At 41.8% G+C, this 72089-nt stretch overlaps 1 long non-coding RNA gene across 1 annotated transcript; it reads left to right on the forward strand.

The window, feature by feature from the left end:
- The first annotated feature begins 52365 nt into the window (after window positions 1-52365).
- LOC139831151 (uncharacterized) lies at window positions 52366-54083 on the forward strand. Its single transcript, XR_011745835.1, has 2 exons — window positions 52366-52694; window positions 53914-54083. It is a non-coding gene; the product is annotated as an uncharacterized lncRNA (long non-coding RNA).
- The last annotated feature ends 18006 nt before the right edge of the window (window positions 54084-72089 follow it).

The following is a 72089-nucleotide window of genomic DNA, read 5'->3' on the forward strand; positions in this document are numbered from 1 at the left end:
GAACAGTAAAAACAAAAAAAAAACTTGTGTTTTTTGCATACTTGTTTGTTACTTTGGGTTAGTCGTTTTGGGGGTCGAGAGTTTCAACACGTGTGAGGGGATGTGTGCGTACACTAAAATTTATATAGATCGTGAGAAAGTGAAGTAATTTCATCTTAGATCCCAAAGAGATTTTCAATGCTTTCTAAACGGCCTCAATCGGAGCTTGTTCTTATTCATGTTGTTACTCTTAACTACTTCCCTCTTCTAGATGATGCCTATAATCAATTTCGTCACCGTATCTTCTCTAATGTGACACCAACACCCTATCGTAGACATCCGTATCTGGGGCGTCTAGGACCTGGATAGCATCGGGATGAAATAACCCATGCAAAACCGAACAGTAAAAACAAAAAAAACTTGTGTTTTTTGCATACTTGTTTGTTACTTTGGGTTAGTCGTTTTGGGGGTCGAGAGTTTCAACACGTGTGAGGGGATGTGTGCGTACACTAAAATTTATATAGATCGTGAGAAAGTGAAGTAATTTCATCTTAGATCCCAAAGAGATTTTCAATGCTTTCTAAACGGCCTCAATCGGAGCTTGTTCTTATTCATGTTGTTACTCTTAACTACTTCCCTCTTCTAGATGATGCCTATAATCAATTTCGTCACCGTATCTTCTCTAATGTGACACCAACACCCTATCGTAGACATCCGTATCGGGCGTCTAGGACCTGGATAGCATCGGGATGAAATAGCCCATGCAAAACCGAACCGTAAAAACAAAAAAAACTTGTGTTTTTTGCATACTTGTTTGTTACTTTGGGTTAGTCGTTTTGGGGGTCGAGAGTTTCAACACGTGTGAGGGGATGTGTGCGTACATTAAAATTTATATAGATCGTGAGAAAGTGAAGTAATTTCATCTTAGATCCCAAAGAGATTTTCAATGCTTTCTAAACGGCCTCAATCGGAGCTTGTTCTTATTCATGTTGTTACTCTTAACTACTTCCCTCTTCTAGATGATGCCTATAATCAATTTCGTCACCGTATCTTCTCTAATGTGACACCAACACCCTATCGTAGACATCCGTATCTGGGGCGTCTAGGACCTGGATAGCATCGGGATGAAATAGCCCATGCAAAACCGAACAGTAAAAACAAAAAAACTTGTGTTTTTTGCATACTTGTTTGTTACTTTGGGTTAGTCGTTTTGGGGGTCGAGAGTTTCAACACGTGTGAGGGGATGTGTGCGTACACTAAAATTTATATAGATCGTGAGAAAGTGAAGTAATTTCATCTTAGATCCCAAAGAGATTTTCAATGCTTTCTAAACGGCCTCAATCGGAGCTTGTTCTTATTCATGTTGTTACTCTTAACTACTTCCCTCTTCTAGATGATGCCTATAATCAATTTCGTCACCGTATCTTCTCTAATGTGACACCAACACCCTATCGTAGACATCCGTATCTGGGGGTGCTTGGACGTGGATTGCATGGGTTTGAAATAGCCCATGCAAAACCGAACTGTAAAAACAAAAAAAACTTGTGTTTTTTGCATACTTGTTTGTTACTTTGGGTTAGTCGTTTTGGGGGTCGAGAGTTTCAACACGTGTGAGGGGATGTGTGCGTACATTAAAATTTATATAGATCGTGAGAAAGTGAAGTAATTTCATCTTAGATCCCAAAGAGATTTTCAATGCTTTCTAAACGGCCTCAATCGGAGCTTGTTCTTATTCATGTTGTTACTCTTAACTACTTCCCTCTTCTAGATGATGCCTATAATCAATTTCATCACCGTATCTTCTCTAATGTGACACCAACACCCTATCGTAGACATTCGTATCTGGGGCGTCTAGGACCTGGATAGCATCGGGATGAAATAGCCCATGCAAAACCGAACAGTAAAAACAAAAAAAAAACTTGTGTTTTTTGCATACTTGTTTGTTACTTTGGGTTAGTCATTTTGGGGGTCGAGAGTTTCAACACGTGTGAGGGGATGTGTGCGTACACTAAAATTTATATAGATCGTGAGAAAGTGAAGTAATTTCATCTTAGATCCCAAAGAGATTTTCAATGCTTTCTAAACGGCCTCAATCGGAGCTTGTTCTTATTCATGTTGTTACTCTTAACTACTTCCCTCTTCTAGATGATGCCTATAATCAATTTCGTCACCGTATCTTCTCTAATGTGACACCAACACCCTATCGTAGACATCCGTATCTCGGGCGTCTAGGACCTGGATAGCATCGGGATGAAATAGCCCATGCAAAACCGAACAGTAAAAACAAAAAAAAACTTGTGTTTTTTGCATACTTGTTTGTTACTTTGGGTTAGTCGTTTTGGGGGTCGAGAGTTTCAACACGTGTGAGGGGATGTGTGCGTACATTAAAATTTATATAGATCGTGAGAAAGTGAAGTAATTTCATCTTAGATCCCAAAGAGATTTTCAATGCTTTCTAAACGGCCTCAATCGGAGCTTGTTCTTATTCATGTTGTTACTCTTAACTACTTCCCTCTTCTAGATGATGCCTATAATCAATTTCGTCACCGTATCTTCTCTAATGTGACACCAACACCCTATCGTAGACATCCGTATCTGGGCGTCTAGGACCTGGATAGCATCGGGATGAAATAGCCCATGCAAAACCGAACAGTAAAAACAAAAAAAAAACTTGTGTTTTTTGCATACTTGTTTGTTACTTTGGGTTAGTCGTTTTGGGGGTCGAGAGTTTCAACACGTGTGAGGGGATGTGTGCGTACACTAAAATTTATATAGATCGTGAGAAAGTGAAGTAATTTCATCTTAGATCCCAAAGAGATTTTCAATGCTTTCTAAACGGCCTCAATCGGAGCTTGTTCTTATTCATGTTGTTACTCTTAACTACTTCCCTCTTCTAGATGATGCCTATAATCAATTTCGTCACCGTATCTTCTCTAATGTGACACCAACACCCTATCGTAGACATCCGTATAAGGGGCGTCTAGGACCTGGATAGCATCGGGATGAAATAGCCCATGCAAAACCTAACTGTAAAAACAAAAAAAACTTGTGTTTTTTGCATACTTGTTTGTTACTTTGGGTTAGTCGTTTTGGGGGTCGAGAGTTTCAACACGTGTGAGGGGATGTGTGCGTACATTAAAATTTATATAGATCGTGAGAAAGTGAAGTAATTTCATCTTAGATCCCAAAGAGATTTTCAATGCTTTCTAAACGGCCTCAATCGGAGCTTGTTCTTATTCATGTTGTTACTCTTAACTACTTCCCTCTTCTAGATGATGCCTATAATCAATTTCATCACCGTATCTTCTCTAATGTGACACCAACACCCTATCGTAGACATTCGTATCTGGGGCGTCTAGGACCTGGATAGCATCGGGATGAAATAGCCCATGCAAAACCGAACAGTAAAAACAAAAAAAAAACTTGTGTTTTTTGCATACTTGTTTGTTACTTTGGGTTAGTCGTTTTGGGGGTCGAGAGTTTCAACACGTGTGAGGGGATGTGTGCGTACATTAAAATTTATATAGATCGTGAGAAAGTGAAGTAATTTCATCTTAGATCCCAAAGAGATTTTCAATGCTTTCTAAACGGCCTCAATCGGAGCTTGTTCTTATTCATGTTGTTACTCTTAACTACTTCCCTCTTCTAGATGATGCCTATAATCAATTTCGTCACCGTATCTTCTCTAATGTGACACCAACACCCTATCGTAGACATCCGTATCTAGGGCGTCTAGGACCTGGATAGCATCGGGATGAAATAGCCCATGCAAAACCGAACAGTAAAAACAAAAAAAAACTTGTGTTTTTTGCATACTTGTTTGTTACTTTGGGTTAGTCGTTTTGGGGGTCGAGAGTTTCAACACGTGTGAGGGGATGTGTGCGTACACTAAAATTTATATAGATCGTGAGAAAGTGAAGTAATTTCATCTTAGATCCCAAAGAGATTTTCAATGCTTTCTAAACGGCCTCAATCGGAGCTTGTTCTTATTCATGTTGTTACTCTTAACTACTTCCCTCTTCTAGATGATGCCTATAATCAATTTCGTCACCGTATCTTCTCTAATGTGACACCAACACCCTATCGTAGACATCCGTATCTGGGGCGTCTAGGACCTGGATAGCATCGGGATGAAATAGCCCATGCAAAACCGAATAGTAAAAACAAAAAAAACTTGTGTTTTTTGCATACTTGTTTGTTACTTTGGGTTAGTCATTTTGGGGGTCGAGAGTTTCAACACGTGTGAGGGGATGTGTGCGTACATTAAAATTTATATAGATCGTGAGAAAGTGAAGTAATTTCATCTTAGATCCCAAAGAGATTTTCAATGCTTTCTAAACGGCCTCAATCGGAGCTTGTTCTTATTCATGTTGTTACTCTTAACTACTTCCCTCTTCTAGATGATGCCTATAATCAATTTCGTCACCGTATCTTCTAGATGATGCCTATAATCAATTTCGTCACCGTATCTTCTCTAATGTGACACCAACACCCTATCGTAGACATCCGTATCTGGGGCATCTAGGACCTGGATAGCATCGGGATGAAATAGCCCATGCAAAACCGAACAGTAAAAACAAAAAAAACTTGTGTTTTTTGCATACTTGTTTGTTACTTTGGGTTAGTCGTTTTGGGGGTCGAGAGTTTCAACACGTGTGAGGGGATGTGTGCGTACACTAAAATTTATATAGATCGTGAGAAAGTGAAATAATTTCATCTTAGATCCCAAAGAGATTTTCAATGCTTTCTAAACGGCCTCAATCGGAGCTTGTTCTTATTCATGTTGTTACTCTTAACTACTTCCCTCTTCTAGATGATGCCTATAATCAATTTCGTCACCGTATCTTCTCTAATGTGACACCAACACCCTATCCTAGACATCCGTATCAGGGGCGTCTAGGACCTGGATATCATCGGGATGAAATAGCCCATGCAAAACCGAACAGTAAAAACAAAAAAAAAACTTGTGTTTTTTGCATACTTGTTTGTTACTTTGGGTTAGTCGTTTTGGGGGTCGAGAGTTTCAACACGTGTGAGGGGATGTGTGCGTACACTAAAATTTATATAGATCGTGAGAAAGTGAAGTAATTTCATCTTAGATCCCAAAGAGATTTTCAATGCTTTCTAACCGGCCTCAATCGGAGCTTGTTCTTATTCATGTTGTTACTCTTAACTACTTCCCTCTTCTAGATGATGCCTATAATCAATTTCGTCACCGTATCTTCTCTAATGTGACACCAACACCCTATCGTAGACATCCGTATCAGGGGCGTCTAGGACCTGGATAGCATCGGGATGAAATAACCCATGCAAAACCGAACAGTAAAAACAAAAAAAACTTGTGTTTTTTGCATACTTGTTTGTTACTTTGGGTTAGTCGTTTTGGGGGTCGAGAGTTTCAACACGTGTGAGGGGATGTGTGCGTACACTAAAATTTATATAGATCGTGAGAAAGTGAAGTAATTTCATCTTAGATCCCAAAGAGATTTTCAATGCTTTCTAAACGGCCTCAATCGGAGCTTGTTCTTATTCATGTTGTTACTCTTAACTACTTCCCTCTTCTAGATGATGCCTATAATCAATTTCATCACCGTATCTTCTCTAATGTGACACCAACACCCTATCGTAGACATCCGTATAAGGGGCGTCTAGGACCTGGATAGCATCGGGATGAAATAACCCATGCAAAACCGAACAGTAAAAACAAAAAAAAACTTGTGTTTTTTGCATACTTGTTTGTTACTTTGGGTTAGTCGTTTTGGGGGTCGAGAGTTTCAACACGTGTGAGGGGATGTGTGCGTACACTAAAATTTATATAGATCGTGAGAAAGTGAAGTAATTTCATCTTAGATCCCAAAGAGATTTTCAATGCTTTCTAAACGGCCTCAATCGGAGCTTGTTCTTATTCATGTTGTTACTCTTAACTACTTCCCTCTTCTAGATGATGCCTATAATCAATTTCGTCACCGTATCTTCTCTAATGTGACACCAACACCCTATCGTAGACATCCGTATCTGGGGCGTCTAGGACCTGGATAGCACGGGGTTGAAATAGCCCATGCAAACCCGACCGGTAAAAACAAAAAAAACTTGTGTTTTTTGCATACTTGTTTGTTACTTTGGGTTAGTCGTTTTGGGGGTCGAGAGTTTCAACACGTGTGAGGGGATGTGTGCGTACATTAAAATTTATATAGATCGTGAGAAAGTGAAGTAATTTCATCTTAGATCCCAAAGAGATTTTCAATGCTTTCTAAACGGCCTCAATCGGAGCTTGTTCTTATTCATGTTGTTACTCTTAACTACTTCCCTCTTCTAGATGATGCCTATAATCAATTTCGTCACCGTATCTTCTCTAATGTGACACCAACACCCTATCGTAGACATCCGTATCTAGGGCGTCTAGGACCTGGATAGCATCGGGATGAAATAGCCCATGCAAAACCGAACAGTAAAAACAAAAAAAAAACTTGTGTTTTTTGCATACTTGTTTGTTACTTTGGGTTAGTCATTTTGGGGGTCGAGAGTTTCAACACGTGTGAGGGGATGTGTGCGTACACTAAAATTTATATAGATCGTGAGAAAGTGAAGTAATTTCATCTTAGATCCCAAAGAGATTTTCAATGCTTTCTAAACGGCCTCAATCGGAGCTTGTTCTTATTCATGTTGTTACTCTTAACTACTTCCCTCTTCTAGATGATGCCTATAATCAATTTCGTCACCGTATCTTCTCTAATGTGACACCAACACCCTATCGTAGACATCCGTATCAGGGCGTCTAGGACCTGGATAGCATCGGGATGAAATAGCCCATGCAAAACCGAACAGTAAAAACAAAAAAAACTTGTGTTTTTTGCATACTTGTTTGTTACTTTGGGTTAGTCGTTTTGGGGGTCGAGAGTTTCAACACGTGTGAGGGGATGTGTGCGTACATTAAAATTTATATAGATCGTGAGAAAGTGAAGTAATTTCATCTTAGATCCCAAAGAGATTTTCAATGCTTTCTAAACGGCCTCAATCGGAGCTTGTTCTTATTCATGTTGTTACTCTTAACTACTTCCCTCTTCTAGATGATGCCTATAATCAATTTCGTCACCGTATCTTCTCTAATGTGACACCAACACCCTATCGTAGACATCCGTATCTGGGGCGTCTAGGACCTGGATAGCATCGGGATGAAATAGCCCATGCAAAACCGAACAGTAAAAACAAAAAAAAAACTTGTGTTTTTTGCATACTTGTTTGTTACTTTGGGTTAGTCGTTTTGGGGGTCGAGAGTTTCAACACGTGTGAGGGGATGTGTGCGTACATTAAAATTTATATAGATCGTGAGAAAGTGAAGTAATTTCATCTTAGATCCCAAAGAGATTTTCAATGCTTTCTAAACGGCCTCAATCGGAGCTTGTTCTTATTCATGTTGTTACTCTTAACTACTTCCCTCTTCTAGATGATGCCTATAATCAATTTCGTCACCGTATCTTCTCTAATGTGACACCAACACCCTATCGTAGACATCCGAATCGGGGTCGTCAAGGACCTGGATAGCATCGGGATGTAATAACCCATGCAAAACCGAACAGTAAAAACAAAAAAACTTGTGTTTTTTGCATACTTGTTTGTTACTTTGGGTTAGTCGTTTTGGGGGTCGAGAGTTTCAACACGTGTGAGGGGATGTGTGCGTACACTAAAATTTATATAGATCGTGAGAAAGTGAAGTAATTTCATCTTAGATCCCAAAGAGATTTTCAATGCTTTCTAAACGGCCTCAATCGGAGCTTGTTCTTATTCATGTTGTTACTCTTAACTACTTCCCTCTTCTAGATGATGCCTATAATCAATTTCGTCACCGTATCTTCTCTAATGTGACACCAACACCCTATCGTAGACATCCGTATCAGGGGCGTCTAGGACCTGGATAGCATCGGGATGAAATAACCCATGCAAAACCGAACAGTAAAAACAAAAAAAAACTTGTGTTTTTTGCATACTTGTTTGTTACTTTGGGTTAGTCGTTTTGGGGGTCGAGAGTTTCAACACGTGTGAGGGGATGTGTGCGTACACTAAAATTTATATAGATCGTGAGAAAGTGAAGTAATTTCATCTTAGATCCCAAAGAGATTTTCAATGCTTTCTAAACGGCCTCAATCGGAGCTTGTTCTTATTCATGTTGTTACTCTTAACTACTTCCCTCTTCTAGATGATGCCTATAATCAATTTCGTCACCGGATCTTCTCTAATGTGACACCAACACCCTATCGTAGACATCCGTATCAGCGGCGTCTAGGACCTCGATAGCATCGGGATGAAATAGCCCATGCAAAACCGAACAGTAAAAACAAAAAAAACTTGTTTTTTGCATACTTGTTTGTTACTTTGGGTTAGTCGTTTTGGGGGTCGAGAATTTCAACACGTGTGAGGGGATGTGTGCGTACACTAAAATTTATAAAGATCGTGAGAAAGTGAAGTAATTTCATCTTAGATCCCAAAGAGATTTTCAATGCTTTCTAAACGGCCTCAATCGGAGCTTGTTCTTATTCATGTTGTTACTCTTAACTACTTCCCTCTTCTAGATGATGCCTATAATCAATTTCGTCACCGTATCTTCTAGATGATGCCTATAATCAATTTCGTCACCGTATCTTCTCTAATGTGACACCAACACCCTTTCGTAGACATCCGTATCTGGGGCATCTAGGACCTAGATAGCATCGGGATGAAATAGCCCATGCAAAACCGAACAGTAAAAACAAAAAAAACTTGTGTTTTTTGCATACTTGTTTGTTACTTTGGGTTAGTCGTTTTGGGGGTCGAGAGTCTCAACAAGTGTGAGGGGATGTGTGCGTACACTAAAATTTATATAGATCGTGAGAAAGTGAAATAATTTCATCTTAGATCCCAAAGAGATTTTCAATGCTTTCTAAACGGCCTCAATCGGAGCTTGTTCTTATTCATGTTGTTACTCTTAACTACTTCCCTCTTCTAGATGATGCCTATAATCAATTTCGTCACCGTATCTTCTCTAATGTGACACCAACACCCTATCCTAGACATCCGTATCAGGGGCGTCTAGGACCTGGATAGCATCGGGATGAAATAGCCCATGCAAAACCGAACAGTAAAAACAAAAAAAACTTGTTTTTTGCATACTTGTTTGTTACTTTGGGTTAGTCGTTTTGGGGGTCGAGAGTTTCAACACGTGTGAGGGGATGTGTGCGTACACTAAAATTTATATAGATCGTGAGAAAGTGAAGTAATTTCATCTTAGATCCCAAAGAGATTTTCAATGCTTTCTAAACGGCCTCAATCGGAGCTTGTTCTTATTCATGTTGTTACTCTTAACTACTTCCCTCTTCTAGATGATGCCTATAATCAATTTCGTCACCGTATCTTCTCTAATGTGACACCAACACCCTATCGTAGACATCCGTATCTGGGGCGTCTAGGACCTGGATAGCATCGGGATGAAATAACCCATGCAAAACCGAACAGTAAAAACAAAAAAAAACTTGTGTTTTTTGCATACTTGTTTGTTACTTTGGGTTAGTCGTTTTGGGGGTCGAGAGTTCCAACACGTGTGAGGGGATGTGTGCGTACACTAAAATTTATATAGATCGTGAGAAAGTGAAGTAATTTCATCTTAGATCCCAAAGAGATTTTCAATGCTTTCTAAACGGCCTCAATCGGAGCTTGTTCTTATTCATGTTGTTACTCTTAACTACTTCCCTCTTCTAGATGATGCCTATAATCAATTTCTTCACCGTATCTTCTCTAATGTGACACCAACACCCTATCGTAGACATCCGTGTCTGGGGCATCTAGGACCTGGATAGCATCGGGATGAAATAACCCATGCAAAACCGAACAGTAAAAACAAAAAAAACTTGTGATTTTTGCATACTTGTTTGTTACTTTGGGTTAGTCGTTTTGGGGGTCGAGAGTTTCAACACATGTGAGGGGATGTGTGCGTACACTAAAATTTATATAGATCGTGAGAAAGTGAAGTAATTTCATCTTAGATCCCAAAGAGATTTTCAATGCTTTCTAAACGGCCTCAATCGGAGCTTGTTCTTATTCATGTTGTTACTCTTAACTACTTCCCTCTTCTAGATGATGCCTATAATCAATTTCGTCACCGTATCTTCTCTAATGTGACACCAACACCCTATCGTACATCCGTGTCAGCGGCGTCTAGGACCTGGATAGCATCGGGATGAAATAACCCATGCAAAACCGAACAGTAAAAACAAAAAAAAACTTGTTTTTTTGCATACTTGTTTGTTACTTTGGGTTAGTCGTTTTGGGGGTGGAGAGTTTCAACACGTGTGAGGGGATGTGTGCGTACACTAAAATTTATATAGATCGTGAGAAAGTGAAGTAATTTCATCTTAGATCCCAAAGAGATTTTCAATGCTTTCTAAACGGCCTCAATCGGAGCTTGTTCTTATTCATGTTGTTACTCTTAACTACTTCCCTCTTCTAGATGATGCCTATAATCAATTTCGTCACCGTATCTTCTCTAATGTGACACCAACACCCTATCGTAGACATCCGTATCAGCGGCGTCTAGGACCTGGATAGCATCGGGATGAAATAGCCCATGCAAAACCGAACAGTAAAAACAAAAAAACTTGTTTTTTTTGCATACTTGTTTGTTACTTTGGGTTAGTCGTTTTGGGGGTCGAGAGTTTCAACACGTGTGAGGGGATGTGTGCGTACACTAAAATTTATATAGATCGTGAGAAAGTGAAGTAATTTCATCTTAGATCCCAAAGAGATTTTCAATGCTTTCTAAACGGCCTCAATCGGAGCTTGTTCTTATTCATGTTGTTACTCTTAACTACTTCCCTCTTCTAGATGATGCCTATAATCAATTTCGTCACCGTATCTTCTCTAATGTGACACCAACACCCTATCGTAGACATCCGTATCAGGGGCGTCTAGGACCTGGATAGCATCGGGATGAAATAGCCCATGCAAAACCGAACAGTAAAAACAAAAAAAACTTGTGTTTTTTGCATACTTGTTTGTTACTTTGGGTTAGTCGTTTTGGGGGTCGAGAGTTTCAACACGTGTGAGGGGATGTGTGCGTACACTAAAATTTATATAGATCGTGAGAAAGTGAAGTAATTTCATCTTAGATCCCAAAGAGATTTTCAATGCTTTCTAAACGGCCTCAATCGGAGCTTGTTCTTATTCATGTTGTTACTCTTAACTACTTCCCTCTTCTAGATGATGCCTATAATCAATTTCGTCACCGTATCTTCTCTAATGTGACACCAACACCCTATCGTAGACATCCGTATCTGGGGCGTCTAGGACCTGGATAGCATCGGGATGAAATAGCCCATGCAAAACCGAACGGTAAAAACAAAAAAAACTTGTTTTTTTTGCATACTTGTTTGTTACTTTGGGTTAGTCATTTTGGGGGTCGAGAGTTTCAACACGTGTGAGGGGATGTGTGCGTACACTAAAATTTATATAGATCGTGAGAAAGTGAAGTAATTTCATCTTAGATCCCAAAGAGATTTTCAATGCTTTCTAAACGGCCTCAATCGGAGCTTGTTCTTATTCATGTTGTTACTCTTAACTACTTCCCTCTTCTAGATGATGCCTATAATCAATTTCGTCACCGTATCTTCTCTAATGTGACACCAACACCCTATCGTAGACATCCGTATACGGAGGCGTCTAGGATCTGGATAACATCGGGATGAAATAGCCCATGCAAAACCGAACAGTAAAAACAAAAAAAACTTGTGTTTTTTGCATACTTGTTTGTTACTTTGGGTTAGTCGTTTTGGGGGTCGAGAGTTTCAACACGTGTGAGGGGATGTGTGCGTACACTAAAATTTATATAGATCGTGAGAAAGTGAAGTAATTTCATCTTAGATCCCAAAGAGATTTTCAATGCTTTCTAAACGGCCTCAATCGGAGCTTGTTCTTATTCATGTTGTTACTCTTAACTACTTCCCTCTTCTAGATGATGCCTATAATCAATTTCGTCACCGTATCTTCTCTAATGTGACACCAACACCCTATCGTAGACATCCGTATATCGGGCGTCTAGGACCTGGATAGCATCGGGATGAAATAACCCATGCAAAACCGAACAGTAAAAACAAAAAAAACTTGTGTTTTTTGCATACTTGTTTGTTACTTTGGGTTAGTCGTTTTGGGGTCGAGAGTTTCAACACGTGTGAGGGGATGTGTGCGTACACTAAAATTTATATAGATCGTGAGAAAGTGAAGTAATTTCATCTTAGATCCCAAAGAGATTTTCAATGCTTTCTAAACGGCCTCAATCGGAGCTTGTTCTTATTCATGTTGTTACTCTTAACTACTTCCCTCTTCTAGATGATGCCTATAATCAATTTCGTCACCGTATCTTCTCTAATGTGACACCAACACCCTATCGTGGACATCCGTATCAGGGGCGTCTAGGACCTGGATAGCATCGGGATGAAATAGCCCATGCAAAACCGAACAGTAAAAACAAAAAAAACTTGTGTTTTTTGCATACTTGTTTGTTACTTTGGGTTAGTCGTTTTGGGGGTCGAGAGTTTCAACACGTGTGAGGGGATGTGTGCGTACACTAAAATTTATATAGATCGTGAGAAAGTGAAGTAATTTCATCTTAGATCCCAAAGAGATTTTCAATGCTTTCTAAACGGCCTCAATCGGAGCTTGTTCTTATTCATGTTGTTACTCTTAACTACTTCCCTCTTCTAGATGATGCCTATAATCAATTTCGTCACCGGATCTTCTCTAATGTGACACCAACACCCTATCGTAGACATCCGTATCAGCGGCGTCTAGGACCTGGATAGCATCGGGATGAAATAGCCCATGCAAAACCGAACAGTAAAAACAAAAAAAACTTGTTTTTTTTGCATACTTGTTTGTTACTTTGGGTTAGTCGTTTTGGGGGTCGAGAATTTCAACACGTGTGAGGGGATGTGTGCGTACACTAAAATTTATAAAGATCGTGAGAAAGTGAAGTAATTTCATCTTAGATCCCAAAGAGATTTTCAATGCTTTCTAAACGGCCTCAATCGGAGCTTGTTCTTATTCATGTTGTTACTCTTAACTACTTCCCTCTTCTAGAAGATGCCTATAATCAATTTCGTCACCGTAACTTCTAGATGATGCCTATAATCAATTTCGTCACCGTATCTTCTCTAATGTGACACCAAGACCCTAGCGTAGACATCCGTATCTGGGGCGTCTAGGACCTAGATAGCATCGGGATGAAATAGCCCATGCAAAACCGAACAGTAAAAACAAAAAAAACTTGTGTTTTTTGCATACTTGTTTGTTACTTTGGGTTAGTCGTTTTGGGGGTCGAGAGTCTCAACACGTGTGAGGGGATGTGTGCGTACACTAAAATTTATATAGATCGTGAGAAAGTGAAATAATTTCATCTTAGATCCCAAAGAGATTTTCAATGCTTTCTAAACGGCCTCAATCGGAGCTTGTTCTTATTCATGTTGTTACTCTTAACTACTTCCCTCTTCTAGATGATGCCTATAATCAATTTCGTCACCGTATCTTCTCTAATGTGACACCAACACCCTATCCTAGACATCCGTATCAGGGGCGTCTAGGACCTGGATAGCATCGGGATGAAATAGCCCATGCAAAACCGAACAGTAAAAACAAAAAAAACTTGTTTTTTTTGCATACTTGTTTGTTACTTTGGGTTAGTCGTTTTGGGGGTCGAGAGTTTCAACACGTGTGAGGGGATGTGTGCGTACACTAAAATTTATATAGATCGTGAGAAAGTGAAGTAATTTCATCTTAGATCCCAAAGAGATTTTCAATGCTTTCTAAACGGCCTCAATCGGAGCTTGTTCTTATTCATGTTGTTACTCTTAACTACTTCCCTCTTCTAGATGATGCCTATAATCAATTTCGTCACCGTATCTTCTCTAATGTGACACCAACACCCTATCGTAGACATCCGTATCAGGGGCGTCTAGGACCTGGATAGCATCGGGATGAAATAACCCATGCAAAACCGAACAGTAAAAACAAAAAAAACTTGTGTTTTTTGCATACTTGTTTGTTACTTTGGGTTAGTCGTTTTGGGGGTCGAGAGTTCCAACACGTGTGAGGGGATGTGTGCGTACACTAAAATTTATATAGATCGTGAGAAAGTGAAGTAATTTCATCTTAGATCCCAAAGAGATTTTCAATGCTTTCTAAACGGCCTCAATCGGAGCTTGTTCTTATTCATGTTGTTACTCTTAACTACTTCCCTCTTCTAGATGATGCCTATAATCAATTTCTTCACCGTATCTTCTCTAATGTGACACCAACACCCTATCGTAGACATCCGTGTCTGGGGCATCTAGGACCTGGATAGCATCGGGATGAAATAACCCATGCAAAACCGAACAGTAAAAACAAAAAAAAACTTGTGATTTTTGCATACTTGTTTGTTACTTTGGGTTAGTCGTTTTGGGGGTCGAGAGTTTCAACACATGTGAGGGGATGTGTGCGTACACTAAAATTTATATAGATCGTGAGAAAGTGAAGTAATTTCATCTTAGATCCCAAAGAGATTTTCAATGCTTTCTAAACAGCCTCAATCGGAGCTTGTTCTTATTCATGTTGTTACTCTTAACTACTTCCCTCTTCTAGATGATGCCTATAATCAATTTCGTCACCGTATCTTCTCTAATGTGACACCAACACCCTATCGTACATCCGTGTCAGCGGCGTCTAGGACCTGGATAGCATCGGGATGAAATAACCCTTGCAAAACCGAGGTAAAAACAAAAAAAAAACTTGTGATTTTTGCATACTTGTTTGTTAGTTTGGGTTAGTCGTTTTGGGGGTGGAGAGTTTCAACACGTGTGAGGGGATGTGTGCGTACACTAAAATTTATATAGATCATGAGAAAGTGAAGTAATTTCATCTTAGATCCCAAAGAGATTTTCAATGCTTTCTAAACGGCCTCAATCGGAGCTTGTTCTTATTCATGTTGTTACTCTTAACTACTTCCCTCTTCTAGATGATGCCTATAATCAATTTCGTCACCGTATCTTCTCTAATGTGACACCAACACCCTATCGTTGACATCCGTATCTGGGGCGTCTAGGACCTGGATAGCATCGGGATGAAATAACCCATGCAAAACCGAACAGTAAAAACAAAAAAAAAACTTGTGTTTTTTGCATACTTGTTTGTTACTTTGGGTTAGTCGTTTTGGGGGTCGAGAGTTTCAACACGTGTGAGGGGATGTGTGCGTACACTAAAATTTATATAGATCGTGAGAAAGTGAAGTAATTTCATCTTAGATCCCAAAGAGATTTTCAATGCTTTCTAAACGGCCTCAATCGGAGCTTGTTCTTATTCATGTTGTTACTCTTAACTACTTCCCTCTTCTAGATGATGCCTATAATCAATTTCATCACCGTATCTTCTCTAATGTGACACCAAAACCCTATCGTAGACATTCGTATCTGGGGCGTCTAGGACCTGGATAGCATCGGGATGAAATAGCCCATGCAAAACCGAACAGTAAAAACAAAAAAAAAACTTGTGTTTTTTGCATACTTGTTTGTTACTTTGGGTTAGTCATTTTGGGGGTCGAGAGTTTCAACACGTGTGAGGGGATGTGTGCGTACATTAAAATTTATATAGATCGTGAGAAAGTGAAGTAATTTCATCTTAGATCCCAAAGAGATTTTCAATGCTTTCTAAACGGCCTCAATCGGAGCTTGTTCTTATTCATGTTGTTACTCTTAACTACTTCCCTCTTCTAGATGATGCCTATAATCAATTTCGTCACCGTATCTTCTCTAATGTGACACCAACACCCTATCGTAGACATCCGTATCTGGGGCGTCTAGGACCTGGATAGCATCGGGATGAAATATCCCATGCAAAACCGAACAGTAAAAACAAAAAAAAACTTGTGTTTTTTGCATACTTGTTTGTTACTTTGGGTTAGACGTTTTGGGGGTCGAGAGTTTCAACACGTGTGAGGGGATGTGTGCGTACACTAAAATTTATATAGATCGTGAGAAAGTGAAGTAATTTCATCTTAGATCCCAAAGAGATTTTCAATGCTTTCTAAACGGCCTCAATCGGAGCTTGTTCTTATTCATGTTGTTACTCTTAACTACTTCCCTCTTCTAGATGATGCCTATAATCAATTTCGTCACCGTATCTTCTCTAATGTGACACCAACACCCTATCATAGACATCCGTATCTGGGGCGTCTAGGACCTGGATAGCATCGGGATGAAATAGCCCATGCAAAACCGAATAGTAAAAACAAAAAAAACTTGTTTTTTTGCATACTTGTTTGTTACTTTGGGTTAGTCGTTTTGGGGGTCGAGAGTTTCAACACGTGTGAGGGGATGTGTGCGTACACTAAAATTTATATAGATCGTGAGAAAGTGAAATAATTTCATCTTAGATCCCAAAGAGATTTTCAATGCTTTCTAAACGGCCTCAATCGGAGCTTGTTATTATTCATGTTGTTACTCTTAACTACTTCCCTCTTCTAGATGATGCCTATAATCAATTTCGTCACCGTATCTTCTCTAATGTGACACCAACACCCTATCCTAGACATCCGTATCAGGGGCGTCTAGGACCTGGATAGCATCGGGATGAAATAGCCCATGCAAAACCGAACAGTAAAAACAAAAAAACTTGTTTTTTTGCATACTTGTTTGTTACTTTGGGTTAGTCGTTTTGGGGGTCGAGAGTTTCAACACGTGTGAGGGGATGTGTGCGTACACTAAAATTTATATAGATCGTGAGAAAGTGAAGTAATTTCATCTTAGATCCCAAAGAGATTTTCAATGCTTTCTAACCGGCCTCAATCGGAGCTTGTTCTTATTCATGTTGTTACTCTTAACTACTTCCCTCTTCTAGATGATGCCTATAATCAATTTCATCACCGTATCTTCTCTAATGTGACACCAACACCCTATCGTAGACATCCGTATCAGGGGCGTCTAGGACCTGGATAGCATCGGGATGAAATAACCCATGCAAAACCGAACAGTAAAAACAAAAAAACTTGTGTTTTTTGCATACTTGTTTGTTACTTTGGGTTAGTCGTTTTGGGGGTCGAGAGTTTCAACACGTGTGAGGGGATGTGTGCGTACACTAAAATTTATATAGATCGTGAGAAAGTGAAGTAATTTCATCTTAGATCCCAAAGAGATTTTCAATGCTTTCTAAACGGCCTCAATCGGAGCTTGTTCTTATTCATGTTGTTACTCTTAACTACTTCCCTCTTCTAGATGATGCCTATAATCAATTTCATCACCGTATCTTCTCTAATGTGACACCAACACCCTATCGTAGACATCCGTATCTGGGGCGTCTAGGACCTGGATAGCATTGGGATGAAATAACCCATGCAAAACCGAACAGTAAAAACAAAAAAAAAACTTGTGTTTTTTGCATACTTGTTTGTTACTTTGGGTTAGTCGTTTTGGGGGTCGAGAGTTTCAACACGTGTGAGGGGATGTGTGCGTACACTAAAATTTATATAGATCGTGAGAAAGCGAAGTAATTTCATCTTAGATCCCAAAGAGATTTTCAATGCTTTCTAAACGGCCTCAATCGGAGCTTGTTCTTATTCATGTTGTTACTCTTAACTACTTCCCTCTTCTAGATGATGCCTATAATCAATTTCGTCACCGTATCTTCTCTAATGTGACACCAACACCCTATCGTAGACATCCGTATAAGGGGCGTCTAGGACCTGGATAGCATCGGGATGAAATAGCCCATGCAAAACCGAACAGTAAAAACAAAAAAAACTTGTGTTTTTTGCATACTTGTTTGTTACTTTGGGTTAGTCGTTTTGGGGGTCGAGAGTTTCAACACGTGTGAGGGGATGTGTGCGTACATTAAAATTTATATAGATCGTGAGAAAGTGAAGTAATTTCATCTTAGATCCCAAAGAGATTTTCAATGCTTTCTAAACGGCCTCAATCGGAGCTTGTTCTTATTCATGTTGTTACTCTTAACTACTTCCCTCTTCTAGATGATGCCTATAATCAATTTCGTCACCGTATCTTCTCTAATGTGACACCAACACCCTATCGTAGACATCCGTATCTGGGGCGTCTAGGACCTGGATAGCATCGGGATGAAATAGCCCATGCAAAACCGAACAGTAAAAACAAAAAAAAAACTTGTGTTTTTTGCATACTTGTTTGTTACTTTGGGTTAGTCATTTTGGGGGTCGAGAGTTTCAACACGTGTGAGGGGATGTGTGCGTACACTAAAATTTATATAGATCGTGAGAAAGTGAAGTAATTTGATCTTAGATCCCAAAGAGATTTTCAATGCTTTCTAAACGGCCTCAATCGGAGCTTGTTCTTATTCATGTTGTTACTCTTAACTACTTCCCTCTTCTAGATGATGCCTATAATCAATTTCGTCACCGTATCTTCTCTAATGTGACACCAACACCCTATCGTAGACATCCGTATCCGGGCGTCTAGGACCTGGATAGCATCGGGATGAAATAGCCCATGCAAAACCGAACAGTAAAAACAAAAAAAACTTGTGTTTTTTGCATACTTGTTTGTTACTTTGGGTTAGTCGTTTTGGGGGTCGAGAGTTTCAACACGTGTGAGGGGATGTGTGCGTACATTAAAATTTATATAGATCGTGAGAAAGTGAAGTAATTTCATCTTAGATCCCAAAGAGATTTTCAATGCTTTCTAAACGGCCTCAATCGGAGCTTGTTCTTATTCATGTTGTTACTCTTAACTACTTCCCTCTTCTAGATGATGCCTATAATCAATTTCGTCACCGTATCTTCTCTAATGTGACACCAACACCCTATCGTAGACATCCGTATCTGGGTCGTCTAGGACCTGGATAGCATCGGGATGAAATAGCCCATGCAAAACCGAACAGTAAAAACAAAAAAACTTGTTTTTTTTGCATACTTGTTTGTTACTTTGGGTTAGTCGTTTTGGGGGTCGAGAGTTTCAACACGTGTGAGGGGATGTGTGCGTACATTAAAATTTATATAGATCGTGAGAAAGTGAAGTAATTTCATCTTAGATCCCAAAGAGATTTTCAATGCTTTCTAAACGGCCTCAATCGGAGCTTGTTCTTATTCATGTTGTTACTCTTAACTACTTCCCTCTTCTAGATGATGCCTATAATCAATTTCGTCACCGTATCTTCTCTAATGTGACACCAACACCCTATCGTAGACATCCGTATCAGGGGCGTCTAGGACCTGGATAGCATCGGGATGAAATAACCCATGCAAAACCGAACAGTAAAAACAAAAAAAACTTGTGTTTTTTGCATACTTGTTTGTTACTTTGGGTTAGTCGTTTTGGGGGTCGAGAGTTTCAACACGTGTGAGGGGATATGTGCGTACACTAAAATTTATATATATCGTGAGAAAGTGAAGTAATTTCATCTTAGATCCCAAAGAGATTTTCAATGCTTTCTAAACGGCCTCAATCGGAGCTTGTTCTTATTCATGTTGTTACTCTTAACTACTTCCCTCTTCTAGATGATGCCTATAATCAATTTCGTCACCGTATCTTCTCTAATGTGACACCAACACCCTATCGTAGACATCCGTGTCTGGGGCGTCTAGGACCTGGATAGCATCGGGATGAAATAACCCATGCAAAACCGAACAGTAAAAACAAAAAAAAACTTGTGTTTTTTGCATACTTGTTTGTTACTTTGGGTTAGTCGTTTTGGGGGTCGAGAGTTTCAACACGTGTGAGGGGATGTGTGCGTACACTAAAATTTATATAGATCGTGAGAAAGTGAAGTAATTTCATCTTAGATCCCAAAGAGATTTTCAATGCTTTCTAAACGGCCTCAATCGGAGCTTGTTCTTATTCATGTTGTTACTCTTAACTACTTCCCTCTTCTAGATGATGCCTATAATCAATTTCGTCACCGGATCTTCTCTAATGTGACACCAACACCCTATCGTAGACATCCGTATCAGCGGCGTCTAGGACCTGGATAGCATCGGGATGAAATAGCCCATGCAAAACCGAACAGTAAAAACAAAAAAAAACTTGTTTTTTTGCATACTTGTTTGTTACTTTGGGTTAGTCGTTTTGGGGGTCGAGAATTTCAACACGTGTGAGGGGATGTGTGCGTACACTAAAATTTATAAAGATCGTGAGAAAGTGAAGTAATTTCATCTTAGATCCCAAAGAGATTTTCAATGCTTTCTAAACGGCCTCAATCGGAGCTTGTTCTTATTCATGTTGTTACTCTTAACTACTTCCCTCTTCTAGATGATGCCTATAATCAATTTCGTCACCGTATCTTCTAGATGATGCCTATAATCAATTTCGTCACCGTATCTTCTCTAATGTGACACCAACACCCTTTCGTAGACATCCGTATAAGGGGCTTCAAGGACCTAGATAGCATCTGGATGAAATAGCCCATGCAAAACCGAACAGTAAAAACAAAAAAAACTTGTTTTTTTGCATACTTGTTTGTTACTTTGGGTTAGTCGTTTTGGGGGTCGAGAGTCTCAACAAGTGTGAGGGGATGTGTGCGTACACTAAAATTTATATAGATCGTGAGAAAGTGAAATAATTTCATCTTAGATCCCAAAGAGATTTTCAATGCTTTCTAAACGGCCTCAATCGGAGCTTGTTCTTATTCATGTTGTTACTCTTAACTACTTCCCTCTTCTAGATGATGCCTATAATCAATTTCGTCACCGTATCTTCTCTAATGTGACACCAACACCCTATCCTAGACATCCGTATCAGGGGCGTCTAGGACCTGGATAGCATCGGGATGAAATAGCCCATGCAAAACCGAACAGTAAAAACAAAAAAACTTGTTTTTTTTGCATACTTGTTTGTTACTTTGGGTTAGTCGTTTTGGGGGTCGAGAGTTTCAACACGTGTGAGGGGATGTGTGCGTACACTAAAATTTATATAGATCGTGAGAAAGTGAAGTAATTTCATCTTAGATCCCAAAGAGATTTTCAATGCTTTCTAAACGGCCTCAATCGGAGCTTGTTCTTATTCATGTTGTTACTCTTAACTACTTCCCTCTTCTAGATGATGCCTATAATCAATTTCGTCACCGTATCTTCTCTAATGTGACACCAACACCCTATCGTAGACATCCGTATCAGGGGCGTCTAGGACCTGGATAGCATCGGGATGAAATAACCCATGCAAAACCGAACAGTAAAAACAAAAAAAACTTGTGTTTTTTGCATACTTGTTTGTTACTTTGGGTTAGTCGTTTTGGGGGTCGAGAGTTCCAACACGTGTGAGGGGATGTGTGCGTACACTAAAATTTATATAGATCGTGAGAAAGTGAAGTAATTTCATCTTAGATCCCAAAGAGATTTTCAATGCTTTCTAAACGGCCTCAATCGGAGCTTGTTCTTATTCATGTTGTTACTCTTAACTACTTCCCTCTTCTAGATGATGCCTATAATCAATTTTGTCACCGTATCTTCTCTAATGTGACAACAACACCCTATCGTAGACATCCGTATCTGGGGCGTCTAGGACCTGGATAGCATCGGGATGAAATAGCCCATGCAAAACCGAACAGTAAAAACAAAAAAACTTGTGTTTTTTGCATACTTGTTTGTTACTTTGGGTTAGTCGTTTTGGTGGTCGAGAGTTTCAACACGTGTGAGGGGATGTGTGCGTACATTAAAATTTATATAGATCGTGAGAAAGTGAAGTAATTTCATCTTAGATCCCAAAGAGATTTTCAATGCTTTCTAAACGGCCTCAATCGGAGCTTGTTCTTATTCATGTTGTTACTCTTAACTACTTCCCTCTTCTAGATGATGCCTATAATCAATTTCGTCACCGTATCTTCTCTAATGTGACACCAACACCCTATCGTAGACATCCGTATCTGGGGCGTCTAGGACCTGGATAGCATCGGGATGAAATAGCCCATGCAAAACCGAACAGTAAAAACAAAAAAACTTGTTTTTTGCATACTTGTTTGTTACTTTGGGTTAGTCGTTTTGGGGGTCGAGAGTTTCAACACGTGTGAGGGGATGTGTGCGTACATTAAAATTTATATAGATCGTGAGAAAGTGAAGTAATTTCATCTTAGATCCCAAAGAGATTTTCAATGCTTTCTAAACGGCCTCAATCGGAGCTTGTTCTTATTCATGTTGTTACTCTTAACTACTTCCCTCTTCTAGATGATGCCTATAATCAATTTCGTCACCGTATCTTCTCTAATGTGACACCAACACCCTATCGTAGACATCCGTATCAGGGGCGTCTAGGACCTGGATAGCATCGGGATGAAATAACCCATGCAAAACCGAACAGTAAAAACAAAAAAAACTTGTGTTTTTTGCATACTTGTTTGTTACTTTGGGTTAGTCGTTTTGGGGGTCGAGAGTTTCAACACGTGTGAGGGGATATGTGCGTACACTAAAATTTATATATATCGTGAGAAAGTGAAGTAATTTCATCTTAGATCCCAAAGAGATTTTCAATGCTTTCTAAACGGCCTCAATCGGAGCTTGTTCTTATTCATGTTGTTACTCTTAACTACTTCCCTCTTCTAGATGATGCCTATAATCAATTTCGTCACCGTATCTTCTCTAATGTGACACCAACACCCTATCGTAGACATCCGTGTCTGGGGCGTCTAGGACCTGGATAGCATCGGGATGAAATAACCCATGCAAAACCGAACAGTAAAAACAAAAAAAAACTTGTGTTTTTTGCATACTTGTTTGTTACTTTGGGTTAGTCGTTTTGGGGGTCGAGAGTTTCAACACGTGTGAGGGGATGTGTGCGTACACTAAAATTTATATAGATCGTGAGAAAGTGAAGTAATTTCATCTTAGATCCCAAAGAGATTTTCAATGCTTTCTAAACGGCCTCAATCGGAGCTTGTTCTTATTCATGTTGTTACTCTTAACTACTTCCCTCTTCTAGATGATGCCTATAATCAATTTCGTCACCGGATCTTCTCTAATGTGACACCAACACCCTATCGTAGACATCCGTATCAGCGGCGTCTAGGACCTGGATAGCATCGGGATGAAATAGCCCATGCAAAACCGAACAGTAAAAACAAAAAAAACTTGTTTTTTTGCATACTTGTTTGTTACTTTGGGTTAGTCGTTTTGGGGGTCGAGAATTTCAACACGTGTGAGGGGATGTGTGCGTACACTAAAATTTATAAAGATCGTGAGAAAGTGAAGTAATTTCATCTTAGATCCCAAAGAGATTTTCAATGCTTTCTAAACGGCCTCAATCGGAGCTTGTTCTTATTCATGTTGTTACTCTTAACTACTTCCCTCTTCTAGATGATGCCTATAATCAATTTCGTCACCGTATCTTCTAGATGATGCCTATAATCAATTTCGTCACCGTATCTTCTCTAATGTGACACCAACACCCTTTCGTAGACATCCGTATCTGGGGCATCTAGGACCTAGATAGCATCGGGATGAAATAGCCCATGCAAAACCGAACAGTAAAAACAAAAAAACTTGTGTTTTTTGCATACTTGTTTGTTACTTTGGGTTAGTCGTTTTGGGGGTCGAGAGTCTCAACAAGTGTGAGGGGATGTGTGCGTACACTAAAATTTATATAGATCGTGAGAAAGTGAAATAATTTCATCTTAGATCCCAAAGAGATTTTCAATGCTTTCTAAACGGCCTCAATCAGAGCTTGTTCTTATTCATGTTGTTACTCTTAACTACTTCCCTCTTCTAGATGATGCCTATAATCAATTTCGTCACCGTATCTTCTCTAATGTGACACCAACACCCTATCCTAGACATCCGTATCAGGGGCGTCTAGGACCTGGATAGCATCGGGATGAAATAGCCCATGCAAAACCGAACAGTAAAAACAAAAAAAACTTGTTTTTTGCATACTTGTTTGTTACTTTGGGTTAGTCGTTTTGGGGGTCGAGAGTTTCAACACGTGTGAGGGGATGTGTGCGTACACTAAAATTTATATAGATCGTGAGAAAGTGAAGTAATTTCATCTTAGATCCCAAAGAGATTTTCAATGCTTTCTAAACGGCCTCAATCGGAGCTTGTTCTTATTCATGTTGTTACTCTTAACTACTTCCCTCTTCTAGATGATGCCTATAATCAATTTCGTCACCGTATCTTCTCTAATGTGACACCAACACCCTATCGTAGACATCCGTATCAGGGGCGTCTAGGACCTGGATAGCATCGGGATGAAATAACCCATGCAAAACCGAACAGTAAAAACAAAAAAAACTTGTGTTTTTTGCATACTTGTTTGTTACTTTGGGTTAGTCGTTTTGGGGGTCGAGAGTTCCAACACGTGTGAGGGGATGTGTGCGTACACTAAAATTTATATAGATCGTGAGAAAGTGAAGTAATTTCATCTTAGATCCCAAAGAGATTTTCAATGCTTTCTAAACGGCCTCAATCGGAGCTTGTTCTTATTCATGTTGTTACTCTTAACTACTTCCCTCTTCTAGATGATGCCTATAATCAATTTCTTCACCGTATCTTCTCTAATGTGACACCAACACCCTATCGTAGACATCCGTGTCTGGGGCATCTAGGACCTGGATAGCATCGGGATGAAATAACCCATGCAAAACCGAACAGTAAAAACAAAAAAAAAACTTGTGATTTTTGCATACTTGTTTGTTACTTTGGGTTAGTCGTTTTGGGGGTCGAGAGTTTCAACACATGTGAGGGGATGTGTGCGTACACTAAAATTTATATAGATCGTGAGAAAGTGAAGTAATTTCATCTTAGATCCCAAAGAGATTTTCAATGCTTTCTAAACAGCCTCAATCGGAGCTTGTTCTTATTCATGTTGTTACTCTTAACTACTTCCCTCTTCTAGATGATGCCTATAATCAATTTCGTCACCGTATCTTCTCTAATGTGACACCAACACCCTATCGTACATCCGTGTCAGTGGCGTCTAGGACCTGGATAGCATCGGGATGAAATAACCCTTGCAAAACCGAACAGTAAAAACAAAAAAAAACTTGTTTTTTTTTGCATACTTGTTTGTTAGTTTGGGTTAGTCGTTTTGGGGGTGGAGAGTTTCAACACGTGTGAGGGGATGTGTGCGTACACTAAAATTTATATAGATCGTGAGAAAGTGAAGTAATTTCATCTTAGATCCCAAAGAGATTTTCAATGCTTTCTAAACGGCCTCAATCGGAGCTTGTTCTTATTCATGTTGTTACTCTTAACTACTTCCCTCTTCTAGATGATGCCTATAATCAATTTCGTCACCGTATCTTCTCTAATGTGACACCAACACCCTATCGTAGACATCCGTATCAGCGGCGTCTAGGACCTGGATAGCATCGGGATGAAATAGCCCATGCAAAACCGAACAGTAAAAACAAAAAAAACTTGTTTTTTTTGCATACTTGTTTGTTACTTTGGGTTAGTCGTTTTGGGGGTCGAGAGTTTCAACACGTGTGAGGGGATGTGTGCGTACACTAAAATTTATATAGATCGTGAGAAAGTGAAGTAATTTCATCTTAGATCCCAAAGAGATTTTCAATGCTTTCTAAACGGCCTCAATCGGAGCTTGTTCTTATTCATGTTGTTACTCTTAACTACTTCCCTCTTCTAGATGATGCCTATAATCAATTTCGTCACCGTATCTTCTCTAATGTGACACCAACACCCTATCGTATAAATCCGTTTATCGGGCGTTTAGGACCTGGATAGCATCGGGATGAAATAGCCCATGCGAAACCGAACAGTAAAAACAAAAAACTTGTGTTTTTTGCATACTTGTTTGTTACTTTGGGTTAGTCGTTTTGGGGGTCGAGAGTTTCAACACGTGTGAGGGGATGTGTGCGTACACTAAAATTTATATAGATCGTGAGAAAGTGAAGTAATTTCATCTGAGATCCCAAAGAGATTTTCAATGCTTTCTAAACGGCCTCAATCGGAGCTTGTTCTTATTCATGTTGTTACTCTTAACTACTTCCCTCTTCTAGATGATGCCTATAATCAATTTCGTCACCGTATCTTCTCTAATGTGACACCAACACCCTATCGTAGACATCCGTATCTCGGGCGTCTAGGACCTGGATAGCATCGGGATGAAATAGCCCATGCAAAACCGAACAGTAAAAACAAAAAAAACTTGTTTTTTGCATACTTGTTTGTTACTTTGGGTTAGTCATTTTGGGGGTCGAGAGTTTCAACACGTGTGAGGGGATGTGTGCGTACACTAAAATTTATATAGATCGTGAGAAAGTGAAGTAATTTCATCTTAGATCCCAAAGAGATTTTCAATGCTTTCTAAACGGCCTCAATCGGAGCTTGTTTTATTCATGTTGTTACTCTTAACTACTTCCCTCTTCTAGATGATGCCTATAATCAATTTCGTCACCGTATCTTCTCTAATGTGACACCAACACCCTATCGTAGACATCCGTATCTGGAGCGTCTAGGATCTGGATAGCATCGGGATGAAATAGCCCATGCAAAACCGAACAGTAAAAACAAAAAAAAAACTTGTGTTTTTTGCATACTTGTTTGTTACTTTGGGTTAGTCGTTTTGGGGGTCGAGAGTTTCAACACGTGTGAGGGGATGTGTGCGTACACTAAAATTTATATAGATCGTGAGAAAGTGAAGTAATTTCATCTTAGATCCCAAAGAGATTTTCAATGCTTTCTAAACGGCCTCAATCGGAGCTTGTTCTTATTCATGTTGTTACTCTTAACTACTTCCCTCTTCTAGATGATGCCTATAATCAATTTCGTCACCGTATCTTCTCTAATGTGACACCAACACCCTATCGTAGACATCCGTATCAGGGGCGTCTAGGACCTGGATAGCATCGGGATGAAATAACCCATGCAAAACCGAACAGTAAAAACAAAAAAAAAACTTGTGTTTTTTGCATACTTGTTTGTTACTTTGGGTTAGTCGTTTTGGGGGTCGAGAGTTTCAACACGTGTGAGGGGATGTGTGCGTACACTAAAATTTATATAGATCGTGAGAAAGTGAAGTAATTTCATCTTAGATCCCAAAGAGATTTTCAATGCTTTCTAAACGGCCTCAATCGGATCTTGTTCTTATTCATGTTGTTACTCTTAACTACTTCCCTCTTCTAGATGATGCCTATAATCAATTTCGTCACCGTATCTTCTCTAATGTGACACCAACACCCTATCGTAGACATCCGTATCAGGGGCGTCTAGGACCTGGATAGCATCGGGATGAAATAGCCCATGCAAAACCGAACAGTAAAAACAAAAAAACTTGTTTTTTTTGCATACTTGTTTGTTACTTTGGGTTAGTCGTTTTGGGGGTCGAGAGTTTCAACACGTGTGAGGGGATGTGTGCGTACACTAAAATTTATATAGATCGTGAGAAAGTGAAGTAATTTCATCTGAGATCCCAAAGAGATTTTCAATGCTTTCTAAACGGCCTCAATCGGAGCTTGTTCTTATTCATGTTGTTACTCTTAACTACTTCCCTCTTCTAGATGATGCCTATAATCAATTTCGTCACCGGATCTTCTCTAATGTGACACCAACACCCTATCGTAGACATCCGTATCAGGGGCGTCTAGGACCTGGATAGCATCGGGATGAAATAGCCCATGCAAAACCGAACAGTAAAAACAAAAAAAACTTGTTTTTTTTGCATACTTGTTTGTTACTTTGGGTTAGTCGTTTTGGGGGTCGAGAATTTCAACACGTGTGAGGGGATGTGTGCGTACACTAAAATTTATAAAGATCGTGAGAAAGTGAAGTAATTTCATCTTAGATCCCAAAGAGATTTTCAATGCTTTCTAAACGGCCTCAATCGGAGCTTGTTCTTATTCATGTTGTTACTCTTAACTACTTCCCTCTTCTAGATGATGCCTATAATCAATTTCGTCACCGTATCTTCTAGATGATGCCTATAATCAATTTCGTCACCGTATCTTCTCTAATGTGACACCAACACCCTTTCGTAGACATCCGTATCTGGGGCATCTAGGACCTAGATAGCATCGGGATGAAATAGCCCATGCAAAACCGAACAGTAAAAACAAAAAAAACTTGTGTTTTTTGCATACTTGTTTGTTACTTTGGGTTAGTCGTTTTGGGGGTCGAGAGTTTCAACACGTGTGAGGGGATGTGTGCGTACACTAAAATTTATATAGATCGTGAGAAAGTGAAATAATTTCATCTTAGATCCCAAAGAGATTTTCAATGCTTTCTAAACGGCCTCAATCGGAGCTTGTTCTTATTCATGTTGTTACTCTTAACTACTTCCCTCTTCTAGATGATGCCTATAATCAATTTCGTCACCGTATCTTCTCTAATGTGACACCAACACCCTATCCTAGACATCCGTATCAGGGGCGTCTAGGACCTGGATAGCATCGGGATGAAATAGCCCATGCAAAACCGAACAGTAAAAACAAAAAAAACTTGTTTTTTTTGCATACTTGTTTGTTACTTTGGGTTAGTCGTTTTGGGGGTCGAGAGTTTCAACACGTGTGAGGGGATGTGTGCGTACACTAAAATTTATATAGATCGTGAGAAAGTGAAGTAATTTCATCTTAGATCCCAAAGAGATTTTCAATGCTTTCTAAACGGCCTCAATCGGAGCTTGTTCTTATTCATGTTGTTACTCTTAACTACTTCCCTCTTCTAGATGATGCCTATAATCAATTTCGTCACCGTATCTTCTCTAATGTGACACCAACACCCTATCGTAGACATCCGTTTGTGGGGCGTCTAGGACCTGGATAGCATCGGGATGAAATAACCCATGCAAAACCGAACAGTAAAAACAAAAAAAACTTGTGTTTTTTGCATACTTGTTTGTTACTTTGGGTTAGTCGTTTTGGGGGTCGAGAGTTCCAACACGTGTGAGGGGATGTGTGCGTACACTAAAATTTATATAGATCGTGAGAAAGTGAAGTAATTTCATCTTAGATCCCAAAGAGATTTTCAATGCTTTCTAAACGGCCTCAATCGGAGCTTGTTCTTATTCATGTTGTTACTCTTAACTACTTCCCTCTTCTAGATGATGCCTATAATCAATTTCTTCACCGTATCTTCTCTAATGTGACACCAACACCCTATCGTAGACATCCGTGTCTGGGGCATCTAGGACCTGGATAGCATCGGGATGAAATAACCCATGCAAAACCGAACAGTAAAAACAAAAAAAAAACTTGTGATTTTTGCATACTTGTTTGTTACTTTGGGTTAGTCGTTTTGGGGGTCGAGAGTTTCAACACATGTGAGGGGATGTGTGCGTACACTAAAATTTATATAGATCGTGAGAAAGTGAAGTAATTTCATCTTAGATCCCAAAGAGATTTTCAATGCTTTCTAAACAGCCTCAATCGGAGCTTGTTCTTATTCATGTTGTTACTCTTAACTACTTCCCTCTTCTAGATGATGCCTATAATCAATTTCGTCACCGTATCTTCTCTAATGTGACACCAACACCCTATCGTACATCCGTGTCAGCGGCGTCTAGGACCTGGATAGCATCGGGATGAAATAACCCTTGCAAAACCGAACAGTAAACTTGTTTGTTAGTTTGGGTTAGTCGTTTTGGGGGTGGAGAGTTTCAACACGTGTGAGGGGATGTGTGCGTACACTAAAATTTATATAGATCATGAGAAAGTGAAGTAATTTCATCTTAGATCCCAAAGAGATTTTCAATGCTTTCTAAACGGCCTCAATCGGAGCTTGTTCTTATTCATGTTGTTACTCTTAACTACTTCCCTCTTCTAGATGATGCCTATAATCAATTTCGTCACCGTATCTTCTCTAATGTGACACCAACACCCTATCGTAGACATCCGTATCAGCGGCGTCTAGGACCTGGATAGCATCGGGATGAAATAGCCCATGCAAAACCGAACAGTAAAAACAAAAAAAACTTGTTTTTTGCATACTTGTTTGTTACTTTGGGTTAGTCGTTTTGGGGGTCGAGAGTTTCAACACGTGTGAGGGGATGTGTGCGTACACTAAAATTTATATAGATCGTGAGAAAGTGAAGTAATTTCATCTTAGATCCCAAAGAGATTTTCAATGCTTTCTAAACGGCCTCAATCGGAGCTTGTTCTTATTCATGTTGTTACTCTTAACTACTTCCCTCTTCTAGATGATGCCTATAATCAATTTCGTCACCGTATCTTCTCTAATGTGACACCAACACCCTATCGTAGACATCCGTATCAGGGGCGTCTAGGACCTGGATAGCATCGGGATGAAATAGCCCATGCAAAACCGAACAGTAAAAACAAAAAAAACTTGTGTTTTTTGCATACTTGTTTGTTACTTTGGGTTAGTCGTTTTGGGGTCGAGAGTTTCAACACGTGTGAGGGGATGTGTGCGTACACTAAAATTTATATAGATCGTGAGAAAGTGAAGTAATTTCATCTGAGATCCCAAAGAGATTTTGAATGCTTTCTAAACGGCCTCAATCGGAGCTTGTTCTTATTCATGTTGTTACTCTTAACTACTTCCCTCTTCTAGATGATGCCTATAATCAATTTCGTCACCGTATCTTCTCTAATGTGACACCAACACCCTATCGTAGACATCCGTATCTGGGCGTCTAGGACCTGGATAGCATCGGGATGAAATAGCCCATGCAAAACCGAATAGTAAAAACAAAAAAAACTTGTTTTTTGCATACTTGTTTGTTACTTTGGGTTAGTCATTTTGGGGGTCGAGAGTTTCAACACGTGTGAGGGGATGTGTGCGTACACTAAAATTTATATAGATCGTGAGAAAGTGAAGTAATTTCATCTTAGATCCCAAAGAGATTTTCAATGCTTTCTAAACGGCCTCAATCGGAGCTTGTTTTATTCATGTTGTTACTCTTAACTACTTCCCTCTTCTAGATGATGCCTATAATCAATTTCGTCACCGTATCTTCTCTAATGTGACACCAACACCCTATCGTAGACATCCGTATCTGGAGCGTCTAGGATCTGGATAGCATCGGGATGAAATAGCCCATGCAAAACCGAACAGTAAAAACAAAAAAAACTTGTGTTTTTTGCATACTTGTTTGTTACTTTGGGTTAGTCGTTTTGGGGGTCGAGAGTTTCAACACGTGTGAGGGGATGTGTGCGTACACTAAAATTTATATAGATCGTGAGAAAGTGAAGTAATTTCATCTTAGATCCCAAAGAGATTTTCAATGCTTTCTAAACGGCCTCAATCGGAGCTTGTTCTTATTCATGTTGTTACTCTTAACTACTTCCCTCTTCTAGATGATGCCTATAATCAATTTCGTCACCGTATCTTCTCTAATGTGACACCAACACCCTATCGTAGACATCCGTATCAGGGGCGTCTAGGACCTGGATAGCATCGGGATGAAATAACCCATGCAAAACCGAACAGTAAAAACAAAAAAAAAACTTGTGTTTTTTGCATACTTGTTTGTTACTTTGGGTTAGTCGTTTTGGGGGTCGAGAGTTTCAACACGTGTGAGGGGATGTGTGCGTACACTAAAATTTATATAGATCGTGAGAAAGTGAAGTAATTTCATCTTAGATCCCAAAGAGATTTTCAATGCTTTCTAAACGGCCTCAATCGGAGCTTGTTCTTATTCATGTTGTTACTCTTAACTACTTCCCTCTTCTAGATGATGCCTATAATCAATTTCATCACCGTATCTTCTCTAATGTGACACCAACACCCTATCGTAGACATCCGTGTCTGGGCGTCTAGGACCTGGATAGCATCGGGATGAAATAACCCATGCAAAACCGAACAGTAAAAACAAAAAAAAACTTGTGTTTTTTGCATACTTGTTTGTTACTTTGGGTTAGTCATTTTGGGGGTCGAGAGTTTCAACACATGTGAGGGGATGTGTGCGTACACTAAAATTTATATAGATCGTGAGAAAGTGAAGTAATTTCATCTTAGATCCCAAAGAGATTTTCAATGCTTTCTAAACGGCCTCAATCGGAGCTTGTTCTTATTCATGTTGTTACTCTTAACTACTTCCCTCTTCTAGATGATGCCTATAATCAATTTCGTCACCGTATCTTCTCTAATGTGACACCAACACCCTATCGTAGACATCCGTATCAGCGGCGTCTAGGACCTGGATAGCATCGGGATGAAATAGCCCATGCAAAACCGAACAGTAAAAACAAAAAAAACTTGTTTTTTGCATACTTGTTTGTTACTTTGGGTTAGTCGTTTTGGGGGTCGAGAGTTTCAACACGTGTGAGGGGATGTGTGCGTACACTAAAATTTATATAGATCGTGAGAAAGTGAAGTAATTTCATCTTAGATCCCAAAGAGATTTTCAATGCTTTCTAAACGGCCTCAATCGGAGCTTGTTCTTATTCATGTTGTTACTCTTAACTACTTCCCTCTTCTAGATGATGCCTATAATCAATTTCGTCACCGTATCTCTCTAATGTGACACCAACACCCTATCGTAGACATCCGTATCAGGGGCGTCTAGGACCTGGATAGCATCGGGATGAAATAGCCCATGCAAAACCGAACAGTAAAAACAAAAAAAACTTCTGTTTTTTGCATACTTGTTTGTTACTTTGGGTTAGTCGTTTTGGGGGTCGAGAGTTTCAACACGTGTGAGGGGATGTGTGCGTACACTAAAATTTATATAGATCGTGAGAAAGTGAAGTAATTTCATCTGAGATCCCAAAGAGATTTTCAATGCTTTCTAAACGGCCTCAATCGGAGCTTGTTCTTATTCATGTTGTTACTCTTAACTACTTCCCTCTTCTAGATGATGCCTATAATCAATTTCGTCACCGTATCTTCTCTAATGTGACACCAACACCCTATCGTAGACATCCGTATCAGGGGCGTCTAGGACTGGATAGCATCGGGATGAAATAGCCCATGCAAAACCGAACAGTAAAAACAAAAAAAACTTGTTTTTTTTGCATACTTGTTTGTTACTTTGGGTTAGTCATTTTGGGGGTCGAGAGTTTCAACACGTGTGAGGGGATGTGTGCGTACACTAAAATTTATATAGATCGTGAGAAATTGAAGTAATTTCATCTTAGATCCCAAACAGATTTTCAATGCTTTCTAAACGGCCTCAATCGGAGCTTGTTTTATTCATGTTGTTACTCTTAACTACTTCCCTCTTCTAGATGATGCCTATAATCAATTTCGTCACCGTATCTTCTCTAATGTGACACCAACACCCTATCGTAGACATCCGTATCTGGAGCGTCTAGGACCTGGATAGCATCGGGATGAAATAGCCCATGCAAAACCGAACAGTAAAAACAAAAAAACTTGTGTTTTTTGCATACTTGTTTGTTACTTTGGGTTAGTCGTTTTGGGGGTCGAGAGTTTCAACACGTGTGAGGGGATGTGTGCGTACACTAAAATTTATATAGATCGTGAGAAAGTGAAGTAATTTCATCTTAGATCCCAAAGAGATTTTCAATGCTTTCTAAACGGCCTCAATCGGAGCTTGTTCTTATTCATGTTGTTACTCTTAACTACTTCCCTCTTCTAGATGATGCCTATAATCAATTTCGTCACCGTATCTTCTCTAATGTGATACCAACACCCTATCGTAGACATCCGTATCTGGGGCGTCTAGGACCTGGATAGCATCGGGATGAAATAACCCATGCAAAACCGAACAGTAAAAACAAAAAAAACTTGTGTTTTTTGCATACTTGTTTGTTACTTTGGGTTAGTCGTTTTGGGGGTCAAGAGTTTCAACACGCGTGAGGGGATGTGTGCGTACACTAAAATTTATATAGATCGTGAGAAAGTGAAGTAATTTCATCTTAGATCCCAAAGAGATTTTCAATGCTTTCTAAACGGCCTCAATCGGAGCTTGTTCTTATTCATGTTGTTACTCTTAACTACTTCCCTCTTCTAGATGATGCCTATAATCAATTTCGTCACCGTATCTTCTCTAATGTGACACCAACACCCTATCGTAGACATCCGTATCAGGGACGTCTAGGACCTGGATAGCATCGGGATGAAATAGCCCATGCAAAACCGAACAGTAAAAACAAAAAAAACTTGTTTTTTTTGCATACTTGTTTGTTACTTTGGGTTAGTCGTTTTGGGGGTCGAGAGTTTCAACACGTGTGAGGGGATGTGTGCGTACACTAAAATTTATATAGATCGTGAGAAAGTGAAGTAATTTCATCTTAGATCCCAAAGAGATTTTCAATGCTTTCTAAACGGCCTCAATCGGAGCTTGTTCTTATTCATGTTGTTACTCTTAACTACTTCCCTCTTCTAGATGATGCCTATAATCAATTTCGTCACCGTATCTTCTCTAATGTGACACCAACACCCTATCGTAGACATCCGTATCAGGGGCGTCTAGGACCTGGATAGCATCGGGATGAAATAGCCCATGCAAAACCGAACAGTAAAAAAAAAAAAAAACTTGTGTTTTTTGCATACTTGTTTGTTACTTTGGGTTAGTTGTTTTGGGGGTCGAGAGTTTCAACACGTGTGAGGGGATGTGTGCGTACACTAAAATTTATATAGATCGTGCGAAAGTGAAGTAATTTCATCTTAGATCCCAAAGAGATTTTCAATGCTTTCTAAACGGCCTCAATCGGAGCTTGTTCTTATTCATGTTGTTACTCTTAACTACTTCCCTCTTCTAGATGATGCCTATAATCAATTTCGTCACCGTATCTTCTCTAATGTGACACCAACACCCTATCGTAGACATACGTATCTGGGGCGTCTAGGACCTGGATAGCATCGGGATGAAATAGCCCATGCAAAACCGAACAGTAAAAACAAAAAAAACTTGTTTTTTTTTGCATACTTGTTTGTTACTTTGGGTTAGTCATTTTGGGGGTCGAGAGTTTCAACACGTGTGAGGGGATGTGTGCGTACACTAAAATTTATATAGATCGTGAGAAATTGAAGTAATTTCATCTTAGATCCCAAAGAGATTTTCAATGCTTTCTAAACGGCCTCAATCGGAGCTTGTTTTATTCATGTTGTTACTCTTAACTACTTCCCTCTTCTAGATGATGCCTATAATCAATTTCGTCACCGTATCTTCTCTAATGTGACACCAACACCCTATCGTAGACATCCGTATCTGGAGCGTCTAGGACCTGGATAGCATCGGGATGAAATAGCACATGCAAAACCGAACAGTAAAAACAAAAAAAAAACTTGTGTTTTTTGCATACTTGTTTGTTACTTTGGGTTAGTCGTTTTGGGGGTCGAGAGTTTCAACACGTGTGAGGGGATGTGTGCGTACACTAAAATTTATATAGATCGTGAGAAAGTGAAGTAATTTCATCTTAGATCCCAAAGAGATTTTCAATGCTTTCTAAACGGCCTCAATCGGAGCTTGTTCTTATTCATGTTGTTACTCTTAACTACTTCCCTCTTCTAGATGATGCCTATAATCAATTTCGTCACCGTATCTTCTCTAATGTGATACCAACACCCTATCGTAGACATCCGTATCTGGGGCGTCTAGGACCTGGATAGCATCGGGATGAAATAACCCATGCAAAACCGAACAGTAAAAACAAAAAAAACTTGTGTTTTTTGCATACTTGTTTGTTACTTTGGGTTAGTCGTTTTGGGGGTCAAGAGTTTCAACACGCGTGAGGGGATGTGTGCGTACACTAAAATTTATATAGATCGTGAGAAAGTGAAGTAATTTCATCTTAGATCCCAAAGAGATTTTCAATGCTTTCTAAACGGCCTCAATCGGAGCTTGTTCTTATTCATGTTGTTACTCTTAACTACTTCCCTCTTCTAGATGATGCCTATAATCAATTTCGTCACCGTATCTTCTCTAATGTGACACCAACACCCTATCGTAGACATCCGTATCAGGGGCGTCTAGGACCTGGATAGCATCGGGATGAAATAGCCCATGCAAAACCGAACAGTAAAAACAAAAAAAACTTGTTTTTTTTGCATACTTGTTTGTTACTTTGGGTTAGTCGTTTTGGGGGTCGAGAGTTTCAACACGTGTGAGGGGATGTGTGCGTACACTAAAATTTATATAGATCGTGAGAAAGTGAAGTAATTTCATCTTAGATCCCAAAGAGATTTTCAATGCTTTCTAAACGGCCTCAATCGGAGCTTGTTCTTATTCATGTTGTTACTCTTAACTACTTCCCTCTTCTAGATGATGCCTATAATCAATTTCGTCACCGTATCTTCTCTAATGTGACACCAACACCCTATCGTAGACATCCGTATCAGGGGCGTCTAGGACCTGGATAGCATCGGGATGAAATAGCCCATGCAAAACCGAACAGTAAAAAAAAAAAAAACTTGTGTTTTTTGCATACTTGCTTGTTACTTTGGGTTAGTTGTTTTGGGGGTCGAGAGTTTCAACACGTGTGAGGGGATGTGTGCGTACACTAAAATTTATATAGATCGTGCGAAAGTGAAGTAATTTCATCTTAGATCCCAAAGAGATTTTCAATGCTTTCTAAACGGCCTCAATCGGAGCTTGTTCTTATTCATGTTGTTACTCTTAACTACTTCCCTCTTCTAGATGATGCCTATAATCAATTTCGTCACCGTATCTTCTCTAATGTGACACCAACACCCTATCGTAGACATACGTATCTGGGGCGTCTAGGACCTGGATAGCATCGGGATGAAATAGCCCATGCAAAACCGAACAGTAAAAAAAAAAAACTTGTTTTTTTGCATACTTGTTTGTTACTTTGGGTTAGTCATTTTGGGGGTCGAGAGTTTCAACACGTGTGAGGGGATGTGTGCGTACACTAAAATTTATATAGATCGTGAGAAATTGAAGTAATTTCATCTTAGATCCCAAAGAGATTTTCAATGCTTTCTAAACGGCCTCAATCGGAGCTTGTTTTATTCATGTTGTTACTCTTAACTACTTCCCTCTTCTAGATGATGCCTATAATCAATTTCGTCACCGTATCTTCTCTAATGTGACACCAACACCCTATCGTAGACATCCGTATCTGGAGCGTCTAGGACCTGGATAGCATCGGGATGAAATAGCCCATGCAAAACCGAACAGTAAAAACAAAAAAAACTTGTGTTTTTTGCATACTTGTTTGTTACTTTGGGTTAGTCGTTTTGGGGGTCGAGAGTTTCAACACGTGTGAGGGGATGTGTGCGTACACTAAAATTTATATAGATCGTGAGAAAGTGAAGTAATTTCATCTTAGATCCCAAAGAGATTTTCAATGCTTTCTAAACGGCCTCAATCGGAGCTTGTTCTTATTCATGTTGTTACACTTAACTACTTCCCTCTTCTAGATGATGCCTATAATCAATTTTGTCACCGTATCTTCTCTAATGTGATACCAACACCCTATCGTAGACATCTGTATCTGGGGCGTCTAGGACCTGGATAGCATCGGGATGAAATAACCCATGCAAAACCGAACACTAAAAACAAAAAAAAAACTTGTGTTTTTTGCATACTTGTTTGTTACTTTGGGTTAGTCGTTTTGGGGGTCGAGAGTTTCAACACGTGTGAGGGGATGTGTGCGTACACTAAAATTTATATAGATCGTGAGAAACTGAAGTAATTTCATCTTAGATCCCAAAGAGATTTTCAATGCTTTCTAAACGGCCTCAATCGGAGCTTGTTCTTATTCATGTTGTTACTCTTAACTACTTCCCTCTTCTAGATGATGCCTATAATCAATTTCGTCACCGTATCTTCTCTAATGTGACACCAACACCCTATCGTAGACATCCGTATCAGGGGCGTCTAGGACCTGGATAGCATCGGGATGAAATAGCCCATGCAAAACCGAACAGTAAAAACATAAAAAAAACTTGTGTTTTTTGCATACTTGTTTGTTACTTTGGGTTAGTCGTTTTGGGGGTCGAGAGTTTCAACACGTGTGAGGGGATGTGTGCGTACACTAAAATTTATATAGATCGTGAGAAAGTGAAGTAATTTCATCTTAGATCCCAAAGAGATTTTCAATGCTTTCTAAACGGCCTCAATCGGAGCTTGTTCTTATTCATGTTGTTACTCTTAACTACTTCCCTCTTCTAGATGATGCCTATAATCAATTTCGTCACCGTATCTTCTCTAATGTGACACCAACACCCTATCGTAGACATCCGTATCTGTGGCGTCTAGGACCTGGATAGCATCGGGATGAAATAGCCCATGCAAAACCGAACAGTAAAAACAAAAAAACTTGTTTTTTTTGCATACTTGTTTGTTACTTTGGGTTAGTCATTTTGGGGGTCGAGAGTTTCAACACGTGTGAGGGGATGTGTGCGTACATTAAAATTTATATAGATCGTGAGAAAGTGAAGTAATTTCATCTTAGATCCCAAAGAGATTTTCAATGCTTTCTAAACGGCCTCAATCGGAGCTTGTTCTTATTCATGTTATTACTCTTAACTACTTCCCTCTTCTAGATGATGCCTATAATCAATTTCGTCACCGTATCTTCTCTAATGTGACACCAACACCCTATCGTAGACATCCGTATCTGGGGCGTCTAGGACCTGGATAGCATCGGGATGAAATAGCCCATACAAAACCGAACAACAAAAAACAAAAAAAAACTTGTGTTTTTTGCATACTTGTTTGTTACTTTGGGTTAGTCGTTTTGGGGGTCGAGAGTTTCAACACGTGTGAGGGGATGTGTGCGTACACTAAAATTTATATAGATCGTGAGAAAGTGAAGTAATTTCATCTTAGATCCCAAAGAGATTTTCAATGCTTTCTAAACGGCCTCAATCGGAGCTTGTTCTTATTCATGTTGTTACTCTTAACTACTTCCCTCTTCTAGATGATGCCTATAATCAATTTCGTCACCGTATCTTCTCTAATGTGACACCAACACCCTATCGTAGACATCCGTATCCGGGCGTCTAGGACCTGGATAGCATCGGGATGAAATAGCCCATGCAAAACCGAACAGTAAAAACAAAAAAAACTTGTTTTTTGCATACTTGTTTGTTACTTTGGGTTAGTCGTTTTGGGGGTCGAGAGTTTCAACACGTGTGAGGGGATGTGTGCGTACACTAAAATTTATATAGATCGTGAGAAAGTGAAGTAATTTCATCTTAGATCCCAAAGAGATTTTCAATGCTTTCTAAACGGCCTCAATCGGAGCTTGTTCTTATTCATGTTGTTACTCTTAACTACTTCCCTCTTCTAGATGATGCCTATAATCAATTTCGTCACCATATCTTCTCTAATGTGACACCAACACCCTATCGTAGACATCCGTATCTGGGGCGTCTAGGACCTGGATAGCATCGGGATGAAATAGCCCATGCAAAACCGAACAAGAAAAACAAAAAAAAACTTGTGTTTTTTGCATACTTGTTTGTTACTTTGGGTTAGTCATTTTGGGGGTCGAGAGTTTCAACACGTGTGAGGGGATGTGTGCGTACACTAAAATTTATATAGATCGTGAGAAAGTGAAGTAATTTCATCTTAGATCCCAAAGAGATTTTCAATGCTTTCTAAACGGCCTCAGTCGGAGCTTGTTCTTATTCATGTTGTTACTCTTAACTACTTCCCTCTTCTAGATGATGCCTATAATCACTTTCGTCACCGTATCTTCTCTAATGTGACACCAACACCCTATCGTAGACATCCGTATCTGGGGCGTCTAGGACCTAGATAGCATCGGGATGAAATAGCCCATACAAAACCGAACAGTAAAAACAAAAAAAACTTGTGTTTTTTGCATACTTGTTTGTTACTTTGGGTTAGTCATTTTGGGGGTCGAGAGTTTCAACACGTGTGAGGGGATGTGTGCGTACACTAAAATTTATATAGATCGTGAGAAAGTGAAGTAATTTCATCTTAGATCCCAAAGAGATTTTCAATGCTTTCTAAACGGCCTCAATCGGAGCTTGTTCTTATTCATGTTGTTACTCTTAACTACTCCCCTCTTCTAGATGATGCCTATAATCAATTTCGTCACCGTATCTTCTCTAATGTGACACCAACACCCTATCGTAGACATCCGTATCTGGGGCGTCTAGGACCTGGATAGCATCGGGATGAAATAGCCCATACAACACCCACCATAAAAAACAAAAAAAACTTGTGTTTTTTGCATACTTGTTTGTTACTTTGGGTTAGTCATTTTGGGGGTCGAGAGTTTCAACACGTGTGAGGGGATGTGTGCGTACACTAAAATTTATATAGATCGTGAGAAAGTGAAGTAATTTCATCTTAGATCCCAAAGAGATTTTCAATGCTTTCTAAACGGCCTCAATCGGAGCTTGTTCTTATTCATGTTGTTACTCTTAACTACTTCCCTCTACTAGATGATGCCTATAATCAATTTCGTCACCGTATCTTCTCTAATGTGACACCAACACCCTATCGTAGACATCCGTATCTGGGGCGTCTAGGACCTGGATAGCATCGGGATGAAATAGCCCATACAAAACCGAACAGTAAAAACAAAAAAAACTTGTGTTTTTTGCATACTTGTTTGTTACTTTGGGTTAGTCGTTTTGGGGGTCGAGAGTTTCAACACGTGTGAGGGGATGTGTGCGTACACTAAAATTTATATAGATCATGAGAAAGTGAAGTAATTTCATCTTAGATCCCAAAGAGATTTTCAATGCTTTCTAAACGGCCTCAATCGGAGCTTGTTCTTATTCATGTTGTTACTCTTAACTACTTCCCTCTTCTAGATGATGCCTATAATCAATTTCGTCACCGTATCTTCTCTAATGTGACACCAACACCCTATCGTAGACATCCGTATCTGGGGCGTCTAGGACCTGGATAGCATCGGGATGAAATAGCCCATGCAAAACCGAATAGTAAAAACAAAAAAAACTTGTGTTTTTTGCATACATGTTTGTTACTTTGGGTTAGTCATTTTGGGGGTCGAGAGTTTCAACACGTGTGAGGGGATGTGTGCGTACACTAAAATTTATATAGATCGTGAGAAAGTGAAGTAATTTCATCTTAGATCCCAAAGAGATTTTCAATGCTTTCTAAACGGCCTCAATCGGAGCTTGTTCTTATTCATGTTGTTACTCTTAACTACTTCCCTCTTCTAGATGATGCCTATAATCAATTTCGTCACCGTATCTTCTCTAATGTGACACCAACACCCTATCGTAGACATCCGTATCTGGGGCGTCTAGGACCTGGATAGCATCGGGATGAAATAGCCCATACAAAACCGAACAGTAAAAACAAAAAAACTTGTGTTTTTTTGCATACTTGTTTGTTACTTTGGGTTAGTCGTTTTGGGGGTCGAGAGTTTCAACACGTGTGAGGGGATGTGTGCGTACACTAAAATTTATATAGATCGTGAGAAAGTGAAGTAATTTCATCTTAGATCCCAAAGAGATTTTCAATGCTTTCTAAACGGCCTTAGTCGGAGCTTGTTCTTATTCATGTTGTTACTCTTAACTACTTCCCTCTTCTAGATGATGCCTATAATCACTTTCGTCACCGTATCTTCTCTAATGTGACACCAACACCCTATCGTAGACATCCGTATCAGGGGCGTCTAGGACCTGGATAGCATCGGGATGAAATAGCCCATGCAAAACCGAACAGTAAAAACAAAAAAAAAACTTGTGTTTTTTGCATACTTGTTTGTTACTTTGGGTTAGTCGTTTTGGGGGTCGAGAGTTTCAACACGTGTGAGGGGATGTGTGCGTACACTAAAATTTATATAGATCGTGAGAAAGTGAAGTAATTTCATCTTAGATCCCAAAGAGATTTTCAATGCTTTCGAAACGGCCTCAATCGGAGCTTGTTCTTATTCATGTTGTTACTCTTAACTACTCCCCTCTTCTAGATGATGCCTATAATCAATTTCGTCACCGTATCTTCTCTAATGTGACACCAACACCCTATCGTAGACATCCGTATCTGGGGCGTCTAGGACCTGGATAGCATCGGGATGAAATAGCCCATGCAAAACCGAACAGTAAAAACAAAAAAAACTTGTGTTTTTTGCATACTTGTTTGTTACTTTGGGTTAGTCATTTTGGGGGTCGAGAGTTTCAACACGTGTGAGGGGATGTGTGCGTACACTAAAATTTATATAGATCGTGAGAAAGTGAAGTAATTTCATCTTAGATCCCAAAGAGATTTTCAATGCTTTCTAAACGGCCTCAATCGGAGCTTGTTCTTATTCATGTTGTTACTCTTAACTACTTCCCTCTTCTAGATGATGCCTATAATCAATTTCGTCACCGTATCTCATCTAATGTGACACCAACACCCTATCGTAGACATCTGTATCTGGGGCGTCTAGGACCTGGATAGCATCGGGATGAAGTAGCCCATGCAAAACCGAACAGTAAAAACAAAAAAAAACTTGTGTTTTTTGCATACTTGTTTGTTACTTTGGGTTAGCCGTTTTGGGGGTCGAGAGTTTCAACACGTGTGAGGGGATGTGTGCGTACATTAAAATTTATATAGATCGTGAGAAAGTGAAGTAATTTCATCTTAGATCCCAAAGAGATTTTCAATGCTTTCTAAACGGCCTCAATCGGAGCTTGTTCTTATTCATGTTGTTACTCTTAACTACTTCCCTCTTCTAGATGATGCCTATAATCAATTTCATCACCGTATATTCTCTAATGTGACACCAACACCCTATCGTAGACATCCGTATCTGGGGCGTCTAGGACCTGGATAGCATCGGGATGAAATAGCCCATGCAAAACCGAACAGTAAAAACAAAAAACTTGTTTTTTTTGCATACTTGTTTGTTACTTTGGGTTAGTCGTTTTGGGGTCGAGAGTTTCAACACGTGTGAGGGGATGTGTGCGTACATTAAAATTTATATAGATCGTGAGAAAGTGAAGTAATTTCATCTTAGATCCCAAAGAGATTTTCAATGCTTTCTAAACGGCCTCAATCGGAGCTTGTTCTTATTCATGTTGTTACTCTTAACTACTTCCCTCTTCTAGATGATGCCTATAATCAATTTCGTCACCGTATCTTCTCTAATGTGACACCAACACCCTATCGTAGACATCCGTATCTGGGGCGTCTAGGACCTGGATAGCATCGGGATGAAATAGCCCATGTAAAACCGAACAGTAAAAACAAAAAAAACTTGTTTTTTTGCATACTTGTTTGTTACTTTGGGTTAGTCATTTTGGGGGTCGAGAGTTTCAACACGTGTGAGGGGATGTGTGCGTACACTAAAATTTATATAGATCGTGAGAAAGTGAAGTAATTTCATCTTAGATCCCAAAGAGATTTTCAATGCTTTCTAAACGGCCTCAATCGGAGCTTGTTCTTATTCATGTTGTTACTCTTAACTACTTCCCTCTTCTAGATGATGCCTATAATCAATTTCGTCACCGTATCTTCTCTAATGTGACACCAACACCCTATCGTAGACATCCGTATCAGGGGCGTCTAGGACCTGGATAGCATCGGGATGAAATAGCCCATGCAAAACCGAACAGTAAAAACAAAAACAAAACTTGTGTTTTTTGCATACTTGTTTGTTACTTTGGGTTAGTCGTTTTGGGGGTCGAGAGTTTCAACACGTGTGAGGGGATGTGTGCGTACATTAAAATTTATATAGATCGTGAGAAAGTGAAGTAATTTCATCTTAGATCCCAAAGAGATTTTCAATGCTTTCTAAACGGCCTCAATCGGAGCTTGTTCTTATTCATGTTGTTACTCTTAACTACTTCCCTCTTCTAGATGATGCCTATAATCAATTTCGTCACCGTATCTTCTCTAATGTGACACCAACACCCTATCGTAGACATCCGTATCTGGGGCGTCTAGGACCTGGATAGCACCGGGATGAAATAGCCCATGCAAAACCGAACAGTAAAAACAAAAAAACTTGTTTTTTTTGCATACTTGTTTGTTACTTTGGGTTAGTCATTTTGGGGGTCGAGAGTTTCAACACGTGTGAGGGGATGTGTGCGTACACTAAAATTTATATAGATCGTGAGAAAGTGAAGTAATTTCATCTTAGATCCCAAAGAGATTTTCAATGCTTTCTAAACGGCCTCAATCGGAGCTTGTTCTTATTCATATTGTTACTCTTAACTACTTCCCTCTTCTAGATGATGCCTATAATCAATTTCGTCACCGTATCTCATCTAATGTGACACCAACACCCTATCGTAGACATCCGTATCTGGGGCGTCTAGGACCTGGATAGCATCGGGATGAAATAGCCCATGCAAAACCGAACAGTAAAAACAAAAAAAAACTTGTGTTTTTTGCATACTTGTTTGTTACTTTGGGTTAGCCGTTTTGGGGGTCGAGAGTTTCAACACGTGTGAGGGGATGTGTGCGTACATTAAAATTTATATAGATCGTGAGAAAGTGAAGTAATTTCATCTTAGATCCCAAAGAGATTTTCAATGCTTTCTAAACGGCCTCAATCGGAGCTTGTTCTTATTCATGTTGTTACTCTTAACTACTTCCCTCTTCTAGATGATGCCTATAATCAATTTCATCACCGTATCTTCTCTAATGTGACACCAACACCCTATCGTAGACATCCGTATCTGGGGCGTCTAGGACCTGGATAGCATCGGGATGAAATAGCCCATGCAAAACCGAACAGTAAAAACAAAAAAAACTTGTTTTTTTTTGCATACTTGTTTGTTACTTTGGGTTAGTCGTTTTGGGGGTCGAGAGTTTCAACACGTGTGAGGGGATGTGTGCGTACATTAAAATTTATATAGATCGTGAGAAAGTGAAGTAATTTCATCTTAGATCCCAAAGAGATTTTCAATGCTTTCTAAACGGCCTCAATCGGAGCTTGTTCTTATTCATGTTGTTACTCTTAACTACTTCCCTCTTCTAGATGATGCCTATAATAAATTTCGTCACCGTATCTTCTCTAATGTGACACCAACACCCTATCGTAGACATCCGTATCTGGGGCGTCTAGGACCTGGATAGCATCGGGATGAAATAGCCCATGCAAAACCGAACAGTAAAAACAAAAAAACTTGTTTTTTTGCATACTTGTTTGTTACTTTGGGTTAGTCATTTTGGGGGTCGAGAGTTTCAACACGTGTGAGGGGATGTGTGCGTACACTAAAATTTATATAGATCGTGAGAAAGTGAAGTAATTTCATCTTAGATCCCAAAGAGATTTTCAATGCTTTCTAAACGGCCTCAATCGGAGCTTGTTCTTATTCATGTTGTTACTCTTAACTACTTCCCTCTTCTAGATGATGCCTATAATCAATTTCGTCACCGTATCTCATCTAATGTCACACCAACACCCTATCGTAGACATCCGTATCTGGGGCGTCTAGGACCTGGATAGCATCGGGATGAAATAGCCCATGCAAAACCGAACAGTAAAAACAAAAAAAAAACTTGTGTTTTTTGCATACTTGTTTGTTACTTTGGGTTAGTCGTTTTGGGGGTCGAGAGTTTCAACACGTGTGAGGGGATGTGTGCGTACATTAAAATTTATATAGATCGTGAGAAAGTGAAGTAATTTCATCTTAGATCCCAAAGAGATTTTCAATGCTTTCTAAACGGCCTCAATCGGAGCTTGTTCTTATTCATGTTGTTACTCTTAACTACTTCCCTCTTCTAGATGATGCCTATAATCAATTTCATCACCGTATCTTCTCTAATGTGACAGCAACACCCTATCGTAGACATCCGTATCTGGGGCATCTAGGACCTGGATAGCATCGGGATGAAATAGCCCATGCAAAACCGAACAGTAAAAACAAAAAAAACTTGTTTTTTTTGCATACTTGTTTGTTACTTTGGGTTAGTCATTTTGGGGGTCGAGAGTTTCAACACGTGTGAGGGGATGTGTGCGTAAACTAAAATTTATATAGATCGTGAGAAAGTGAAGTAATTTCATCTTAGATCCCAAAGAGATTTTCAATGCTTTCTAAACGGCCTCAATCGGAGCTTGTTCTTATTCATGTTGTTACTCTTAACTACTTCCCTCTTCTAGATGATGCCTATAATAAATTTCGTCACCGTATCTTCTCTAATGTGACACCAACACCCTATCGTAGACATCCGTATCAGGGGCGTCTAGGACCTGGATAGCATCGGGATGAAATAGCCCATGCAAAACCGAACAGTAAAAACAAAAAAAAACTTGTGTTTTTTGCATACTTGTTTGTTACTTTGGGTTAGTCGTTTTGGGGGTCGAGAGTTTCAACACGTGTGAGGGGATGTGTGCGTACATTAAAATTTATATAGATCGTGAGAAAGTTAAGTAATTTCATCTTAGATCCCAAAGAGATTTTCAATGCTTTCTAAACGGCCTCAATCGGAGCTTGTTCTTATTCATGTTGTTACTCTTAACTACTTCCCTCTTCTAGATGATGCCTATAATCAATTTCATCACCGTATCTTCTCTAATGTGACAGCAACACCCTATCGTAGACATCCGTATCTGGGGCATCTAGGACCTGGATAGCATCGGGATGAAATAGCCCATGCAAAACCGAACAGTAAAAACAAAAAAAACTTGTTTTTTTTTGCATACTTGTTTGTTACTTTGGGTTAGTCATTTTGGGGGTCGAGAGTTTCAACACGTGTGAGGGGATGTGTGCGTAAACTAAAATTTATATAGATCGTGAGAAAGTGAAGTAATTTCATCTTAGATCCCAAAGAGATTTTCAATGCTTTCTAAACGGCCTCAATCGGAGCTTGTTCTTATTCATGTTGTTACTCTTAACTACTTCCCTCTTCTAGATGATGCCTATAATAAATTTCGTCACCGTATCTTCTCTAATGTGACACCAACACCCTATCGTAGACATCCGTATCTGGGGCGTCTAGGACCTGGATAGCATCGGGATGAAATAGCCCATGCAAAACCGAACACTAAAAACAAAAAAAAACTTGTGTTTTTTGCATACTTGTTTGTTACTTTGGGTTAGTCGTTTTGGGGGTCGAGAGTTTCAACACGTGTGAGGGGATGTGTGCGTACATTAAAATTTATATAGATCGTGAGAAAGTTAAGTAATTTCATCTTAGATCCCAAAGAGATTTTCAATGCTTTCTAAACGGCCTCAATCGGAGCTTGTTCTTATTCATGTTGTTACTCTTAACTACTTCCCTCTTCTAGATGATGCCTATAATAAATTTCGTCACCGTATCTTCTCTAATGTGACACCAACACCCTATCGTAGACATCCGTATCTGGGGCGTCTAGGACCTGGATAGCATCGGGATGAAATAGCCCATGCAAAACCGAACAATAAAACAAAAAAAAAAAAAAACTTGTTTTTTTGCATACTTGTTTGTTACTTTGGGTTAGTCATTTTGGGGGTCGAGACTTTCAACACGTGTGAGGGGATGTGTGCGTACACTAAAATTTATATAGATCGTGAGAAAGTGAAGTAATTTCATCTTAGATCCCAAAGAGATTTTCAATGCTTTCTAAACGGCCTCAATCGGAGCTTGTTCTTATTCATGTTGTTACTCTTAACTACTTCCCTCTTCTAGATGATGCCTATAATCAATTTCGTCACCGTATCTCATCTAATGTGACACCAACACCCTATCGTAGACATCCGTATCTGGGGCGTCTAGGACCTGGATAGCATCGGGATGAAATAGCCCATGCAAAACCGAACAGTAAAAACAAAAAAAAAACTTGTGTTTTTTGCATACTTGTTTGTTACTTTGGGTTAGTCGTTTTGGGGGTCGAGAGTTTCAACACGTGTGAGGGGATGTGTGCGTACATTAAAATTTATATAGATCGTGAGAAAGTGAAGTAATTTCATCTTAGATCCCAAAGAGATTTTCAATGCTTTCTAAACGGCCTCAATCGGAGCTTGTCCTTATTCATGTTGTTACTCTTAACTACTTCCCTCTTCTAGATGATGCCTATAATCAATTTCATCACCGTATCTTCTCTAATGTGACAGCAACACCCTATCGTAGACATCCGTATCTGGGGCGTCTAGGACCTGGATAGCATCGGGATGAAATAGCCCATGCAAAACCGAACAGTAAAAACAAAAAAAACTTGTTTTTTTTTGCATACTTGTTTGTTACTTTGGGTTAGTCATTTTGGGGGTCGAGAGTTTCAACACATGTGAGGGGATGTGTGCGTAAACTAAAATTTATATAGATCGTGAGAAAGTGAAGTAATTTCATCTTAGATCCCAAAGAGATTTTCAATGCTTTCTAAACGGCCTCAATCGGAGCTTGTTCTTATTCATGTTGTTACTCTTAACTACTTCCCTCTTCTAGATGATGCCTATAATCAATTTCGTCACCGTATCTTCTCTAATGTGACACCAACACCCTATCGTAGACATCCATATCTGGGGCGTCTAGGACCTGGATAGCATCGGGATGAAATAGCCTGTTGTGGGTATGCTTCATGGGTGTACCATCGACAGTGCCTAGATCCGGCAAGCCCGGGTGGCCCACAGACGGTGATGAGGCATGTGGCCATCGGGCGGCCCAGTTGCTGTTGATCATGAAGGAAGAAGTCCAGCCCAGGATCAGCAGGCCGGATCCGTACCGACATAGGAGTAACCCGGATCCATGGAGGCCCATGAGGAACCCGGATCCAGTACGACGTATATGGAAGGCGGATCCGTGACGTGCACGGCAATATATTGTACCGTAGCTAGGTTATCTGTAATCCGGCTAGGACTCTCCATGTAAACCCTAGATCCGAGCGCCTTTATAAGCTGGATCCCGGGAGCCCTAGAGGCACAACCACAACTCATTGTAACAACGCGAAAGCGCCCAGATAATTCCAGACAAGCAGCAGTAGGCCCTGTCATCGTGCAGGTGTTCCGAAGCTGGGTAACTCGCGTACCACCGTCCCGTGTGCACTCCGCCCTATGGCCCCTACTTCTTCTCCCCCTCGTGAGGATCCCTCCTCCGAGGTACCGTCGATTAGGCAACGACAGTTGGCGCCACCGTGGGGCCCGTGGCGTGGAGGCCGGAACCGGGAGGGTTCCGCCATGGGAAGCTACGACGACACCATCGCTGTGGGGCGCGTCCTTTACGCCGGAAATCTGCCGATCGTCCCTCCGGATGAGTGCTGGATTCCGGCTAGGACAAACCCCGTCAAGCTCTCCATCGTCCCAATTGGCGGCATTCACATCTTCATCGGGGAAACCGTCGATTCCGACGGAAACCCACTGGTAAGTAGCGCAGACGCGACCGCCGCAGAGCTGGACGCTGTCGCGAAGATCCGATCTGAGACGCAGGAGCTTCCCAAGGAAGATTCCGCCTTGGATCTGGAAATTTCAAAGCCCACCCAATCCGCCCCTGAGCAGGAAACAAAGGTGGAAGACCAATGCAGATCCGCCTGGGTCTCCCAGGTGTTAGAAAAGCAGAGGTGCCACTTCGTACACTTCTTGGCCCATACCGCGGAACCGCCCCTCAAGAAGACGGAGCTGGTCCCGAGCAGGTAGAGGCACCGGAAAATGGCGCAGATCCGGATCGGCTCAGCTCGTCGGAGAAAGCGAAGCTCCGGTTGAAGAGTCGATTTTGGGCAATCCGAGCCCAATTTCCGGAGACACCCCGTCCATGGAATCGATGACTTCGTCCGCAAGCTAGGGGAGTATGGTTTCGGCGATCAGCTGAAGTCGACTCCGCCCAGCCTAAGCAGGTTCTCGCAACGGTAGCAGTCACTGGGACAACCTGGATCTCGGAGACCAAGTCAGCCAATCCGACCCTCAACCATCCCAACAAGGATCTCCAATGTCTCGGTGCGACCCCAAAGGGATTCTTCCTGAGGAAATCCTGTCACAGAGGAGGTGGCCGCGCGAGCAGTTCTTAACACACCTATAACCCCGGGCGACGCCGCAGATCCGGAGGCTCTAGAGACCGCCGTAGAAGGAAATGCTGGCCACGGCCAAGAGGCTCGCCGATACCGAAGCTGCGTTAAAGGTAGGAAGGGCAGATCATGCACTGGCCGGAAAACTTCGACAGACAGACCGCGAGATTACCGCCACACTCGAGCAGGTCAAGAGCATGAGGGCTGAGTGGGAAGTAAAGATGATCTATGCGCAGCGGAGGCCGATCGTATTGTTAGAGAAGCAATTCCGCCTCGCAGATACCCTTCAACACGCCCGCAGATCACCACTACTGGAAACTCCAAAGGACAACATGCGAAAGCAGCGGAATTGTGAAGAAGAAGGACGAAGAAGTTGATATCAACTATCTCCGCACACTTGTCGCTTCAAAGCAATGCAAAGCAGAGCAAGGCAGATACTTCGCGCAGGTTGGAATCCAATCCGGATAACTGTGTATCTACCGCGCAGAAGGACGCCCGCGCTGATCGGAGGCCCGACGATGAATCACACACCGGATCCTCGGAGCGCAGAAGGACCAGGGAACACCCAAATCCCATCCCCGTTCCGTCAAAGACCCCTCCGTCGGATCCAAGAAAGGGAAAGGATGCGATGTACTCCGGACGAGACAAATACCGCAACCCCTCTCCTCCACCCAACGGTTACCCGCGACCCCCTCGCCGCCGTAGTCCAGCCGGAAACACCAGGCCCATCGGGCATGGTGCGATTGTTATCCGCGACCACGTGCTGCCAAGAAACAGAAACAGGGAGCGCTCGCCGGAACCTCGCCGGAATCAGAACAATGTTCATGAGCCTGAGCCCAGGAGGAGTCGGAATGAGGACCGTGGTCCAGAACCTCGCCGGAGCCGCGATCCAGAACCTCGCCGGAGCCGCGACCCAGAGCCTCGCCGGAGCCGTGACCCGGAGCCTCGCCGGAACGACCAGGGCAGCCAGCGCCAAGGCGAAGGCAGCCACAGGAGCCGGAGCGCACCGGGAAGGCCGAGGAGAGTCCGATGGCGGAAGCAACAAGTCAGACCGCCCCCCTCGCAGGTCTCCCTCACCATCACCTAGCGGTGGCGGCGGAGGTGGAGGCGGAGGCAATGGCCGGAGATCTCGCTCTCGCACAAAGTCTCTCGCCACGGCTCGCGCGACGCGCGGACCGCCTTAACGAGTACGTAACCGATTACATTGCGCCGAAGTGCTTTGGCAGGATGATTCGAGAGGAACCAAAGCCAAGGATGAACCTCAAGCTACCCGGAAATCTGAAGCATTATGATGGCACCGAAAGGCCGGATACACCGGATTGAGGATTACTACAATCTTGTAACCTTCGCCGGAGGAACCCCTAACATCGCCGCCGCATGCTCCAGCTTGTACCTTGTAGGTCCAGCCCGGATCCTGCTCGGTGACCTCGAGAAGAACTCCATCTTTTGCCGGTTCGACCCAGAAGAACGCTTTTGAGAAACACTTCAGGGGCACCTACAAGAGACCTGCCACAACAAGCGACCTACAGGCATGCATCCAGAAGAAGGGCGAAACATCGAGGAACTTCCTCACCCGATGGTTGGCATGCAGAAACGAGTGCGAGAACGTCGACAACCGCACAGCAATGCACGCTTTCATTGGGGGCTTGCAGCGAGGAGGATTGCTGCGACACAAGCTAACTTGCTTGGTCAATGCAAATAAACTGACGTTGGATGACATGATCACCATCGCTAGCGATCACACTGCCGCCGATGACGACGCAGGCGGTGATCTCGCAGCCTACAAAGAATCCCCCGCATCAACAAAAGAAGAACCGTGACAACGGCGGCACTGCCATAAGCGCAAGAACCACGATGACCGTAAGAGTGGCGGATCCGAGATGGTCGCCATGGCGTTTCAACGCGGAGGTCCAGGAGGCGGAAGAGGACGCGGACGCGGAGGCGGAGCCGGCAGGGGTCAGCAGCATACCTCCGAGGTCACTGCTGCCGGATCCCGCGCTCCGCAAACCTATGAGGAGTACAGAGACATGCCCTACCTGGCCCATCTGGATCCGGTTACAGGGAAGTCCACTGTAACATCCCAAGAGTAATACATAGACCCCTTTGTTCTTTTCTTGCATTTTGTTCATGTCATCATGTTGCATACATGCATATAACCACCTTGGCTTTTATAAATTGCATTTGTTCTTGGTTTTCTTTGGTTTGCTTGTTTTTCTTCTTTCTTCCTCCCTCTTGGTTCATCCCCTCCTCTTGTGATGTTCCAAGAAAAGCACAACTCCATCTCTCTCCCTCTTTAACCTTATACACATAGGTCATGCCAAATTTTTCTATAATTTGGTGTCACCTCAAACCATCTCTTCTTTTCAAACCCTATGTGCAACCCTTCTTTTAATTTTCTCTTACCATCATATGTGATATGGTGGAATCTCCTCATACTCTTTCCTCTCTTTCTTTTTCTCAAACAACATCTGCTATCAAAATATACAAATTGGTTTTAGTTGAAAACAAAATAAAATCAGAATTCATAAAAGAGAGGGAGAAGCATATTCTAATCTAACCCAGCAGCCCAACCGGAGCAGCCCACCATCTTCCCTCCTTCCCTGGCCCAACTCCAACGTGTGGAGAGGGTACGTCGTCTTCCTCGTCGTACGAACCAGCTAACCACCACATGATCTTCTCCTCTCTTCCGATGCAAGCCACCTGCCCTTCTTCCCCTCCTTTATACACCAGGAGACCGAGCCAAACCCTAGCCACTCTTCCTCGCCCGCGCCGCGCCGCTCCATCTCTTCCTCCACCTCTCCGTAAGCAAACAAGAGGGTTTTGACCCGGAGCTTCGTCGACCGCCGTTGTCGCCATGGACGCCGGCGACCTCACCTGACCGCGGGAATCGAACCGCTGCGTCGCCGTCTTCGTCCTGGTCTACTTCACGGACCAGGGGACGCCAAGTTCTCCTCGGAATCATCCGCGCCGTCGGCGTCTTCTTCCCGGAGTCCGTCGAGCGCGCCACCTTTCTGCTACCTCTCCGGCAGCCCTTCCTCGCCTCCTCCACCTCGCCTCAGCCACCCAGGGTGAGCAGCCTTCCTTCCTACATCTCCCCTGCATGTCTCTATGTCGCTGCTCCATCACATGTGCGAAGATCTGAGCGAGATCGAACCGATAAAACGAAACAAACGGTTCCAGTTTTTCTGTTTCGAGGTGGCTATTTCCGACGATCTTTTCCGGCGATCTACTCCACTCCAGCGCGCGTACTTCACACCGTTGGAAAGCTGAGAGTGTGGGCTACAATTTACGTTTTGGAAGCGACCAATTTCGTTTCCTGTAGACGACGCCATCTTCGTTCGAAAATCTGTCCAGAAAACGTTTTCCAGTTTTCAGATCTGTTCACCGTGACACGGCCACATCTCCCGATGATCATCGCCGGCGCCACGCTGCTCCGTTTCCACTCAGATATGTCCCGTTGCAATCTACCCACATCCCTCTTGCTCAACTACATCGAAGTCCCATCTAGATCTGCACAGAGCTCTTGTTCTCGTCGCTTTAAGTTTCGTGCAGAAACACGTCTACAGAAAACTGCAGCTGTCACTTCTTCAGTTTTAGTGTTCAAAATTCAGTTAACTCGCCTGTAGTCTATATATCGTCTGAAACCTGTATTTGTACAAATCTCGAGCAGCAGCACACTGGCTACCACCCTGCTCCCTCACGCGCGCAGCCCTGGGTGCAAATCCCCTTGGGCGCGTTAAACCCAAACCCCCCCTTTTTGTTTTTTTTGTTTGTTTCTCAAAATTTTGAAATCTGGATACTTTTCAAAGTATATAAAACTGCACTTTTACAAATCCGATTTGGACAAACCATATGTCCATTTCGATCAGAAAAACATGCTCTTTCCAACCATGTAATTTGTTTCAACTTTTGAACAACTAAAATTGTGTCAATTTCAAATCTGGACTAAACTTGATTATTGTTGCATAATTCATATCTTCAATTTTACAATTCCAAATTCAACAAATGATATATCCATTTTCGTCAGAAAAATGTGAGGATTTCAAATCTGAATTTGTCATGCATCATTGGCATCATCTCTGAATTGTCCAAATTAAATATGCAACATGAACAAAAACTATATGTGAGGGTGCTTATCATTTCATGTGAATTATGAGCACCCCACTTAATTTTGCCTTGCACAAATCATCTTGCCATGTCATCGTGCATCATATTGCGCATTGCATCTACTTGTATTGATTGGTGCTATACTTTCCTTGTATGTACTATTTGGTTCTTCTCGAGTAGACGCCGACGCAGAGCAGTACGAGCAGGAGTACGAGTTCCCCCTGGAGGATCGTGTCGGTGCTTCTACCTCTGATCTGACAGGCGAGCCCACCCCTTCACCTATTTTACTTTTACATGCTCTTTTGATCTATTGCTATCCTTATGTTGCGATTCTGTTGTGTCACGTGTCCTATCCACCTGTTACCTATATGTCCGAGATACACCTCCTCGCCCTACCTTTTGTTTGTTGTTTGCAGAGTATAGAACTGCTAGAATATGCGCTCTCTCATCTTCTCTATTAGACGGATGTTGTAGCGTGTCTCTATTGGATAGTGCTTTGCTGCCGCTAAACTCCACATATAGCCGGGCGAAGTTTACACCGCCCACCAGCGAGCATAGCTGGTCTTGTCTCGCAAGTACGTGCTAACGGTACTTACCCTCGTTTTTCTCCCTCTTTTTCTGGAACACGCTTTTCGACAAACAGGTATGACAGATGACGAGCAGTACGCTGGAGGCTACTTTGTCGAGTTCACGGACGACGACTTCGTTGCGTAGCAGGATCGTTCCTAAGGCAGCAGCCTGTGGCATGTTGGTTATGGGAATACCGCTTGATTATCTTCAGGACTCTTAGTCCAATTTGGATCTTGTCTGTACCCAGACTATTTGGCTATCTTATGTATGATGTACTGATGGGATATGTTTCCCTCCTGAGTGTCATTTGGATCTTGCTCATTAGAGCGTTGCTATATATATGAACCTTATTTCCATCTTTTGTGTCATACATAGTCATGTTGTGATATTCAAGCTGTATTCTACCCTTGTATCCTGTGCACAGTGTGTGTATGTGTGAAGTGCACAGGAAGGTAAAGCACTCAGGCCTGGAAAGCCTACCGTGAGCCTTTGAGGCGGGTGTTGTGTGCATGGGCGTGTCGAGCTGTTGCTTGGCCTACCCATATGCTTGGGAATGCGAGGCGACCTCACGGTCCTTTGTAGTGACCTCATGCACATAAACCCCTCTTACATGCGCGCTCTGGGTTTTCCTACTCCTGGGGCTTACAGACTTGGTATCAGAGCAGGACTGCCTTTAGGAGCCCCTTGCAGCGGACGAAGTTGAGTCTAGAAACTAATATTTTAGTAGTTACATAGGAAAAATTGTGCGCGAGAGTAGGAATTCTGCTTTTATTTCTTACCCCACCCACCCTCCCTCTGGTAAGGACGTGCAACGGTTTTACTCTATTCTTATCTTGTTTCATCTAGGCTTGGGCGTGTTTGTGGGAAACCATAGTGCCATAGGGACAAGTATTTTGAAAAAAATTCTGTACTATGGTTGCTTCGTTATCATCCTTTGTCAATCTCCACATATAATCTGTTCCTTTGACATGTTGGTATTTTCATGCTAATGTGTCTTCTCTTTGTTGTTCCGTTGCTATCTCGACCACTTTTTGTTCCGGTGCATATATCAACTTTCCTTCCCCAGAGTTGTTTTCGCCAAGCTCATACCTTGTTGTTTCCCTTCCAATATGCGTAACTAGTGTCAAAACGTCCCAAGTTATTGACACTTGCTATTGCAAAAACTTCTGTATAGCTGCACTTCATAAACCGCGCAAGGTATCTTTGTGAAGTACTGTTGCTGCTATCGTTCCAATCTTTTACATGTTATGGCTACCTCTCGTGTACTTGAATTCTTGTACCTTGAAGATATCTTGTCATATTCATGTTTCCTCTGAAGTTCTCATTAGCACTAATATTGGGTTTTGTTAAATTCGATAATGTGTTGATCTTGTTGTTCCGGCGCAACCCACCTACGTGCCTCGTCCGAAGGTTTTGTTTCCCACCCTCCCAACCCTCTTTCTGTTCCACGGAGATCTCAAGTTCAGCAAAAGATATGTTTTAGCTGTACAAGACAAATGGTTCCTCGTCCTTCCTATCAACCCTTTCTCAGCTACAGTTCCGTTTGATACCGGAGCATCACATTCTTTCATCTCTTAAAGTTTCGCACATGCAAGAGTTTGTTGTGTTTTCCTTGCCATCTAATCTCGTGGTTCACTCTCCCGGAGGACAAATGATATCTTCGAAGATAAGCCATGGTAACCAAATTCGGATTAGGAACCATTCATTCCAGGCTTCTCTCATACTCCTTCGAAACTCTGGCATTAATGTCATCCTTGGCATGGATTGGTTGAAGGCCAACAAAGTTGTCATTGATTGCGCCGAGCATTCAGTTTCTCTTCCTACTGCATCAGGAACCTTGACCTATACACCTTCCCAAACACCTTCCGTTCAGCTCTTTGCTTTGAATCCTAGTTCTCTTCCGGAGCTTGAGTCTATACCGGTGGTTTGCGACTTTCCTGATGTCTTTCCTGAAGAACTTCCAGGTATGCCACCTGACAGGGCTGTTGAGTTCGTCATTGAACTAGAGCCTGGAACAGCTCCTATCTCAAAGCGGCCATACAAAATGGGTCCAAATGAGTTGGCTGAACTCAAGAAGCAGCTTGACGAGTTGCAAAAACTTGGTTTCATTCAGCCAAGCACTTCTCCATGGGGATGTCCTACCATCTTCGTGAAGAAAAAGGATAAAACTGATCGATTGGTGGTTGATTACCGCCCTCTCAATGAGAAAACGATCAAGAATACATATCCTCTTCCTCGCATCAATGAGCTCTTTGATCAGCTTGCGGGTGCAACTGTGTTCTCTAAGATGGATTTGAGAAGTGGTTATCACCAAATCAAAATCCGCAAGGAGGATGTACCCAAGACAGCCTTCAAAACTCGTTATGGTCTCTACGAATACACTGTCATGTCCTTTGGCCTCACTAATGCTCCTGCCACTTTCTCTCGGTTGATGAACTACATTTTCATGGAGTACCTCGACAAGTTTGTGGTAGTCTATCTTGATGATATCCTTGTCTACTCCAAGTCCAATGAGGAGCATGAAGAGCATCTTCGCCTCATCCTCCTGAAGCTTCGTGAACATCGTCTCTATGCCAAGTTCTCCAAGTGTGAATTTTGGCTTCCTCAAGTAGTCTATCTTGGCCATGTCATTTCGGGAAAAGGCATTGCTGTCAATCCTGAAACCGTCAAGGCGATCGTTGAATGGCTTCCTCCGAAGAATGTCAAGCAAGTGAGAAGTTTCCTCGGTTTGGCAAGTTACTGCCGCCGCTTTGTTGAGAATTTCTCCAAGATCGCCAAGCCTCTTACCGATCTCCTGAAGAAAGACAAGAAGTTCCTTTGGTCTCCTCAATGTCAAGAAAGCTTTGACCTCCTCAAGCAGAAGCTCACTTCCACACCTGTCCTTGTTCTTCCAGATACTTCTAAACCTTTCCAGATATTCTGTGATGCCTCTCTTCATGGACTAGGTGCTGTCCTCATGCAAGAACGTCAAGTTGTGGCGTATGCTTCTCGTCAGTTGAAAAAGCATGAACTCAACTATCCCACACATGATCTCGAGCTTGCAGCTGTGTTACATGCTTTAATAACATGGCGCCAATACTTGTTGGGCAACAAATGTGAGATATTCACCGACCACAAGAGTCTCAAATACATCTTCACAGAACCCAACTTGAACCTCCGTCAAACGAGATGGATGGAAACTATCAAGGACTTTGATCTCTCTATCAGCTACACTCCAGGCAAAGCTAATGTCATGGCTGACGCCCTTAGTCGCAAGTCCTATTGCAACAACCTCATGATTCAAGAAAGTCAACCTGCTCTTTATGAAGAATTCAGGAAATTGAATCTTGAGCTTGTTCCCCAAGGTTACCTTGCAAACTTGGTGATCACGCAAACTCTAGAAGATAAGATCCGAAAAGGACAGTTGCGAGATATTTGCAGCAAGAATATCAAAGAGAATATGCACAAGCCCAAGTACAAGTCTTTCTCTCTCGACGATCAAGGAACTCTCTTCTTCCAAGGTCGTTTTGTTGTTCCGAATGATCCAGACCTGAGAAACCTCATTCTCAAAGAAGCTCACGACACTCCTCTTTCTATCCATCCTGGCAGCACAAAGATGTATCTCGATATCAAGTCTACCTATTGGTGGACTAGGATGAAAAGGGATGTTGCTCGCTATGTCTTAGAATGTGATGTCTGTCGCCGTGTCAAAGCAGAACATCAGAGACCTGCCGGTGTCCTCCAACCCCTGAAAATTCTGAGTGGAAATGGGATAAGATTGAGATGGACTTTGTGACCGGTTTTCCAAAGTCTCGGAAAGGCAATGATGCTATCTTCGTGGTGATCGACCGTCTTTCTAAGGTTGCTCACTTCCTTCTGTCAAAGAAACAATATCTCGCTAGTCGGTTGGCCGAGCTCTACACCGCAAAGATTGTTTCTCTTCATGGTGTTCCCTTGGAAATAAGCTACGATCGCGGAAGTATCTTCACTTCCAAGTTTTGGGCAAGCTTTCGAAAGCTATGGGAACTAATCTGCTCTTCAAAGACACCTTACCATCCGCAAACGAGTGGGCAAGTCGAAAGAGTCAATCGATTCTCGAGGACATGCTCCGTGCCTCGTGTTATCTCCTTCGGCATGAAATGGGAAGAATGCCTTCCTTTCGCTGAGTTCTCTTACAACAACAGCTATCAAGCCGCCTTGGGCATGGCACCCTTCGAAGCTCTCTATGGTCGCAAATGCGTAACACCTCTCGAATCGGTCCGAAATCGGTGAAAGGAAAATCTTTGGCCCCGATGTCATCAACGAGGCTGAAGAAAAGGTGCGAATCATTCGTGACAATCTGAAGATAGCACAATCTCGGCAGAAAAGCTATTATGATAGCAAGCACCGTGATATGTTATATCAGCCTGGTGATCAAGCCTACCTTCGTGTTACTCCTATGAGGGGCACTCATCGCTTCGGTATCAAAGGCAAGCTGGCGCCAAGATACATTGGTCCTTTCAAAGTTCTAGCAAAGCGTGGTGAAGTCGCTTACCTCCTTGAACTCCCTGAGAAGCTCTCCAAAGTGCACGATGTCTTCCACATGTCACAGCTCAAGAAGTGCTTCAAAGATCCGGGCCGTGCAGTTGATCACGAGTCCATTGACCTCCAAGAAGACCTCTCATACAAAGAGCATCCCGTTCGGATTCTTGATGAAGCTGAACGTCGTACTCGCAACAAGTCTGTCAAGTTCCTCAAGGTGCAGTGGTCGCACCATTCCGATAAAGAAGCAACTTGGGAGCGGGAAGATCAACTCCGTTCCGAGTACCCGACCTTTTTCTCTTCTTCCTGAGAATCTCGGGGCGCGATTCCTTCAAGGGGGGGGCGTTTGTAACATCCCAAGAGTAATACATAGACCCCTTTGTTCCTTTCTTGCATTTTGTTCATGTCATCATGTTGCATACATGCATATAACCACCTTGGCTTTTATAAATTGCATTTGTTCTTGGTTTTCTTTGGTTTGCTTGTTTTTCTTCTTTCTTCCTCCCTCTTGGTTCATCCCCTCCTCTTGTGATGTTCCAAGAAAAGCACAACTCCATCTCTCTCCCTCTTTAACCTTATACACATAGGTCATGCCAAATTTTTCTATAATTTGGTGTCACCTCAAACCATCTCTTCTTTTCAAACCCTATGTGCAACCCTTCTTTTAATTTTCTCTTACCATCATATGTGATATGGTGGAATCTCCTCATACTCTTTCCTCTCTTTCTTTTTCTCAAACAACATCTGCTATCAAAATATACAAATTGGTTTTAGTTGAAAACAAAATAAAATCAGAATTCATAAAAGAGAGGGAGAAGCATATTCTAATCTAACCCAGCAGCCCAACCGGAGCAGCCCACCATCTTCCCTCCTTCCCTGGCCCAACTCCAACGTGTGGAGAGGGTTCCTGTACGTCGTCTTCCTCGTCGTACGAACCAGCTAACCACCACATGATCTTCTCCTCTCTTCCGATGCAAGCCACCTGCCCTTCTTCCCCTCCTTTATACACCAGGAGACCGAGCCAAACCCTAGCCACTCTTCCTCGCCCGCGCCGCGCCGCTCCATCTCTTCCTCCACCTCTCTGTAAGCAAACAAGAGGGTTTTTACCCGGAGCTTCGTCGACCGCTGTTGTCGCCATGGACGCCGGCGACCTCACCTGACCGCGGGAATCGAACCGCTGCGTCGCCGTCTTCGTCCTGGTCTACTTCACGGACCAGGGGACGCCAAGTTCTGCTCGGAATCATCCGCGCCGTCGGCGTCTTCTTCCCGGAGTCCGTCGAGCGCGCCACCTTTCTGCTACCTCTCCGGCAGCCCTTCCTCGCCTCCTCCACCTCGCCTCAGCCACCCAGGGTGAGCAGCCTTCCTTCCTACATCTCCCCTGCATGTCTCTATGTCGCTGCTCCATCACATGTGCGAAGATCTGAGCGAGATCGAACCGATAAAACGAAACAAACGGTTCCAGTTTTTCTGTTTCGAGGTGGCTATTTCCGACGATCTTTTCCGGCGATCTACTCCACTCCAGCGCGCGTACTTCACACCGTTGGAAAGCTGAGAGTGTGGGCTACAATTTACGTTTTGGAAGCGACCGATTTCGTTTCCTGTAGACGACGCCATCTTCGTTCGAAAATCTGTCCAGAAAACGTTTTCCAGTTTTCAGATCTGTTCACCGTGACACGGCCACATCTCCCGATGATCATCGCCGGCGCCACAGTGCTCCGTTTCCACTCAGATATGTCCCGTTGCAATCTACCCACATCCCTCTTGCTCAACTACATCGAAGTCCCATCTAGATCTGCACAGAGCTCTTGTTCTCGTCGCTTTAAGTTTCGTGCAGAAACACGTCTACAGAAAACTGCAGCTGTCACTTCTTCAGTTTTAGTGTTCAAAATTCAGTTAACTCGCCTGTAGTCTATATATCGTCTGAAACCTGTATTTGTACAAATCTCGAGCAGCAGCACACTGGCTACCACCCTGCTCCCTCACGCGCGCAGCCCTGGGTGCAAATCCCCTTGGGCGCGTTAAACCCAAACCCCCCCCTTTTTGTTTTTTTTGTTTGTTTCTCAAAATTTTGAAATCTGGATACTTTTCAAAGTATATAAAACTGCACTTTTACAAATCCGATTTGGACAAACCATATGTCCATTTCGATCAGAAAAACATGCTCTTTCCAACCATGTAATTTGTTTCAACTTTTGAACAACTAAAATTGTGTCAATTTCAAATCTGGACTAAACTTGATTATTGTTGCATAATTCATATCTTCAATTTTACAATTCCAAATTCAACAAATGATATATCCATTTTCATCAGAAAAATGTGAGGATTTCAAATCTGAATTTGTCATGCATCATTGGCATCATCTCTGAATTGTCCAAATTAAATATGCAACATGAACAAAAACTATATGTGAGGGTGCTTATCATTTCATGTGAATTATGAGCACCCCACTTAATTTTGCCTTGCACAAATCATCTTGCCATGTCATCGTGCATCATATTGCGCATTGCATCTACTTGTATTGATTGGTGCTATACTTTCCTTGTATGTACTATTTGGTTCTTCTCGAGTAGACGCCGACACAGAGCAGTACGAGCAGGAGTACGAGTTCCCCCTGGAGGATCGTGTCGGTGCTTCTACCTCTGATCTGACAGCCGAGCCCACCCCTTCACCTATTTTACTTTTACATGCTCTTTTGATCTATTGCTATCCTTATGTTGCGATTCTGTTGTGTCACGTGTCCTATCCACCTGTTACCTATATGTCCGAGATACACCTCCTCGCCCTACCTTTTGTTTGTTGTTTGCAGAGTATAGAACTGCTAGAATATGCGCTCTCTCATCTTCTCTATTAGACGGATGTTGTAGCGTGTCTCTATTGGATAGTGCTTTGCTGCCGCTAAACTCCACATATAGCCGGGCGAAGTTTACACCGCCCACCAGCGAGCATAGCTGGTCTTGTCTCGCAAGTACGTGCCAACGGTACTTACCCTCGTTTTTCTCCCTCTTTTTCTGGAACACGCTTTTCGACAAACAGGTATGACAGATGACGAGCAAAGACTGGCTGGAGGCTACTTTGTCGAGTTCACGGACGACGACTTCGTTGCGTAGCAGGATCGTTCCTAAGGCAGCAGCCTGTGGCATGTTGGTTATGGGAATACCGCTTGATTATCTTCAGGACTCTTAGTCCAATTTGGATCTTGTCTGTACCCAGACTATTTGGCTATCTTATGTATGATGTACTGATGGGATATGTTTCCCTCCTGAGTGTCATTTGGATCTTGCTCATTAGAGCGTTGCTATATATATGAACCTTATTTCCATCTTTTGTGTCATACATAGTCATGTTGTGATATTCAAGCTGTATTCTACCCTTGTATCCTGTGCACAGTGTGTGTATGTGTGAAGTGCACAGGAAGGTGAAGCACTCAGGCCTGGAAAGCCTACCGTGAGCCTTTGAGGCGGGTGTTGTGTGCATGGGCGTGTCGAGCTGTTGCTTGGCCTACCCATATGCTTGGGAATGCGAGGCGACCTCACGGTCCTTTGTAGTGACCTCATGCACATAAACCCCTCTTACATGCGCGCTCTGGGTTTTCCTACTCCTGGGGCTTACATCCACTCATACCAACCGCAACTGCAAGTGGGTCAATGATCTAAAGAACGACCTGGAGGCCGGATACAAGCGCGCCCGGAAGCACCGCCCTCGAGGAAAAGGTGGCAAGAGCAAGAACAAAGACAATGAGGACGATAGTTCCGAGGCGATGGATGAGGATGATAACTCGCCGGATCCCAAGGCAGGAGCCGCAGGTAAATCCAATCCATTCGACAAAAAGAGCGTGGGGGCTTACCACACTTTCCTCGGAACCCCAACAGTACGCGCCTCCAAGTTAGCTACCCGGATCCTGAACGCCATGGTTCCGGCTGTGCCGCAGTACGTCAGGTGGTCGAAAATCCCGTGCACATTTGATCGGAAGGACCATCCCGCAATTGTGCCAAAGGAATGCTACGCTTTGGTTGTAAGTCCCCGCATAGACGGGTATGACTTCTCCAAGTGCCTCATGGATGGCGGAGCCAGCTTGAACATCATGTACCTGGAGACTCTAGAGCGGATGAACCTCACCAAGGAACAGCTCAAACACAGCAACACTGAGTTTCATGGCGTGGTTCCGGGTAAGAAGGCGAACTCCCTCGGCAGCATCACACTTCCCGTGGCTTGTGGCGATGTTCATAATTTCCGCGAAGATAAGATCACGTTTGAAGTTGTGCCCTTCAAGAGCTCCTACCACGTCATCTTCGGCAGACCAGCTATGCTTGCTGGTGGGCGGTGTAAACTTCGCCCGGCTTTATGTGGAGTTTAGCGGCAGCAAAGCACTAACCAATAGAGACACGCTACAACTTCCATCTAGTAGAGAAGGTGAGAGAGCGCATATTCTAGCAGTTCTATACTCTGCAAACAACAACCCAGCCAAATGCGATCCCCCTTAGCCAAGAGGTACTAACAAGGCACTCACACAGTTGACAATTTTATATCCATTCCATTATAATAGGGCTAACTTACTACGCAAGTAATTAGCAAGTTATTAACGACAGCTTTAGGTGTAAGTTGTTCTATGATCGAGTTAAACAGCTCCAAGTCGTCCATAACCGCGGACACGGCTTATCGATAAGATTTAACCCTGCAGGGGTGCACCAATGTTACCATACACGCATGCTCGAACCCGCTTAATTACGGCGGAGTCTCACAACAAGACCGTTCCCAAATCAACAAGAATGTCTAGGGGGCCACCCGCCTAAGCTACCCGTATCGAAGTTCGGCCGTACTCCGAGACGGACTCAGAGGTTTGCGCCGGCGGCTAGGCGTGCGAACCACACGCTTCGCTAAACGTCCCGCAAGGTACAGTACAGAAATAAACACCCGAAGGCAACAGTATTAAACACCTGAAGGCAACAGTAGGTAAAGCATGGCATACATGGCATACATGGCATAGGCAAATAAAACCAAGGTTGTGGCCCCCTTTTCAACAGACTTGAGAAATGGTAATGGGTGATGGGGGGTCCCGATAAATCCTCCCACGAGTGGTTAGCGCGCTCAGTCTTAGAAACAGATAACAAGAACTCGGGTCCTAGGGGACATTAGCAAGTCAAAGTTCCGATGCTTTCGCAAAGGGGCTCACAGATGCCTCTGCATATTATATTCCTTAGCAATTTTAAGTTGTAGCAAAAGTTATCATCATTTTGAAAAGGTAGTACATGTGTCAACAACCCAACAAGATATCCCGAACATTTCGAGATATCAACAAAAATCCTAAACTCGCCTACGACTCGCAAAGCTGGCAAACAACAAACAATAGGTAGGGCGAGGAGGTGTATCTCGGACATATAGGTAACAGGTGGATAGGACACGTGACACAACAGAATCGCAACATAAGGATAGCAATAGATCAAAAGAGCATGTAAATGTAAAATAGGTGAAGGGGTGGGCTCGCCTGTCAGATCAGAGGTAGAAGCACCGACACGATCCTCCAGAGGGAACTCGTACTCCTGCTCGTACTGCTCTGCGTCGGCGTCTACTCGAGAAGAACCAAAAGCACATACAAGGAAGATATAGCATAAATCAATACAAGTGCAATGCGCAATATGATGCATGATGACATGGCAAGATGGTTGGTGCAAGGCAAAATTAAGTGGGGTGCTCTAATGACACATGAAATGATAAGCACCCTCACATATAGTTTTTGTTCATGTTGCATATTTAATTTAGACAATTCAGAGATGATTCCAATGATGCATGAGAATGCAAGATTTGAATTCCTCTTATTTTTCTGATGAGAATGGACATATCATTTGTTGAATTTGGAAATGTAGAAAGAGATATATGAATTATGCCATATTACTCCAATTAAATTCGGATTTTAATTATGTCCAAATTTTAATTATCCAAAACCCAAAACAAAGTTCAGATTTGGAAAGAGTATGAAAATCTGATCAAAATGGATATAAAGTTTGCCAATTTTGGAATAGTTTAGATGTAGTTTAAAAACATTTGAATTAAGCCAGGGAGCAAAAACAAAGAAACTGAAAAAGCAAAAAGGGGGTTGGGTTATTTGCACCGGGGGGAGATAGAACCCAGGTCGCCTGGAAGGAAAACGCGGCGCGGTGCCACTGAGCTGCTTTCTCGGCTTTGATTAGGTTCAGAACGCTACCTAGGTGAAAAGATGGGCAGCAGTTATTCTGAATTTCGAACACCTGGAGCTCAAGAGTTGACAGTAGCTGTTCTGCTGAAGCGTTCCTGCACGGAACTTAAAGCAACTACTGCGACGAAAACCTGCGTCGCCTTGAAGTGAAATCAACGAGTTGAGTAAGATGGAAGTACCGAGATTCTAGTGAAACAGATTTTACGCGATTTGGTTCACTGTGGCGACAACGATAAGCGAACGAAAAAGGACCCGTGACAAAAACGAACAGCAGCTGAAAAACTGAAACTGTTTTCGGGTTGAGTTCGATTTGACGTGGGCGTCGCGATTCTTCGTGGATTTGAATGATTCAAAGCTCTAAACTGTAGCCCGTGATGGTGGCTATCCAACGGTGCCCTGATCTTGCTCTGAGGAGGAGTGAAACGCCGGCGGGAAACGTCGGAAGGTAGGCACCGTGACAGATACGAGAATCGGCAGTAAAACAGCAGATTCACGGTCACGTTTTGCGTTGAAGATGGCGTCGCGTACAGGCCTCGAAAACCAGTGACTCCAAAACGAAAGTTGTAGATCTATGTCCCAGCTTTGCAACGGTGCCAAGATCGCGCGCAGAGGTGGAGTGGTTCGCCGGAGGGACTCGTCGGAAGTCAGGACCGTGAAACAGCAAAACTGGAACCTTCTGTTTTTGATTTCGAAAACGATCTCGTTCTTCCTCTCGTTTCTGCCTCGAACCAAGGATGCTGTGGCATGCAGGGGAGGGGAGAGGAAGTGTTTCTCACCCAGGGGTGGTCGGAGACGAGGAGGAGGGCTGCCGGCGACGAGGACGAAGGAGAGGCCGGGAAGACGTCGACGGGAAGGCGAGGACGGGCTCGTGCAGCTCTTGGCGGCTCGATCTCCGTGAGGCAGACGAGGACGAAGAGGGGACAGCGGTGGTCCGATTCCACGGCTCAAGTGGGCGCGTCGACGGCCATGGCGACGGCGGTCGACGGCAGCGGCGGCATTGTCCCTCAAGCTGCTCACAGCGAGGTGGAGAAAAAAAAGGAAGGAGATGGTGGCGGCGGCTCGATGGAGGAAGAGGGCTAGGGTTGGAGGAGCTGCTGGAGTGTAAAGGAGGGGGAAAGGAGGCATGTGGCAAGCATCGGAGAGGGGAAGAGAATCATACGGTGGTTGCCTGGTTCGTACGACGAGGAAGACGACGAACGGGAACTCGTGCTCCACACGTTGGAGCTGGGTTGGATCAAAGAAAAAGGGCTGCTGGTTTGGTAGCTAGGTGGGCTTCGGTTGGGGTTGGGCCAGGGTTAGGTGTAGATAGGGTTTTTCTTTTATTTTCTTTCTCTCTTCTCTTTTCAAAAACTGTTTTTATTTTCTTTTCTAAAATAAAAACTGTTTTATTAGAAGGAGGAAGGATGGTTTGAATGAGAAGAGAAAAGAATATGAGAGCACATCACCTTACATGTGATGATGAGAAAAAGGAATAGAAGAAGGTTTATGCATAGAGCTAAAAGAAAGAATTGCTCCATGAAATCATGTTCACAATTTGTTTGGTAAAATAGCAAAGACCCAACCATTGAAATGGAGTATCTCCAATTCAAATAATTTGGCAAGATCAAGTAGAAGTGTGCATTAAGGTGACACCAAATTATTTGAAATTTTGGCATGACCTTGGTGTGTTAGGTTAAAGAGAGAGGAAGAAAGATGGAGTTGTGCTTTTCTTGGAACATCACAAGAGGAGGGGATGCACCAAGGAGAAGAAAGAGGAACAAAAGCAAACAAAGAAAAACCAAAGGCAAATGCAATGCAATTTTATAAAAACCAAAGTGGTGATATGCATGAAATGCAACATGATGATATGACAACAATGCAAGAAAGGTAAAAAGGATCTATGTATTACTCTTGGGATGTTACACGTATCTTCTCTAATGTGACACCAACACCCTATCGTAGACATCCGTATCTGGGGCGTCTAGGACCTGGATAGCATCGGGATGAAATAGCCCATGCAAAACCGAACAGTAAAAACAAAAAAAAACTTGTGTTTTTTGCATACTTGTTTGTTACTTTGGGTTAGTCGTTTTGGGGGTCGAGAGTTTCAACACGTGTGAGGGGATGTATGCGTACATTAAAATTTATATAGATCGTGAGAAAGTGAAGTAATTTCATCTTAGATCCCAAAGAGATTTTCAATGCTTTCTAAACGGCCTCAATCGGAGCTTGTTCTTATTCATGTTGTTACTCTTAACTACTTCCCTCTTCTAGATGATGCCTATAATCAATTTCGTCACCGTATCTTCTCTAATGTGACACCAACACCCTATCGTAGACATCCGTATCTGGGGCGTCTAGGACCTGGATAGCATCGGGATGAAATAACCCATGCAAAACCGAACAGTAAAAACAAAAAAAAACTTGTGTTTTTTGCATACTTGTTTGTTACTTTGGGTTAGTCGTTTTGGGGGTCGAGAGTTTAAACACGTGTGAGGGGATGTGTGCGTATATTAAAATTTATATAGATCGTGAGAAAGTGAAGTAATTTCATCTTAGATCCCAAAGAGATTTTCAATGCTTTCTAAACGGCCTCAATCGGAGCTTGTTCTTATTCATGTTGTTACTCTTAACTACTTCCCTCTTCTAGATGATGCCTATAATCAATTTCACACCGGATCTTCTCTAATGTGACACCAACACCCTATCGTAGACATCCGTATCTGGGGCGTCTAGGACCTGGATAGCATCGGGATGAAATAGCCCATGCAAAACCGAACAAGAAAAACAAAAAAACTTGTGTTTTTTGCATACTTGTTTGTTACTTTGGGTTAGTCGTTTTGGGGGTCGAGAGTTTCAACACGTGTGAGGGGATGTGTGCGTACATTAAAATTTATATAGATCGTGAGAAAGTGAAGTAATTTCATCTTAGATACCAAAGAGATTTTCAATGCTTTCTAAACGGCCTCAATCGGAGCTTGTTCTTATTCATGTTGTTACTCTTAACTACTTCCCTCTTCTAGATGATGCCTATAATCAATTTCGTCACCGTATCTTCTCTAATGTGACACCAACACCCTATCGTAGACATCCGTATCGTGGGCGTCTACGACGCGGATAGCATCGGGATGAAATAGCCCATGCAAAACCGAACAGTAAAAACAAAAAACACTTGTGTTTTTTGCATACTTGTTTGTTACTTTGGGTTAGTCGTTTTGGGGGTCGAGAGTTTCAACACGTGTGAGGGGATGTGTGCGTACATTAAAATTTATATAGATCGTGAGAAAGTGAAGTAATTTCATCTTAGATCCCAAAGAGATTTTCAATGCTTTGTAAACGGCCTCAATCGGAGCTTGTTCTTATTCATGTTGTTACTCTTAACTACTTCCCTCTTCTAGATGATGCCTATAATCAATTTCGTCACCGTATCTTCTCTAATGTGACACCAACACCCTATCGTAGACATCCGTATCTGGGGCGTCTAGGACCTGGATAGCATCGGGATGAAATAGCCCATGCAAAACCGAACAGTAAAAACAAAAAAAACTTGTGTTTTTTGCATACTTGTTTGTTACTTTGGGTTAGTCGTTTTGGGGGTCGAGAGTTTCAACACGTGTGAGGGGATGTATGCGTACATTAAAATATATATAGATCGTGAGAAAGTGAAGTAATTTCATCTTAGATCCCAAAGAGATTTTCAATGCTTTCTAAACGGCCTCAATCGGAGCTTGTTCTTATTCATGTTGTTACTCTTAACTACTTCCCTCTTCTAGATGATGCCTATAATCAATTTCGTCACCGTATCTTCTCTAATGTGACACCAACACCCTATCGTAGACATCCGTATCTGAGGTGTCTAGGACCTGGATAGCATCGGGATGAAATAACCCATGCAAAACCGAACAGTAAAAACAAAAAAAACTTGTGTTTTTTGCATACTTGTTTGTTACTTTGGGTTAGTCGTTTTGGGGGTCGAGAGTTTAAACACGTGTGAGGGGATGTGTGCGTATATTAAAATTTATATAGATCGTGAGAAAGTGAAGTAATTTCATCTTAGATCCCAAAGAGATTTTCAATGCTTTCTAAACGGCCTCAATCGGAGCTTGTTCTTATTCATGTTGTTACTCTTAACTACTTCCCTCTTCTAGATGATGCCTATAATCAATTTCGTCACCGTATCTTCTCTAATGTGACACCAACACCCTATCGTAGACATCCGTATCTGGGGCGTCTAGGACCTGGATAGCATCGGGATGAAATAGCCCATGCAAAACCGAACAGAAAAAACAAAAAAAAAAAACTTGTGTTTTTTGCATACTTGTTTGTTACTTTGGGTTAGTCGTTTTGGGGGTCGAGAGTTTCAACACGTGTGAGGGGATGTGTGCGTACATTAAAATTTATATAGATCGTGAGAAAGTGAAGTAATTTCATCTTAGATACCAAAGAGATTTTCAATGCTTTCTAAACGGCCTCAATCGGAGCTTGTTCTTATTCATGTTGTTACTCTTAACTACTTCCCTCTTCTAGATGATGCCTATAATCAATTTCGTCACCGTATCTTCTCTAATGTGACACCAACACCCTATCGTAGACATCCGTATCTTGGGCGTCTAGGACCTGGATAGCATCGGGATTAAATAGCCCATGCAAAACCGAACAAGAAAAACAAAAAACACTTGTGTTTTTTGCATACTTGTTTGTTACTTTGGGTTAGTCGCTTTTGGGGTCGAGAGTTTCAACACGTGTGAGGGGATTTGTGCGTACATTAAAATTTATATAGATCGTGAGAAAGTGAAGTAATTTCATCTTAGATCCCAAAGAGATTTTCAATGCTTTCTAAACGGCCTCAATCGGAGCTTGTTCTTATTCATGTTGTTACTCTTAACTACTTCCCTCTTCTAGATGATGCCTATAATCAATTTCGTCACCGTATCTTCTCTAATGTGACACCAACACCCTATCGTAGACATCCGTATCAGGGGCGTCTAGGACCTGGATAGCATCGGGATGAAATAACCCATGCAAAACCGAACAAAGAAAAACAAAAAAAAAACTTGTGTTTTTTTGCATACTTGTTTGTTACTTTGGGTTAGTCGTTTTGGGGGTCGAGAGTTTCAACACGTGTGAGGGGATGTGTGCGTACACTAAAATTTATATAGATCGTGAGAAAGTGAAGTAATTTCATCTTAGATCCCAAAGAGATTTTCAATGCTTTCTAAACGGCCTCAATCGGAGCTTGTTCTTATTCATGTTGTTACTCTTAACTACTTCCCTCTTCTAGATGATGCCTATAATCACTTTCACACCGTATCTTCTCTAATGTGACACCAACACCCTATCGTAGACATCCGTATCGTGGGCGTCTAGGACCTGGATAGCTTCGGGATGAAATAGCCCATGCAAAACCGAACATAAAAAACAAAAAACACTTGTGTTTTTTGCATACTTGTTTGTTACTTTGGGTTAGTCGTTTTGGGGGTCGAGAGTTTCAACACGTGTGAGGGGATGTGTGCGTACATTAAAATTTATATAGATCATGAGAAAGTGAAGTAATTTCATCTTAGATCCCAAAGAGATTTTCAATGCTTTCTAAACGGCCTCAATCGGAGCTTGTTCTTATTCATGTTGTTACTCTTAACTACTTCCCTCTTCTAGATGATGCCTATAATCAATTTCGTCACCGTATCTTCTCTAATGTGACACCAACACCCTATCGTAGACATCCGTATCTGGGGCGTCTAGGACCTGGATAGCATCGGGATGAAATAACCCATGCAAAACCGAAAAGGAAAAACAAAAAAAAAACTTGTGTTTTTTGCATACTTGTTTGTTACTTTGGGTTAGTCGTTTTGGGGGTCGAGAGTTTCAACACGTGTGAGGGGATGTGTGCGTACACTAAAATTTATATAGATCGTGAGAAAGTGAAGTAATTTCATCTTAGATCCCAAAGAGATTTTCAATGCTTTCTAAACGGCCTCAATCGGAGCTTGTTCTTATTCATGTTGTTACTCTTAACTACTTCCCTCTTCTAGATGATGCCTATAATCAATTTCGTCACCGTATCTTCTCTAATGTGACACCAACACCCTATCGTAGACATCCGTATCAGGGGCGTCTAGGACCTGGATAGCATCGGGATGAAATAACCCATGCAAAACCGAACAGGAAAAACAAAAAAAAACTTGTGTTTTTTGCATACTTGTTTGTTACTTTGGGTTAGTCGTTTTGGGGTCGAGAGTTTCAACACGTGTGAGGGGATGTGTGCGTACATTAAAATTTATATAGATCGTGAGAAAGTGAAGTAATTTCATCTTAGATACCAAAGAGATTTTCAATGCTTTCTAAACGGCCTCAATCGGAGCTTGTTCTTATTCATGTTGTTACTCTTAACTACTTCCCTCTTCTAGATGATGCCTATAATCAATTTCGTCACCGTATCTTCTCTAATGTGACACCAACACCCTATCGTAGACATCCGTATCGGGGGCGTCTAGGACCTGGATAGCATCGGGATGAAATAGCCCATGCAAAACCGAACAAGAAAAAACAAAAAACACTTGTGTTTTTTGCATACTTGTTTGTTACTTTGGGTTAGTCGTTTTGGGGTCGAGAGTTTCAACACGTGTGAGGGGATGTGTGCGTACATTAAAATTTATATAGATCGTGAGAAAGTGAAGTAATTTCATCTTAGATCCCAAAGAGATTTTCAATGCTTTGTAAACGGCCTCAATCGGAGCTTGTTCTTATTCATGTTGTTACTCTTAACTACTTCCCTCTTCTAGATGATGCCTATAATCAATTTCGTCACCGTATCTTCTCTAATGTGACACCAACACCCTATCGTAGACATCCGTATCAGGGGCGTCTAGGACCTGGATAGCATCGGGATGAAATAACCCATGCAAAACCGAACAGTAAAAACAAAAAAAAAACTTGTGTTTTTTGCATACTTGTTTGTTACTTTGGGTTAGTCGTTTTGGGGGTCGAGAGTTTCAACACGTGTGAGGGGATGTGTGCGTACACTAAAATTTATATAGATCGTGAGAAAGTGAAGTAATTTCATCTTAGATCCCAAAGAGATTTTCAATGCTTTCTAAACGGCCTCAATCGGAGCTTG

Source organism: Lolium perenne, chromosome 5, assembly GCF_019359855.2.
Source record: "Lolium perenne isolate Kyuss_39 chromosome 5, Kyuss_2.0, whole genome shotgun sequence".
Taxonomy (NCBI): domain Eukaryota; kingdom Viridiplantae; phylum Streptophyta; class Magnoliopsida; order Poales; family Poaceae; genus Lolium; species Lolium perenne.